The sequence below is a fragment of the Seriola lalandi genome, unplaced genomic scaffold, assembly GCF_002814215.2.
Source record: "Seriola lalandi dorsalis isolate HSWRI2012SDOR001 ecotype SW California unplaced genomic scaffold, Sedor1 jcf7180002054062, whole genome shotgun sequence".
Lineage (NCBI taxonomy): Eukaryota > Metazoa > Chordata > Actinopteri > Carangiformes > Carangidae > Seriola > Seriola lalandi.
The window spans coordinates 87,204-158,203 of NW_019524615.1; the positions used below are offsets into that span (position 1 = coordinate 87,204).

The 71,000-nt window shown below is 39.5% G+C and overlaps 6 protein-coding genes across 7 annotated transcripts in view; 4 read left to right on the forward strand and 2 right to left on the reverse strand.

Annotated features, from left to right (window-relative positions):
* The window catches only part of creb5b (cAMP responsive element binding protein 5b), a 38,670-nt gene extending 24,395 nt beyond the window's left edge, over positions 1-14,275 (reverse strand). The window contains exons 1-5 of the mRNA XM_023403119.2: positions 14,171-14,275; positions 8,884-8,961; positions 8,342-8,435; positions 6,425-6,546; positions 4,858-5,012 (exon numbers count right to left, since the gene is read on the reverse strand). Of these exons, the coding sequence (XP_023258887.1) occupies positions 4,858-5,012; positions 6,425-6,546; positions 8,342-8,435; positions 8,884-8,937 (425 nt within the window). The 5' untranslated portion in view covers positions 8,938-8,961; positions 14,171-14,275. The remainder of the gene's footprint in view (positions 1-4,857; positions 5,013-6,424; positions 6,547-8,341; positions 8,436-8,883; positions 8,962-14,170) is intronic.
* A 5,827-nt stretch (positions 14,276-20,102) lies between these two features.
* On the forward strand, positions 20,103-33,587 carry jazf1b (JAZF zinc finger 1b). The gene is made up of 5 exons (XM_023403065.2): positions 20,103-20,340; positions 28,210-28,282; positions 28,985-29,181; positions 30,318-30,487; positions 31,704-33,587. The coding sequence occupies exons 1-5, from the start codon at positions 20,226-20,228 to the stop codon at positions 31,878-31,880; spliced, it is 732 nt and encodes a 243-aa protein (XP_023258833.1). The 5' UTR covers positions 20,103-20,225; the 3' UTR covers positions 31,881-33,587.
* Positions 33,588-33,631: 44 nt separating this feature from the next.
* Positions 33,632-47,825, reverse strand: tax1bp1b (Tax1 (human T-cell leukemia virus type I) binding protein 1b). 2 transcript variants are annotated; one of them, XM_087173147.1, is made up of 18 exons: positions 47,715-47,825; positions 45,864-46,057; positions 42,589-42,691; positions 41,938-42,128; positions 41,679-41,837; positions 40,599-40,747; positions 40,148-40,238; positions 39,213-39,398; positions 38,774-39,025; positions 38,138-38,308; positions 37,545-37,617; positions 37,111-37,229; positions 36,866-36,991; positions 36,218-36,304; positions 35,431-35,533; positions 35,178-35,332; positions 34,967-35,052; positions 33,632-34,687 (listed from the first exon to the last, which is right to left on the reverse strand). In XM_087173147.1, exons 2-18 carry the CDS (start codon positions 46,038-46,040, stop codon positions 34,489-34,491), a joined length of 2,427 nt encoding a protein of 808 aa, XP_087029273.1. In that variant the 5' UTR covers positions 46,041-46,057; positions 47,715-47,825; the 3' UTR covers positions 33,632-34,488. The 2 variants fall into 2 exon arrangements, with proteins under 2 accessions (XP_087029273.1, XP_023258832.1); XM_023403064.2 differs by having other exon boundaries at positions 35,431-35,635.
* Positions 47,826-48,603: 778 nt separating this feature from the next.
* On the forward strand, positions 48,604-55,735 carry hibadhb (3-hydroxyisobutyrate dehydrogenase b). The gene is made up of 8 exons (XM_023403152.2): positions 48,604-48,700; positions 49,583-49,743; positions 49,862-49,971; positions 50,057-50,178; positions 53,797-53,930; positions 54,159-54,235; positions 54,345-54,501; positions 54,982-55,735. The coding sequence occupies exons 1-8, from the start codon at positions 48,631-48,633 to the stop codon at positions 55,138-55,140; spliced, it is 990 nt and encodes a 329-aa protein (XP_023258920.1). The 5' UTR covers positions 48,604-48,630; the 3' UTR covers positions 55,141-55,735.
* A 3,722-nt stretch (positions 55,736-59,457) lies between these two features.
* hoxa13b (homeobox A13b) lies at positions 59,458-61,569 on the forward strand. Its single transcript, XM_023403095.2, has 2 exons — positions 59,458-60,148; positions 60,403-61,569. Exons 1-2 carry the CDS (start codon positions 59,515-59,517, stop codon positions 60,639-60,641), a joined length of 873 nt encoding a protein of 290 aa, XP_023258863.1. The 5' UTR covers positions 59,458-59,514; the 3' UTR covers positions 60,642-61,569.
* A 6,017-nt stretch (positions 61,570-67,586) lies between these two features.
* On the forward strand, positions 67,587-70,126 carry hoxa11b (homeobox A11b). Its single transcript, XM_023403164.2, has 2 exons — positions 67,587-68,313; positions 69,309-70,126. Exons 1-2 carry the CDS (start codon positions 67,704-67,706, stop codon positions 69,539-69,541), a joined length of 843 nt encoding a protein of 280 aa, XP_023258932.1. The 5' UTR covers positions 67,587-67,703; the 3' UTR covers positions 69,542-70,126.
* The last annotated feature ends 874 nt before the right edge of the window (positions 70,127-71,000 follow it).

A 71,000-nucleotide genomic window follows, 5' to 3' on the forward strand; every position in this document is an offset into this window, starting at 1 on the left:
AGTCTCATCCCTCTGCCACTCATTCAGTTTTCCATCTTCACTTTCCTTTTCATAATCTCAGTGCATTTTTCCCACACCTTCATTGTCCTGATCCCATTTGGTTCATGCTTCCATCCAAACATCATGTACCTTTTCCTTTCGTTGCTCAGATATGTCTTTTATAATCTCCTGCACCCTGCTAGCCACCATCCTGGTATGAAACCCATGCCTTCCACATCTTACGCCTCTCTCCTCTCTCTTTCTCTCTCCTCCACCCTCCTGATCCTTCATTTCCTCTCCACCATCTACCTCCTATCCCCCTCTTCCTCTCCTCCATCCACCTCTGATCCCTTTCTTCCTCTCCTCTGTCCACCTCTGATCCCCCTTTTCCACACTTCCCCACGTTGTGATCCTTGTGCTCCCCAGAGCTGTGAGGCATGTCCCTGTGTGTGAGTTGCTTGTGCTTGAGCCTGCATGTGTGGTGGCCCCGGGGCAGGGATGACACAGCCCCGCTGGAATGAGAGGGAACAGAGTCTGGGCGTTCCTCTACAAACGCACTATTAAACCCACTGCAGTACACAATGAGCTCATCTTAATTCAGGTCAGATGTACATCCTGTATTCTCTCTCTTTCTTTTTCTCTCTTTCCTTTTTTGTAATTGATTACACCTTTGTTTTACCTTTGTGTATTTGTTTTCTCCACCTGCTACTACTCTGTGTACATTAGCACTACAATTTAAACATGGTTGAGATTATTGCTTATATTTGCCCGTGGAGAAGGGCAATTGTCAAGTCGGACCATGAGGGCACCTCAGGCATTTTGTAGAGGTCCTGAGCTCCTGCACTCAGGACGGACCTCCCTCCTTATCACCGCTTTCTGAATACAATCTAATCATAAACAATAATAAAGGAAGTTTTGTTTAAATTGTGAAGTTCACAAGGTCAACATTTGTCCACGGAGAGCCCACAACTTTAAGCATAGGTGTGGAGGCGCTGGCACAATGGGCGTAGAAATCAGCACAGTTATTTATCATACACATGGGAAAAGGTGCTAAGAAATCTATAAAATTGTGATATGCAACGCATCCTGGGATCAAAATAATAATAATAATAATCAAAGCTAGGATTAATCAGTTACACTGTGAGAGCAGTAGTATATATCAGCAGCTAAGAGAGCTCCTGAATATTGATATATATACAGTATGTGACAGACCATGCACAGATTGCATTTGCACATGAAATTACAGTTCACTTGTTTTCAAGCGGTGCCACCTAAGTTCAAGTTTCTTTTAGAAAGTGTAAGAGACGATCAAGGAATCATATCTGTCAATGATCATGATTGATGGTCATAATCTGTATTAAGCAAAATAAATGTAATTAAGCATTGTCAAGCAGATTCTTTGAACTACAAAGAATGGCAGGTATCAGCAGCCCACATCAGATCTTTGACCCAGTGGTCCTGTATGAAAACACATCAAGTTAACAGCAAATATGTCACCCTACACTTGGGTTTTGCAAAAAACCTTTTGAAGGCATGCAGACTGACATCTATTTGTGCTACTTCCCTTAAACGCAAAAACAAGGACCACAAGTAGATGGTGGCTCTGAGGTGTGAAATATATTGCATTTAAAGCAGCATGGGAAATGAAACCACAAATTGACTTCCTTCAGAACTTTGCACATTGATGTGACTGTCAAACTTAAGAGTTGCACACAGTATGCCCGGGGTGGGGCATCACCAACAAGACACAGCTAATATTAAAGATAAATCTTCCACAGAAAACCTAAAGACAAAAGGAGTCACTACATACAAATGCCAAACTGCAAATGATAAAATTTTCATGTCACCTTTGCACACGAATAAAATGATACAAACTTCGATTTTGAAATGGATCTAAGCCCAAGAAAAATTGCAAAATATTGTCTTGGTAAGATGGTGACAAACCAAAACCACCTGACATCAACAGTCTGGTTTTAAAAGCATTGCACCTTTTAGATTCACACAGTCCTCAACAATCCTAATATTAACCATTAAAGAAACTGCCCTCATTTAATAAAGGCACCTGTTTTAATACACAGCCAAAATTGAGAGAGATATTTAAATACCAAGTCATCAAAAATTGATGATCAGCTATTTCACCACATCTGTACTGTAATCACTCCTCATTTAACCCAGCTGCATTCAGGTTGATTGTGCTATGTGATGGAAATGATTGGAGTTCCACTGTTGAGCCAGAATAGAAGAATTAATTCCTTGTGCCCACACCCATCTACCCACACTTACAAGTAAAAAGGTTGAGGTTTCTACAGAATGTTGTATGTCACATGGTTGACTCGTAATGTTCAATGCATTTAACTCTGACATAACTCAGTGCCAGATGTTTATAAAATGAAAAGCACAGAGCATTCAAATCTGTTGGACGCCACTCCCCTTTGTATGATAATGATAGCCGTGACATTAAGATCTGCTGGCTCTTTCTTGTGCCTGGTTTTAACACTGGTTTGTGTCAGTGCAACTCCCCAAAGACCTTGTTTAGGGACTCAGAGCAGGGGGAGAGAGAGAAAAAGAGAGCAAGAGAGAGGTCCTCAGGTTTCACAGCTGCAGGCCCAGCTCAACCCTAAAGTAAATGGACTTGAGGAAAGCCAATCCTAATTGATTCCAAGCCTCAAAGCTCTTTAGTAAACATTGTGGAGCAATGAAAATGACTTGTTATCCTAATTCATTGGATGCTCACGCTGTGCGTTCAGCAGAGCAGAGGAACAAACCGAGGAAGCAGATGGAAGTGAGATTAAACTGATTTTGTTTGGTGATTTTGTCTCATTCAGAGATAAATTCACCACAGAGTTCCATAAAGTGTGTCAAGATTAAAAGCTTTATAGGCCTGTAATGATCACATACACAAACCTTACCATTCCTGACAAGGATTACTGTTTCTTAATGGTCTCTAAAGTCATTTTGAGTAAATCTAAGTATAAACATTTGCACTGTAAAGAATTTATGTAGTGTGGATTAAAGTTTAGTTTTAAATGATTCTCTTTTCGTCACCAAGACATGGGATATTAAAACATATTGGAGACTATAATTGAGGTGGCTTAACAGAACAAAAGGCTAATTATGACAGGCGTCATATGGAACCATTGGAGTGCAGCTAGCCTATGAAGTGTCCAGCTAATTCTGTATGTAGGAAGTTCCTGTGGAGAAACTCTGTGCATGGAGCCTTTGGTTGGCCCTAATGGCTTCCTGTGGAAGCATTGCTTCTCAGTGGAGGGGTTTCCTCAACTCATTTTCCTGCTGATGTGAACATTTCCAGATCAGTTTTCTCTGGTGTGAATCTGCTCATTCTATTCATGTGTTAGGACACCACCATCCTCGTAAACAAGTGACATCCCTGCAGTTTCAGCAATTGCTGCTCAGGGACTGCCTCAAATAATGTGAGACAGATAACTGCAGCTGGGACTTCTGTGCCATTCTGCAGCTGAAAACCACCACCATACGTCTCTGATTTTCAAGTGATGTGTTTTTATGTAAGCAAGCAGTAAAACTACCAGTCTCTAAACAATTCATTGAAAGATTTGTGATCATATAAGACGTGAAGTCCACGTTTTATCAAGGTGAGGAGTTTTTAATGCCAGGTAAACTCAGGTGAAACAGGCCCAGCAAAGTCTCTGTTACTGGCAGTGATTGCTGCTCCTCCAAGGGGATGAAATTCCACCCCTGTCCTCGACAAAGAGCCTGACGGGGTGTCAGTCAAGCTTAGTGATGGGCCTCCCATCCAATATTCACTAACTCCTCAAGCTGTAAATCTACACAGGACAACCTCGACACAACGCAGGTCTATAACACTGAGCCATCTCAATGTCTAACTAGCTTGCCACAGGCCTGGTTTACAGTAACAAAGCCCTGGCACAAGTTTGAAGGTGGTTGGGGTGAAGGGATGAGGGATATGAATAAAGTCTGTTCGGTGTCATCATGAGGAAAAGAAGTGTGTCTAAATGTTTGCGTGTAATGATTATGTTATTCATATGTAAAAACCAAAGGGTTGTAGAAGGAAAGACGTCAATCTCGAAGAACTGATAGCTCATGATTCTTCTTAAGATCTATAAAATCAATGCCTCACCCAACCTCACTACAGACAGAGACAAAGATATGGATCATCAGCACCCAGTCTGATTATGACTATGATTGAAAACACATTAAACTCTGAACTATTCCTTGACCACTAAAGACTGCAGGTACATGATAAAGCAGCACCCTAAAAAGCTGTTAATATATGTTCTATACTGGCTGTTATTACGCACCTGTATGCAAAGGTATCAGAGAAAGAGAACTCTAATGTTGTGGCTGACATTCCCATACAGTGAAAAGAACTATTTTAAAGCATGAAATGCTAAACCGTTGTAAAAGCAGTCACAACTGAGGCTTCAACAATGACCTCATCTTGTCCTCTGGGACCCTCTTTGGCATGCTCTGCTGTGGGACAATACTGAATGAACAGCAAAACATGAATCGCCAGTCCCACACACATTGCTCAAAATGTAACAAAATACTGACATTACCTCAGAGACTACGGAGCGATGACAATCGGCACCGACACAAAGGGACCAGGCTGAGCCTACGGCTGTAGCTATAACAGGGGCACTCTTGAGGTGAGAGGATACACTCCGATCACTGCACTTCTCAGATAATTTTCAGTCTGTCAGCAGTTATTTACACTGCTTCTACCCCATGGTAACAAAAACAACTCGAAAACTCACCCACACTAAATTAATAATACAAAAAACTATTGTTTCTCTAATATAATTGACATTTTTTGCAACTCTTACTTAATTTTATTTTGCTGATGTTTTGCCAGATTTTCCGGTTGTGTTGCCCACTCACCCTATCTGTCTATTTGTGGATGGAGCCTGAGTGATGACGGAGCTGGACTGAGAGGGCAGGGCCTGCTGGATCACTATGCTGGTATCATGGTTGCCCATCCGTGAGTGGGACTGCTGGTGCTGGCCTTGGCCTGCCTGGCCGTGCAGTGAGATGTTCTGTAGAGCGAAAGAAAAGAAAGAAGGTATACATCTGTCAAGAGTGTCAAAATTTCCCCAGCAAGTTGTATTTTCAGCACAACCCAAGCATTACAACTGTTTGGCCTTGGGCTCCATACACCCAGCTTGAATTGGTAACAACGAACTATGTAAACTATCATCTACAGGCTTTTTCTGAGTTGAATTAGGGAAACAATGAGTCTAATGGAGACCAGGCTTCCTTATTGTTATTTACCCAGCAGGACAGTTTGTCAGTTTTGCCTCTGTTAAATATAATGGGATATACATTCCAAAGCTCACACATCTTGGGGTAAAACAAACAGAGAGCTGAAGTAATTTGCATTGAGTCAAATGTGAAGCATAAAAAGAAGAATAGAGACAGTCACAAAACTTTAGAAATGCAATACAAAAGAACTAAATCACTCATACAGGAATGTCTGTACATGATCGTGTAACTATTTTATATTTACATTGGCTGATGCTGTTTTCCTGACGTTTCAGTGTTTTTGCTCCTTATCTATGCCTATTGTGTTTTGCGCTCCCTCAGAGTCTTGCTCTGACTCGCCTCCTGCTGAGTTAGCAGAGCCTCCCATCGTAAACCACACAGGCTCTGGAGGCTAGACATGGCATGACCTGAGCACAGATGAGCTTCAGAGCCAAACCACCCAATGACAGCTTAGCTTCAGCGTGCACTGCACATCTTCCCAGACATTAGATAAGCAGTCTCTCTTGTGGTGATTTGACGAGTACCCGTCTTTCAGGTAGTTGTGCCTCAGGGCAGATCTATAGTGCATAGATGAGCACGTCTTTTATCAAATGTCAAAGCTCTGCAACTCTGCTCACATGTGAGAATGTCTGGTCAGGTCTTTTATTGCTTCCACAAAAGTTGTCTCAAGGGTCTGTCTTTATGTCTGGAAAGAAACAGGACCCCCTCCCAGAGAAATGGCTGGAGAGCTGTTTGAAGTTACAGGTGGAGAAGCTGATCTCTTTTTTCTTTAACTGTGGTGGGTGACAAATCTCCACCTGCTAGCCCTGTCTGTCACTGTAAACAGGACTGATGGGGATCAGGGAGCATGGCATCTGGGGCACAACAAGGGCTGGATGTGCAACACATGACTACACTTTGAATGAGAAGAAGAAAACATGGCAGAAATATTGAAGGTGTCTACATATCTGTGATTATCAGCTCTTTAACAAAGCGGAGTGCGGTTACATGACGTCTACGTGTTGTGCATCTATTAAAAGAATGTGTATCAGTTCATATTTTGTGGGCTGTTGTTGGTGACATGACTGATGATAGCACCAGATAACAGTTCACAATGGCCTGACATACCCCGTGTGGTCAGGCTCTGGCTTTGGGTTCACCTCGGTTTTTTTTTAAACCTGAGGATTCATACTGTGCTCTTCAGTACCTGTTTACTGTCTTCTTCTTCCTGGGCCTTGCAAAACTCCTGTTCAATGGAACAGTCCAGTTCACTGAACAATCCCACCTCCTCACAGTTCTTCAAGAAACGTGTTGGCGTGGGCGTCTGGTCTGGAAATCAAGGAAAAGTTTTTCAGGTTTTAGCTTTTAAATCAACTATTGTTATTTCAGTTTGTAGCAAAAGAGTACAGGTACAGAGCATAGGAACATGCAGAAAATTATTGTTTTTCATTTTTCTTAATTTTCTTTTTATCATTTTCATTTATTTGTACAGGACAGTGCATGTTACCATTTGATGTATTATACCACAGTTAGCTTAAAGCCACCCTTGGTGGGGCACAATTGAAACATACAGTATACAATGACAGAATAACACTAAACAAACAAACAGGACACACAATACAACAATATGTCAAATAAACTACATATATCAGCAAGAAGTACAGTATATGTTGGACAAATTAAAACCAGATCTATTTGTATTAATATCACAGATATGGCAGTTTTGTTTTTGTTTCATTGCATAATTGTTATTGTTAACCCTTTTCCTTAATGCTCAAGTTTGTTGTTTTTTTCCAGCCTCACTGTTTCGACATCATGTTAAAATGCTGTTTGTTTTATTACTTGTACTTGTAAACCAGAGTTAACATAGTAAATACTTTAAGGAAGTTAATGAGGATCCACATCAAGACTAAAGTTTTAAAAATGGACAATGTTGTTCCATATTTGCAGTGATTTTAAGAAAACATCACTTCAGCACTGTTAGGGAGAGAGAGATACTAAACTTGACAGCCCCATTTCAGCTGATGAAGTACAGATCCCACCTACCGAGTGGGGGTCTCATTTGTTGAACTCAGTCAAGCCACGGTATTCAGCTTGACATTGTGGGGGGTGCACACAGATCAGATTTCAGACAGTTGAAGGTGATTTTAGGATCAGGCTTGTTTCAAAGGCTAAAAGCATACTTCATGGTCTGTTTATCCATTCTGGCTAGACTGGGGATTGACTCAAACTTTGTACCCAAAATACAGTGTTACTCTAAATATACATCTTTTCCATTGGAGAGAGTGAGAATGTAACTCAAGTTCTATTAATAAAAAATATACCTATGAGTCAATGAAAATATTAACAAATGGAGCGGGAGGTTAACTTTAAGGCAACAGCTGTAGAACTAAAGGCTAAAGAGGAGACAATTATTGTGAGTAGTTTAGGCCATGTTACCATGTGTGCTTGAGTTGTAACTTACAGTATAACTACTGACTATTTTATCTTGAGGTCAAGGTCTCAGTAAGAAAAACGGCCAGAGCTGTAACTCAGACAACAGGCAATAAGGACACCTGGCCTAGAAAATCCGATCCTGCTGTCCACAGAGTGTAAATAATAAAGAAGACACAATCTCTGCAACGTGGCTGAAGCAGCACACACTGTCGTCTAGTGTGGCAGGGACATTTCTAGGAATGAAGATCTATACTTATGGATTGGCCTTAGGTTGACACTTGTATATGCAGTACACATTCTATAAATTTGATGTTTCTTTGAACAGATCAGCATGTCACCTGGAGCTTGGACACCCCACCATCCATAAAACATATAGTAGTTCATCATATAGTAAGATGAACACCTGTAATGATGGGAAAATGCAAATCACACAAAGAAAGGGAAGACATTTAACTTAACGTGCCTCAATAATATGTCAACATCTCTTCATCCTGTTGTGCGTATGTGGTATGCACTGAGTTGCAAGCTAGGATGTGTCATATGATTCACATTACTGTAAACAACTGGTATAGACATGCCATAAAGTTTTCTGATGATAGACAAGTGTGTCTGAGCATGAGTCACCAAGGCACACACCTGCTGAGCTGCTGAGGTAGTGTGTGTGTGTATTGATGTGGCTGTAACTCACCTGATAACATGTTGTCGTTCTTTATGGAAGGGAACTTAAGGGTCATCTCATGCTTGTGTCGATGTATCATCAAATGATCCTCCGTGGGGAAACGCTGTTAAGTTTTTAAGAAGTAGGATTGTAAGAATTGCTTGTACAGAGTTAAATACGTGTTCTAATTCTGAAACTGAACTACATGTTTACTATTCTCTATTTAAAGAGTTGTATCCTAAAAAAGCAACAGCGCTGGTATTGACTTCAAAGAGCATTTCTATAGGTATTTTTACACCTATAGTGTTATTTACAGTTTGTGTTTCACTCACTTCCAAGCTATTCAATTTCTACACCTCAGGCCTACTAATTGTACACCTCTTCATATTACAGGCAGATGTACACACACACACACACACACACACACACACACACACCCTCTGTGGGGTCCAACATTTTGGTCCCCACAAAGCTGTTGGACACCACACGTTTAGTAAAACAGGCTCCCTCACGCGCACACACACATGTACAAATGCAAACTCTGGTGTTTTGTTTTGTCTTGACACACTCACCTGAGAACAGCCAGGAGCGTTGCACACGAATGGCCTTTCCTGGTCTGAGTTCATCACTCTGGCCAACTTCTCATAAAACTACAAAAAAAAAAAGAAAAAAGAAGAAAGCAAGGAGAGGAAGTGAATGACTTGTGTTTCCCCGCCAGCATTCAAGAGGAAAAATACACTATAGTAATCTAGGATGCCCTCAAATGACATCAAGGCTAATATACTCTGGCTTGTTAAACCATGGGAAACATTGGATTATATATATACATATATATATAGGTAGAGAGCGAGAGAGTAAATGTGGGTGAGAAAATGACTTAATAAACCATGTTTGAAATTTTCAACCAAATACCAACACCATGTTGAAGCCACAGTCTCAACATGCTGTCTTCAAATGTTTATTCTCACCACAAAGTGACAGAATCTGGTCTAACACATATGGTGCCGGACTGGCGACAATAACTACTCCCTAGTAATAGCCATACATCATATTAAATGTGGTTTCAGTTATTTTTCTAGATGCTTTATTAATTCAAAGTGAAAGAGAGGACGAACTTTCCCAGAAGAGAGGAATACCTCATACCTGCGCGCTGCTTAAAAAATATAAAACTGAGGCACAGACACATAAAAATTAAAGGCCTAGAAATGATGTGAATATTATCCTGTCCCCCTGTTTACTTAAGGGAAGATAATCACGCACAACAACACAAAATCATTTAAAAAATATATTAAAAACAGCTTGACTATATTTATGGGACAAATTCAGACACAAAAACAACAGAAATAACAGGTGCATTTTAACAGCTTCCCAAGAGTAAGAGCACGACATTTAAAGGCTCTTTTGTGCACTTTAATCAATTCTTACATTTGATGCACAAGTGGTGTCTCACTCACATTTAAATCTTTTAAATACTAAACCCCCAAGTTTTAAAACAGCTAAGATAATTGTCCCTGCCTACAGTAAGTAAAGCACTAGCTTTTCTAACATTTTAGGCAGAAAAAGTAGAAATAAATTTACACAATTTTAATGTGGGATGCTGCACACTTGAGGTCCTGCCTCGGCAGCATGTGTAGCTGGTATCGACACAGTACATTTTTAATACGGACTGCATTGTGTCTGTAAAGAATATTAAAGCTGTCAAGTACCAAAAGCTTGCATTGAAAGCTCGGTCAGATTCATAGGTTATTTATTCTTTAAACAGTGATTTTCTGATTAAAATTGTTATTTTAATAATTGCATACTGCTTTTTACTACTTTACCAATTCTGGTTAGGATGTTTGTGTTAAGACAACATCAAACAAAATTGACCTTATTTGATTAAATCAGAAAAGGTTTTTTTTTTTTGAAAAACTGATTACAGCCTACTCAGCAAAGTAAGCTATAGAAAAAAAAGTATTATGTGAGTATTTTTTTGGACTTAAGCCGTTGGCCCTACATCAAACATCACACTTGATGACTGCTTTTGTTCCACTGAGCATCTTGTATTTGGACATCTAATCATTGTCCAGTACAATGTCGTGTAAACTATCCTTATAACTGACAAACGCGAAAAAACAACCTCTGACCAGTCACCACATGCCAGTACTATAGATGCTCAGCACCTTCTGACAGATTATTTAGCAGTTGTTAAGTGAATATGGGAAGTGTTATGGTAGTCTTATTAATCCCCTCCTTGGAGCACAGCACACAGCATCTTCATCTTCGAGTCAGTGCTGTGATCATGGCGAGCAGGAAGACGGTTAACACTTCACATGAAGATCTTTTGGAACAGGACATGCAAACCGATAATAAACATTCAAACTTCATACAGGAGGCTCAAAGTTGGCCCTAGTGAAGTTTGAACCGAAGAGCATGTGAATAAACTAGAGTTATGGACACTCGTAAGTAAGTGAATTAAGCCTGTATAATCTATTTGAATAGTGACGGGGAGGTGCAGAGAAACAAAAACGCTAACAGATAAAGTGTACAGTTAACGACGCAATGACATTTTTTCTGTTGTAGCTGCTTTAAAAAATGTTCCAAGCTGGCACTGTCTGCTGAGAGACAATAAATGTAATCATTAGCATTAAATGTGTGGTTTGTTGTTCATGTCTACTCTTGGTGATGACTGGAACCTCTGCAGCATTTACAGCACTGAGTATTCATTAATTAAACACAAATAGCACAATCTTAATTAGTCCTTTACCTGCCACCATCATCAAGTCACAAGAACTGCAACGCATCTGAAACTCAAGTCAGTGCCACATGTCAAATGTCGAGCATGAATACCTTCATACACTATGTATGTACATGTGTGTCTTTTTCATGGGTACAGACTATTTCCTCAAGCACAGTCAAAACAGTCAATGTTGTGTTATGCTAAGCAGTGCTGTTTTCCTAACAAGCTGTACTTCATGACCGAGCCTGCAGAACAGGGTCTGGACAGGGTCTCTCTGTCAGAAAGCAATGAGCCCTGCTCTCTCTTTCTGTCACCAGTTCACTCCGTCTCTTCAGCTGGGCCCCAAACACTCACCTGGTCTCTTTTGACACAACAAACATGACTAACACAGCTGATCCTAATCTTCAACCCAAACTAAACCCAGGATGATGGCAAGTATTAGGGGTAGCGCTTCAAAAAGCCTGTAGACATGCTGCCAGTTATTGATGTCTTGAATCAACATTTTAGCCCACATTTTTATCTCAAATGCAGTTACATTGAACCTTCAGCTGTTTATACAATAATTGCTGCCACATTTGTTTTCAGGCTTTCTGAACACTAAATCTGAAACTTTACAATAGATCCGAAAAACTGATATTAGTCCTAGAAAGCACTAATGAAAAAATATGAGAAATAGATTTTTAAAACAGATGCAGAAATTAAACTTTTACCTTCCTGTTCCTGTTTTCTAAAACGGGACTTAATCATTTCATCATATTTACCAGGAAATTCAAACCACATGACACATAAAACTTTTTAACCATTAATTCTGTGAATGCCTCTGTGAATTATCCAATAGCTTTCACACTTCAAATTATCAGTACTCAACGTCCTTTCCTAGGAAGGGGCACTTGGCTCCCATTTGATATAGATGTTTTAGGTTAGCAGAGGAAATTTGGTTGCACTTTATATTAACTATATCCGGATGTGAGCGAAGGGAAGGATTAGGGTCCGGCGTTCAATTTCAAGAGGAGCTGGGGAGGAATTCTCCAGGTAGAACGCCTATTAGAATTTAAACAATATGGTGAGGAAAAGAGGGGTTGGGGTGCAAAGGCATATTGGGTTAAAGCAAGCACAAACATGCGCAGAAATTCTAATCTCCAGCTCCCCATAGCCGGGGCCTTTGACAGCACAAGTTCAAGGCAGGATCATGGCGATCCCTGAGGCAGGGAACATGGCCCTCTTAGACAATGTCTGCCCTGAACTTCTGCTCTTGAACTGAATGCGTGACAAAAAGAGGCCTGTGATGTAAACCTCAATAACTATCAATTACTGGCCCTTCCACCACATGTAAACTCATAACAAATACAAAAGCACCCCCTCAGAGGGCCATGGGACTAACACCACTGACATTATTCTTATGCACAAAAAGTTTCATACCATTGTTCAAAAAGACAAAAAAAGTCCCAGCACAATGTACAAATCGAATAAAAGTTGTTTTTTTTTATGGTGAAATGAGAAGTCTGTGGCCAAACTGTTGATCAGTCTGTGTGATTGGCGTTATGATTTTTGTCATTTGACTCCCTCATTGGTACAATCATTACCAGAGGAAAGTTTCACCTTGAGCACATGCAACAACCATCAACAAATAAACTCATTGTAGGCCACATTTCATTGCAGCAGTGAGCTGCTGGACTGCAAATATAACATTGTGCAAAATATGGTTAGAATTAAATCTGCTTCAAGGTTACTAAATAACACAAGTTAGAGTCAGCTTAGAGTCAGTGACTTTACAGTCTTTGCTATTTTGTTTTATCTATTCATGTAATCATTCCTATTTTGATGTTGTGCATTATTTATTTTCCTTGACTTGACTAATTCACTTTAGTAGAATATTACTAAAAGCTAGATTTTGACACAATTAGTTTATTATTATTAGTTGATTATTTCTAAAAGAATTTATAACTCGTTTTCATTCCAAAAGATAATTGAAAACATTTGTTTTGCAACAAAGAGCGGAAAACTGTTGTTTCCATAAAATGTTGCTTTATTCTACTGAAGTACTATAATAACATTCTATTTCTTTTTCATAAAAGTCCATCTCAGTCTGTATTAAATTATCAAAATTACTAATATGATCATCAAAGTTAAATACCTTATTAGGTGTTATTAACACAGCCAATTAAATGGACACAATAAAACTGTAAGCCTACACAGTAATTTAAAGCAAGCGTGCACGAGGAGCAAGTGGTTATTGATAGTGTTGTCACATAAACATAATGACAGCGGAGAGTAATCAAATGATTAAAACATCTTTCTTCTTTTCGAGCCACAAAGCGCGCCTCGTCAGCACAACCTTCCTGAAAGTAACCCTCAACATCTCAGCGGTTAATCAAATATCGACTGGCCTGCAGAATGACGTAATGTTAGTCCCGGTGCTGTTCAAGAGAAAAAGGAACATAAATTTCATGGGAACGAGAGCATCACTCTCTTTATTATTAACTGGCATGACAGCAAAAAACCACCAGGCTATCATTTTCCAGACGATCACTGGTGAACCGCAGCACGCACAGAGTCCGGGACAAACGCCGGCTCTGCGTATCCCGAGATGGGACAGGCATGACAATGATGCAGGGATCCAGCGTTTAGTGCTTTAGAGCTAATATAAACCCTGGATGACATGCCAAACTGATGTGAAGTGCAATAAAAATCCATCCTGTGCAGTAACCCTCTCTGTGGTTTTCAGCTGGACTTGAGGTGAATTCCTGCAGACTTGTCTCTGCTGCTACCTGACAGACCGAGCAGCAGCAGCAGCAGCAGCAGCAGCGACAGCGGCGGCAGCGGCACTTGACTCCGCGTTCAACTTGAACAACAGTCAACAGATTGGCCAAAGCAAGGACACCGAAGAGACATGACAATGCACTCACTATATCAAAACTAACATGATACTTTATCTCTTTCAGTTGCAGCCCCAAATGAGTTGAGAACAAGAAGAAAAAAAGACACATCTTGACCGGGACTGCTGAGGCGAACAACAAAACAAGCTGTTGCACGAAAAAAAGGAGGAGAAAAAGTAACAAGGAGCGCTTTTAAAAAACACAACAAACCTGCAGAGGCGCATGCACGGTGCTCTGCATGATGGTCTAAGGTTTTCAACTTACCAAACAAGTGTAGAAAATGTGAAGCAGTCTCTGAGAAGAAACCACGTTGGACTGAGAAAAGATTACAATACGATCTATTTAGAGAAGCATAACGTCACCCCTGGGTGACGTCACGTGGGATTCCTGAACTTCTATATCATTGCGGTCCGCTTGGAGGCGGCGCGAGCAGGGCGGAGTTTGCACATGCACACCCAGAGAGAGGCAGGCATGGACGGACAGTGCTGGACCTGGAAGTGGGTGTGGTGCAAAGCTGCATCAAAGCTGACCCATTAGAAATGCAAATATAAGCGCTCTGTGTCTTCTTCTGAGGTGTCTCATAAGTGACATCAGTTAACTGTGTGTGAAGTGAGAGGATTCACTCACACACTTCATCACTTCACACTTAGGACTTAATATACTGTAGCAAACTTCCAAGTAGCATAGTGGGAATAGTACAATAGCCAATTTGACTGCTACTAATAATAAAGTCACAGTTTTTCTTATTTTCTATCTAACAATAAATTGGTCCACCTTGACTAAAACAAAACTTACATTTGAAATAGACCTAGTAATTTTTTTACAGCAGACATTTTGTTTTCCCATAGTAGGAAAAACACAGCTGTTACTAATAATGTTAATCATGGCTCTGCTCTATTAAAGTGTCCATGACAGTGTAACAACAAGCCAGCATGCACAGCACTAAGACCCTGAAACTGTAGCAGTTAAATGGAATTCAGCCATCATTCATTTTATTACTTACACCTGTGCTTTTCTTACTGTCCCATGTGAAAAAAATGCCTGTTGGATTAATTAGCAACAGAGATAAAAGTAGACAACATTTCCTGGAAGGAGGTAAGTAAGCCTTTCAGTTGCACTCCAAGTTGCTCATAGTGGAAGGGAGTTAACGCAGCATTAGGCCATGATGATATGAACCTATGAGTCCACAGGTGGCAGGTGGCTGTCTGTCATGCAGTTATAATCATGGCAAAATAAGCTGCTGGGCCTTTTTTAAACTCCCTATTCCCCCTAACCTCTGCGTATCTCATTTGCTGTGTGTTAATTTGATCAAACCCAAATGAATTATGCAACCTATAAGCACAAAGCTGAATTAATGACAGCCTTACAGACAGATTTGGACACAAGGACCCTCTCGAGGCAAGGCCTCAAGATTAGAAAATATACCAGGAACCACCTATCATTTAATAAATTGTTTCAGTTCAAGTAGCACAAAACAGTAAGCCTGGAGCTCTTGGGGCCCTTTATATTAAGTTGTTCAGAGCAGTTTTCTGCTTTTCCCAGTTGGTAATCCAGCCTTCGTGACAGTTTTTATATTTAGTATCAAAGGCATGTATTAATTTTGGACTTCACTGTCAGAGCCTGAACAGCTCATTTATCACATCTGCTAATCAAATCACATGTATTTATACCTTTTTCTTATATGTAACAACATCTTTACACAAATGGGTCATAACCCAGCACACCTTATATACCATCAACAACTTTACTTGCGAATGAACTGAAAATGCAAAACACATAGTTGTTCCACACTGCCTTATCTGAAATGAGTGTCTTAGCTAAAGCACATTAGAAGAGATTTAAACAGCTTTTGAGTACAAAGCATTTATGTTGGAGCTCTGTGTGACCTGCTGGTGCCAACTGGCTGTGATTTCTTGGGCCACAGACACTTGTAGTGAAGCCATCCTCAGCTCCAGGGATTAATGACTCCTCACACATTAAGAAATGTTTACCACTCGCCTGCGACCACTCCACTAGACGCACTAAGAGCTCTGTCACTGAAACAATAACGCAGTCTGAAAAGCCCTCATAACTCAGAGCTTCTCCGCCTCTGTCCTTTAACCAGAGCTTTAATCAACGTTTATGACATCCTTTTGTCTCTTTATTGCCAATATATTTCCCAACCAATCCAAACATTATGCTCCCAGAGGAGCAGACTATTAAGGTTGGAAAGAGCCGATACAGTTTGGGTCAGTGACCCACACTAAAGCAGATTTGATCTATATTATACTAAACCTTTTATTATTATGCCTTTGTGCAATGCTTTTGAGTAAGATCACCTTGGGAACATTAGCACCTCTGTAGATGCTTTGTTGTAGCAGGTGCAAAAGGCAAAGGAGGCTAAATAACAAATGTGTCATCCACGTTGTCAATCTGTAAACACAATATAAAACACCTTCAGAAATATTCTACTTTGTACAACAATCAAAGATGGAGAACTGTTACTGTAAAACACTGTTTCCTGCTCTCTATACCTTGCGCACAGATAATTGGGCCTGCAGGGATACAAATGCTGAGATCTCAGTATCACTGCATGGCATTTCAGAGTACAGCACCTCAGCAATACAAATAGGGTGGTGGTTTTATCTGACTGTACACTTGTAACAGCTATCTTTACTTATCCAAAGTGTAAAGTTGCATACCAGCTAGAGTAGACACTGAGCAAAGTTTCTTAAAAGAGAATTTAGATTGAATGCTAGAAGAACTGTGTCTATTATCTGCATTTTAGTCCATAGAGGAGATCATTCAGTGTCTGACCATCAAGTTTGTTTTACCTGAGAATACTGGCCAAGTATCATTTTAATGGTCCATTTTAATTTTTCTATGTTCAGTTCCTCTAGATTTCCAACAGAACCTTTTCAGTTGACAAAAGCATCCCATCTTCACCATTGAAAACTTTGATAATGTGAAAGCTGATATGGTGTTTATTGTGGTAATTCCTTCAACTTATACATTTGTGTGTCTCCAAAGCTTTTTGAAAATAAAGGTTCAAACATCACTAGTGGAGACAGGGGAGACTTGGGTCCACTGTTGTGTGATATGACGGGACTGAGACTCTATTTCAGCAAAACATATGTGCTGGGAGGTTCCCAGTAGATAACCCCAGTGACATTCCCACACCCAAACCCTCAACTCTTTAACATTTATATTAGGTGGCTGGTGAATGGTGCCGTCTGTGTGATGGCTCTTTAGATTTATAACAGTGTGAGATGTAGTGTGATACCTCTGTGCTCAGCATACGTGCATAAGTACATCACTCTTTTGACATCTGAATCAGGCTTCTGTATGTGCTACAACAGATTATTAAGCACATTTGTAAAACTATTTATAAACATTACCTGGCTGGGTGTCATATAAATGGTAGTGATAACAATGACTTTATACCTTTAATTTTTTATGTTTTTTTTTGTTTATTATGTTTATTTTATGTTTATGATTTATATTACAAAAGTGTATGAACAATATTTGAGATAAATATGTTGAGTGGCATTGCCATTGTTTTATTCCTTGTTTAGTAAGCGACAGGACTTGCAAAACCTTTCATGATATTTTGATTCAATAGGTTGGAATAAGTCTGCTGGTGTGAAACTGTAGAAGTCAGAAGCGGTCACGTGCCTCTCTTTACTGTAGTACGTGGGAGTGCATGTAACTATCTAGAAGGCGAGCAAATTATTGTGTTGGTTAGCTCAAACTTGTTTGATGGTTCACAGAGGGAAAGAGGGTTTGGTCACTTAGTCACAGCTGTGAAATGTGACTTTCCCTGCATGTTTCCACATTGAGGTTAAACAACATATTCAGTAAATCTCTACTGCAGAAAATCACAAATATATCTATTACCTCATCTACGTTTATGGGCTGCAACAAATTGAACAGTAATGATTAGTTGCAGCTATGCTCATCAAGCACAACCATCAATAAATAACTGAGGGTAGGCAAAGCCAGTATTTTAAACGAAAGCCATCAGCTTCCTCATACAAGCAGTTGTATGTGATGTAATGCTTTCAAAGTAATATCCCACTGTGTTTTCGAGCATAACTGGAAAAATAGTTTTACCATCACTGCAGAGCTTGATCTGGAAATGGGCTGGGCCCAGTGATGACCCATTACACCATTACCAGGCACAAACTCACAGTTACTGCTGTGCCAGTGAATGCAAAAAAGAAAGCAACTGGAGAAAAGTTAATAAATCATATTACTGTAATTTTGTCAAGATTAATGCTCACTTCCTACATACTGGTGAAATGTATTCCTACTTGTACAATGTGCAGACATCCGGTTTTGTCTTGCAAATGATGGCATCACTCCATGTCTTCCACTGAAAACAGGTGAAAAAACAAAGTCAGATTTTGTGTATAAGGAGACATAAAATCTTTCATATCTTTTGCTCTGACAAGTACTTTGAGTAAAACTGCACTCACACACTCACCCGGAAAATTGAAAATGTATTCTACACATAACTGTACCTATAGAAAATTGTCCACTTTTTATTAGTGAGAGCATCCAATGCATCAAAATGTTAACATATGTTCTGTTCTAGACTGTCTCTATACGAAACAACAGAATGACTAAAATTACCTGGCAGTACATGATGATCTTAATCTGATCTGATCTTGATACTAAACCCATGTAGAAATAACATCAGAAAGAGGCTTGACATGTTGTATATTTCAAATATATTTGACACTGCTTCCTTTGAGTACTTAATAGTATTGTGTCTACGACAACGGTCTTGGTAAAGTTTGGGATAGTTGTACCAGACCCCCACATTACCGAACACAAAGAACATGACTTATATATATCTGCTGACCAACACTGCCACCCTGTGGCCACAAGATGCTTTTGATCCAGTGTGGGATCCATACATAACACGTTTCACAAAAGATTATTATTGATATATATGTATAGACTAAATATATGTTTATGAATATATACGTATTCAATAAATAATTATTAGATCATTTTGATGTGGATATAGGTGGGCACATATCCTGGTTTAGATAGGATTCAAATTAAAACAAAGCACACATTATGTTAAAGTAAACACACCAGAAGGTAAGATATGGGAGGCAAATTAAACATTGAAAGTCAAAGGAATTAGTTAATGATAGTCCTTCTTTCTCCCCCATCCTGCCAACTGTAGACAAACTACATGTGTCAAGTTAGACTAAATCACAAAAAACTCAACTTCCCTTCAAATTTTTTTTTACAAATAAAACTAAAAAATAACTACTTCAGGCTGATGCTAGTTTTTCTTTTTTTTTGGGGGGGGGGGGGGGGGGGGGGGGCGACGATGACGACGACGACTGTGCCTTTGCTGAAATTTTAATGTTCTATTTTATCACCATGGATCATAAAATATCACACTATAGATTCTGTTAATTTATTATTGTAAAACCCCACTATTTTAGATTAGGATTATCCCAATAAAGACAATGCAATCACTTGCAATGTGTAAACTATGCATTGTTATAATATAAATAACATTCTAGATTTTATCATCAAAGTCAAATCAATCTTAAAAGAGTGGCTGCTGAGTGGTATTTAGTGTTGACTACTTGAGTGGTGATATTTAGATACTGATGGAAAGGTTAGCTGATAAATTGATTAATGTGCTATTTTAACCAATACATTGATTAGATCCAACTGAAAATTAATTGATTATTATTGTGATAACTGAAAGAATCATACCAAAGTTATACAAACCAAAGGCACTTAGTATGGTTACAGTTTCGCTAGTTGTGCACAGGTATGCCTACTTCACTCAGTCTTTTATTATTATAAATTGGGATTTAAGGGTGGTGCCATAATAGCCTTAAAAAAATAATTTAACAGTGTCTCATAACCGGTATTCATGTTTAGTGTTTTTCAATTTCTTTTTTTCTTTTTTTGACTTAATTTATTTGTTAAAATGATTTGGGGATTAATAAATGGAGAAGTCAGTGGAAATGGAAATAACTATAATGGCAAACTTAAGATAAATCTATATATATAAATCTAATAATTCACAATTATTAGATCAAATCTGCCTTTTTATGTGCAATTTCTTTGCTTACTGTTTAAGCTTTTCTAATGAAAGCCAAACCTTACTAAGCATTACTTCCGGTGTGGTTGTCTCTCCCTCCTGCTGGTTTGACGCAGCTCGGAGAAGTCACCGCACCGCCCCTGCCGCTCCAGCTGTTCGCACCGCTGTCCGCCTGCTGTTCCCCCGCTGCTCGCCGCCTGCTCGCCGCCGCTGCTGCTGCTGCTGCTGCCTGCCCTCATTTCCAATGCAGCAGCGACCATGACAGGCATCGCCGCTGCTTCTTTCTTTTCCAACGCGTGCAGGTTCGGGGGCTGCGGACTTCACTTCGACTCTCTGGCCGAGCTAATCGTGCACATCGAGGACAACCACATCGGTGAGAGCTGATAAGTAATGAGCGCCTCAGCCTGCAATGGCCGGGGTTTGTGGTTAGCAGAAGTGGCTAAGTTAGCGAGCTAGCAAGTTACTTCCTGCGTCCTGACAACCCTGTTGCTAGGTGTGGTGGCTGTTGATGTTTCTATGTAGTTATTACAGTTCCTGTTCACTACCTGCGTTTCTGTATCAACGTTGTATCACTGTTTGGGCAGCTGCAACACCAGCAGAGCCGCGCTGAAACACCGACAGGTAAACCGTTTCTGTACGCTCTGCTGGGTCGCTCGTGCAACATTATTGCAGCGCAAGGCCCGCGCGCAGAGCTGTGCTGGAAGCGTCGCGAGTTAAGTTGCAGCCTGCACGAGCCAATGAAGATACACTGATTAGTGATCGGGTTATTTCATCAGCACGACAACAGATTTCATTAGTAGTAGTAATGAAGCAGGGTACTACTGCTTCCTTAATCCTAGTCACTTTCGTACATGTTTTATTTACCACGTTAAGGAGCGTTAAGCTTTCACCTGGATCAAACATTGATTAACATGATCATGCGACTCTCTAATGATTGAGTTTACGCTAGTCTATTTCATTTTTTACCTCGATGGCCTATCTTTGATGCATGCATTCATTTTTTTGGGTCTGTCAGGGTAGTTTTAAGATATGCACAATCTACCCACATGTATCTACATGTATATGCCTATAATACATTTTAAAATAAGTCTTAGTATTGGTCTGATATTACTTCTACTTAAAAAATTTACAGAAAAAAATTATTTTTATTATTAAATATGCTTCTTATTATTGCAGATTTGTATATCATAAGTATGGCAAACTTTATTACTTTATAATGCTGTGATTACGTTATCATTTACTATCTAATATAGAGATCCCATATTAATCTTTACCATATTTGGTGTATGTCAGCATTTATAGGTGGGGAAAAATATCAGGTACTGTATTGGTTGGTGAAAAGAAAATAGTAGTTTGTTAAGGCTTTGTTTTATTAGTCTGTCCAGTCAATGATGGTGGACACTTTTGGAACAGAGACTGTTTTGCTTACTATGATGATGTCTAGATTTGGACTCTGACCTTTCTTTATGACTAGCACTATAACAAGTGTGACATGGTCAAAAAAGTAATAACATTTTATTATATTTATATTTTATTGTATTTAAACCATTTCCAGTCCCACATCACTGTTGGTCTACAGTAATCTACACCAACCTGTCACATGCTAAACACTGCAATCAGCACTCACTAAATACTAGCAGCTCAAAGATGATGCCTCCCTGACTGCATGCCCACCACAATCAACAGCGCCACCTCTAGTTGATGTGGGGCAACACAATAACAAAAACTACCTGTATGTAGAGATTAGGAGTCATTATGGATGACACTATGGAAACATTTATATGCCTAATTTTTCTGATTGGAAAAATTTAAGACTTCTGTTTGAGTCATTTGTGTGGCAATTGATGGTCAATTCCAGTCAGTGCTGATTTAATCAGAGCACAACTAAACTCGTTAAGTGACATTAAAAGGAACGTATTCCTAGTGTGAAGAAAAGAGAACATTTGAATGAATTTATGAGCTTATAAGCAGTCTTAGTCACCTCTGCATATGTTGAAAAGTTATTTTTATTTACACAGTGATATGTAAAAAATAATGTTGTTAAGTTTATATCAGAGCTTCATCCAGGGATTTTGTATTTCATTTCCAAGTTATTGTCTACTTATTACTGTATTGTGTTACTACTATTCACTTTATTATAAAGTACATAAATAATCAAAACAGCAAATCGGTATATATAGAAACTTCTGTATCACTTTATTTATTTATTGTCTGTTTTGGTCCTCCATACTATATTACTATATCAGTGTATTTAATGAAGTCAGTCAGAAACATTATAAACATTAAGCATTATACAATATATTTTGCACATTTTTGCTAAAGCATTTATGTCTTTGAACTAACTCTGGTCTAGAAGGAAAGTACCCCTCCTCACAGTTTGACAGCCTTTGAGGTCCTACATCTGTTTCCCAATCTAATATTTCAGACTCTTATTATTGAAGCTGACAAGGCCCAGCTGTCTCAGTTGTTCTTGTTTGTTGCTTGACTGGCTTTAATATCCTCTGCCCTCTGATTGTGTGCTGTGCATGTGTCCGAGGTGTTAGCCTTAGAAAAAAATGCTTCCAAATGACTTATTGGGGAATAATGAGGCAATTAGTTGGCCCAGGGTGGAAAAACTTTGCTGCCCCCCTCCTTTGTCCACTGGCCTGTGCCCACTCTGAGGAGTGCGAAATCTTGCACGTTGTGCCAAGTGCCTGTGAAGCATAATTACAGAGAGAGTGCTTGATTTGGCCTGTCTTCCTCCTCATCTGGTGGCCTGCTGCTTAAAGCACATTCTCCTTTATAATTAGGCGCCTGGAAAACAAGCACACATTCTTGTCCCTGTTTTTCCCCAGTCTTCCTGCTTGTCAGGTCTCTGAACAAGGGGTGGCGCTGCTCTGCTGTGGGTTCAGGGAGCTGGCCTGTACAATAAGAGATAACAGTGGATACTACAAACGAAAACTCACTTTCTTGATATTAACACAGCTTACTAGTTACCAGCTAAAAGGACCTTGTGTTAATAAATGAAAACACTTAAAATGAAATGAGAATTAGTCAGTTATTGAGAGAAATAACTGTAATGTAAAGGATACTTCTCATACACAAGTATACTGTAGTCTGTCACACAGTACAATGTAAATTGTCCCAAGATCTGTGATAAGATTTCAATATAAAATACATATTTACATAGACATCAAGGTGTTGGATGAGTTATATTTTTCCTGAGAGTGAGGATTGGAACTTTGAAAAATTGAATTATAATAAAATTCAAATTTAAAATAGTTTCCAGTCAACATAATTTATTATTTAAAACTCATAATTTATCAGCTATTGTTTCCCCCACTATGACAGCAGATTGAAGTAATATGAGTGTTGGGTGATCCACTTAGACCTTTGTCAGCAAGTTCAGCTAACTTTAAGAGAACAGAAGCTAATGAGCCAAAGAAGACACCAGCAACTGCACACTCTGAGCTACTGAAATGTTTACTTTGTCACCGAGTGACCAGGCCACTGTAGTCCAGAAGCAAACAGTGACTATCTTATTTAGACCTGTGAGTATACTGTAGGTATACCGCTGTGGCCAGGCACACTGATGGCCTGAAGTGTCCCAGCTTGGTAACAATGTGTCTGTTTGTTGCCAGTCCTCACTAAACGCTCATTTAGAAGATTTTGGTATGCACCCCCAAGATCTGTGTGGAAGTAATAAATTTGGGAAGCAGTAACTAGTTTCCTGATCTGTGCACCTGGTGGACCTCATTACATTTCCCCATTCCCTGACACCAGTGCTCCTGTTCCTGTGCGACGACTGGAACATGAGGAGCTGGTGTACTCAATAAAACATTTTGTATAGGAGATAATGTACAGCCTGTGTTGACATGAAACAACATGGGTGTGTAGTCTGATGCAGAACAAATGGGATATTTGTTGCTGAAATGTGTTACTTTCCTTGTTCAATGCTTATGCTATTGTCCCATGTCAAATGCTGCTGATTGAAGGGGTTCTCCTTTACTACAGCTACATATATTAGTCTGTAAAAGTTAAATTAAACCTAACGTTTTTCATTTATTAGTTATTTTTCATGTTTCTATTTTTATGTAGTTTTTCAAATGAATTCTTCATTTAAAAGCCATAGGCCATAGCCATGTAAATAAGTGTAATCCCAACAGCTGATATTCCACCCAATTTAAATAATGGATTTAAGCCAAGTTGGTGTTGCTAGGTTTTCCAGCCTTCCAAAAAACTATGTTAGAGAACAGTCAGATTTAAAGATGGTAAATACTGGCTAACTGTATAAAAGCACTGGTATTTATGTTGAAAATGCATATTTGGCTGAAATTAGTAGATGAATCAGCAACTATTTTAATAATCAGCTAATCGTGTCAGTCATTTTTTATGCAAAAAGGCCAAACATTCACATTCACATACTTTCTACATAAATACAAAACTCACAACTCTGGACATTTTGTACATAAAACAGTTAATCAAAAATTAATATGATTGTTAGTTGCAACTCTAATGCATATGCAATGGGCAGCAATTAATGAGTGTATTTTTGTATGTGTCCTCTTGTGTTTATCTCTGCATTTTATAAATGTGTCTTTGTGGATGTGTATATGAATTAGTGCATGTGTATGTTTTCAAGACGAACGTATTTACAATAGATCATTTTAACCGCCCCATGTTTTTTCAGTAACCTGCAAAGGCAGCTTACACATGGAGCTTGACTCCGTTTCATTTCCTCCTTAGAGGTCACATCGTAATAAATTACCTGTGCCACCACTCCTGGTAATGTCCCCTGCTGCTCAGAGCCACCATAAACATGTCACCATAATGCTCACCACTCTGCTCTACCCCACAGTGCATTTGGCCATGAGGGTGGATGGGTGAGCCAGACGCTGGTGGAAATGAGAGAGGGAGCTGTGTGTCTGGTGTGTGTGTGTGACAGAGAGAGAGGGTCGTGGAGGGCGTTATGAGGGGGCAGCAGGCGTCACTTCCCCTGTTGCCTTAGGAAGGTTTGTTGTGTGAGCGTCCCTCGGTTTCCTGTTTAAGGCCGTCATAGGGACCCTAATGAGAACATGTTATTGCATCATGTTTTCTGTGCTGAGACACTGCAGCCACTGACTCATTCAGTATATGCTCCCATTCACATGCATTCACACATGGATGCTAACCAACTAGCTTAACTAGCTTAGTCAGTACTTCATATAAGGAGCTTCGTTGCAAAGACCTTAACCTTAAGAAACACATTTAAAAAATCTAATGCAAAACTCTTGATGGAAACTTCATGCATTTTTAAGACTGGGTGTAGTTTCACTAACTGTTTTTAATTACTTCAACAGATTTTTTGAGATCTGCAACAAACGCAGCAGCTTTTTTACATTTTATTCTCTGCTTGTTGAGAGCTGCAATTAACAGAAAATTAAATTTTCTGAAAATGGAAACCTTGTAAGATCGAAAAAGCTGACTATACTTCAGTGAAGTATAGTCAGAGTACATACCATGTATGTCAGCAATCCCTGGGGTTTATAGGAAGTGATTGTTTGCCACTGGAATTGGAGATGGTGAATAAAAAGCCTTTTTCGTTTCTCAGAAGGCCTCTAATAGTCGGCCACCAAGGTGGACCACCTGTGTAGTTTGATTAGAGGGGTTCCCATCTCTACTAAAGGCGCCTTCATCCTGGTCCTTGACTGCTGGTGGCCCCAGAAGAATAGCAGAGGTTGCAGTGAACTGGCCCCTGCAGGCCTCCTGCTCCCCAGTCCCCACCTGAGGTGTGTGTGATTTACAGTGTGTGGGAACAGACTGATCCACTGCTGTTTGAGCGGTCCTGGAGGCTCATTAGGGATCTTAGGAAGGATTTCTGGTGCACTCACGCACACACATACCAACACACAGAGCTCAGAATAGTCTCTGCACTGCCTACTGGCAGGGGAATAGTGCCATTATGAATGTGTCTTTCCTACTCTGTATTTCCATGACTTTTGCTGGAGAGTGGAGAGAGGTGTGCTGTCCCTCTCACTGGGGATAGATCCACTGTTAATGAAACACTTGCTTACGACTGAGGCCTTGAGAAAAACCTCTTGAGCCTTAGACGCTGAGGTTTGAGCTATTCTACCTGCCAATACCATAAAACTCTGCCACTATTTTATCGTCAACCGAGTGGCTTGGCCTTAACCATGGAGTGGATGATGCTAAGGGTGTCTTTTGACACCCTAAGTGGGGCTGACATTGGTTTGTTGACTTAGATTTCGGTTAGACCTCTAAAATGTGTGCTTTCTCATGTACACTTAAATGTGGTTTGTGTTTGAGTTTATCTGGTCAACATCACCTTTCACCTTCTTCATGACATTATTAAGCTGGTAGCTGACACTGTTAAAATACAGCGTGCAGCCTGTGCTGTGTGTTTTCCTTTAGGCATGGTTATGTGTGCACATGTGTATCTCTGCATTTTGAATTTATGTGCCACATTGGTGTCTTTCAAACAGTTTTTGTCCATCTTCCACTTGACATAAATTTGTTATTATGGCTACCAGATGACACCCAAATTCCTCTGTGGGTGGGGCCATATATTCAAACACACCAACAAATATCCAACTTTTATTCAATGTCTTAGCTGGAACTGAGCATTTGAAGTTATGGTGTGAGTACCACCTTTTTGGTACCTTAAGTATTATATGCCGACTTCGCTATGCAAGAGCTATAATACAGTCTAAATAAAGTAAAAATTTCTGATGCAACTCATAAGAATATCAACAAGCATTATGTATGAACATATTTCAGCTGGCACTCAAGAGGTATTGATATTCTGTACCCAGACCTATCGTTGTCCCTGCAGATATAAGTATTTGATATAAGGTTTCTATCCCCATTACAGTGAAAAAAGTCTAAGAAAATCTAATCAGTTCTTCTTTAGTAAAGGGTCTTTCTGTCCAGCATGAAATTTAATGGAAATCTGTTTTTAGTTTTTATGTTCCAAACAAATAAACAGGAGTGAAAGCCCAAAAGCTGTGGAAGTAATAATAGAGTATGACTCAAAGTTTTATTACAGCCTGACAAAGGTGTTGCTTACCCCTTTAACCAAGAAAACTTTAATTACACTATTTCCATATGTTTTATATAATTGCCAGTCATTTTTAAATTAAATCAAGTAGAACTGGGCTGTTTCTTTACTCACTGAATATACAGACTTCGTTAAAGCTATCCCATAGTCATTGTGCTATAAAAAAGCATAATTTAGATTAATTTTAATGTCACAAATAGCTTTAGTCATAAGTGTTTATGTGTGTAAATGGGTGTGTGGATGGAAACAAAGCGATAGTTTTTAACCACTTGGGGGTAGAAGTCTTTCACAGCTCTGTCAGAGGCAGACAGGGAGGCTCAGCTGGTAAGTGGTAGACACTGTTGTTTTATGGGGCATCTCTCTTCTCCCACATGGACGGCAGTGGGAAGAGTGTTTGAAGTCAGGCCCACTTCACCTCAGGGTGTGGGGATTGGCTATTGTTGTACATTTAGCACCGCTGAGCAAGATGAATGTCTGGAGCACAGCATGGGAAAACACAGTATGTGTCAAGTGTGGTCATGTATGAGCAATGTGGTGTCTGCAGAGCGGCTTTTCAAAAAGAGCAATGGAAATTGAAAAGAGAGGGCACTTGAGATGTTACTTTCTTGCTGTGTATTTTAAATATAAGTAACAGTGTAGCACTATCAGGCTTCAGAAAGATGAGACTCAGTTCCTGGAGGTCTAGGAAATAAATCAAGAAACAAGTATCAGACTAAAAAAAATCATGGAGCTTCTCCAGCCTCACTTTACTCAGTAGTGACTGTAGTCTAGACAGTGGCACATGACATCATGTTTAAACAAATTGTACTGCAGATTGCGCAATATCCTGCGTTTTGATTACTTTCACTGAATAGTTTTTTATTGGCCTTTATTCATGTAGTCAGCTGAGCATTCATGCTGTTTGACAGCACAACATCTCACATTCATCTGATGCAGGAGATTCAATTATTTAAATGTAAAGGGCCTTGTGGAGTATCGCACGTGCTACGTTTCATCCTCTAAATAGCAAAGACTCCAGTACAAGTAGAACTGGCCATTACAAATTGGCAACAAAACATAAAACTGCAAAAATAAAGACAAACACACTGCTATTCCCATCACCTTATACGACATTTGTTTTTTTTGTAAATCTACTGAATTATGCCACTGTTTAGTGGTTCATTATGTGCCTAATTCTTCCACTCTCTATCTCTCTCGCCTGCTCAGATACAGACCCCCGACTTCTGGAGAAGCAGGAGCAGCAGCAGCCGACATATGTTGCCCTCAGCTACATCAACAGGTAAAGAAAACAACAGCTGGATTTTCACTTATGTAGTAAGTCGATTTACTCAATTATGAGTAAATTGACTTTATAAATTTACTAAAATCTAACATAATTATGACATTAATGTTATAAGTCCTTGGCCCCGTAAAGATTTATCTACAAAAGTGCTCTACATCAGTGAGTATTACTACTGTGTCCCATGTAGCGCTCCTATGAGGTTTTACCAGCAGATTCAGATGTCATCTGGTGGATTGCTTAGATGAATTGCCTCAGTATTTGGTGGCCGGGTTTTTTTATTGCACTGGGTTCATCCCAGTCGTCTTTGATATAGTGCTTGAATAGTGGTTTTTAAAAGCCTTATGCAACAAACCAGTGTACTAGAAGGTCTGCCACTGTCTCCCTGCCTTCACAAACACATCTTGATGTGGTTATCACTTAATTTGTTAATTCCACTTTAGCTGTAACAATGTCTATGTTAACATTTCATTTTTATGATACACATTTACCAAAGACTTTACTATCCATCATAAACCCTGGTGGAAGTTTTTTTTTTGATGGGAACGGAGCCAATGATACTTTTTCCGAGCATGTGTTCTGCAGTAGCAAACCTTTAATGCCGGTGCTTTCTAAACATCAGGGCAGGCCACTGAATGAGGTGACCCTCTTTTCATGAAAAAGATTGCAAACCCTGACCAGTCTTATATCCCACAATGCTAGGTTCATGACAGATGCTGCACGGCGAGAACATGATGCCCTGAAGAAGAAGGTGCAGCCCAAGCTGTCTCTTTCTCTGACAGGCAATCTGTCTCGCAGCAGTGTTTCCACACCCCCTCGCCATACCAGTGGAAACCTCACCCCTCCAGTCACCCCACCCATCACCCCTTCCTCTTCCTTCCGCAGCAGTACGCCTACAGGTAACCGTCCTGAACACACTCACCTCTAGTCAGATGTCTGGAATTTAATTGCAGTGGAATACACACTGAACAGGTGGCAGCAGAATGGTGCAGCAGTAAAGAGATTGACTTTCCATCCTGGAGGTCCATTTTCAAGGCACCATGATGGCGAACATCCACTCAGCTGGAGACCATCTGAATCTCTGCCAGCTTACAAAGTGCTCTGACCTTGTTATAGTATGGAGATGGGTACGGAAAGAGTGATTGTCCATTTCAGGGATCAAATAAAAAAGTTAAAAAAATAACAAGGTTGCTCCCCTTGTCAGATCATAAGGAAAGAAGTGGGTGGTTCACTCACTGTGGTAGGTGAAGATAAAAGCACAGTTTTTAGCTGTAATTACTGTCAATACATTGGCAGGAAGCACGTGATGTCATCCCTTTATTCATTTTTCAAATCATAATATATGCAGTGCATTTCCAGATGTAATGGCTTAACATCCTTGTATTTCACTAACTGAAACTGAAATCATGTTCGGGTATTGCTTCATCCCACCTGCTGATCCTTACATGGCTTTGTGTGACATTTTACTGTTAAATTCTCGGCAACATTTAACAGTAAAATGTTAAATATTGTCCATCACCTGCAGATGAATGCTGGCCTTGAGAAAACATCTTTATAACACAGCTCCCGTTCAAGCTACAGAGGGCTCAGGGACAACTCTCACAGTCGAGCTAATTTGTCTAATTCACTCCAGTGTACATTACATAACATGTTTTCCCATGTACTCATGTCCTTGTTTTGTAAAAGTATGCCGTTTTCTGGCATAACATCTTCAATTAATTGATAAAAACAATTGCAGCTCACTGACCCCAAGACCTCAATGAATAGCGTAAATTCTTTCCCACAATTGGCATGTTTCAGTCTTTACAAAAACGTGGGCACTGTAACACATGCAGTATAGAGATTATGGGAACACTGCCCCAAAACATGCTGAGAAAGGTCCATGCTTTTGAGCCTGAAGGCTCAAAGGCCAGAGATGAGTCACAAAGAGTGAATAAATCAGAGCTTCTTGGAGACCAGTGTGTATGATCCCATGTCTGGTATTGATGCCCTAAGTCATTTACTACTTGACTTTCTGTCTTTCACCCACCCACAGGTAGTGAGTGTGATGAAGAGGAGGTAGACTTTGAGGAGTCTGACAGTGATGAGTCATGGACCACAGAGAGCGCCATCAGCTCTGAGTCCATCCTCAGTTCCATGTGCATGAACGGAGGAGATGAGAAGCCTTTTGCCTGCCCTGTCCCAGGCTGTAAAAAGAGATACAAGGTAAGTTTAATCTCCTCCTGGAATACATACTATAGCTTAAACATAAATTAACAGTGTGAAATATTTTTACTATGCAAAGAGAGGACCTAAGTTATTTGTGTTGTACAAAGTGTGATATAGTACGTGATTATTTTGCTCACATAACGTCAAAATGGATTCCCTGCTGTTGATAATGGAAAATCGGCTCTTAGCTGAGCAGTTCAAGAACATACATACATACATTTAGTCCACTTCAGTGATGTGGAGTTTTACAGGATTTTCCATTCACATCTGGTGTGGCGGTTGGAATAAATTATGTGCAGCCTGAGAAAATTGCATTGCTGACGTGAATGACAGGGTTATGGGTGATGACTTAGTCTGAGGCAGCAGGCAGCGATAGGAATCTGTTCAGGGGCAGAACAAGATAGGGTTTTAACAAGAAAACATTTTATTTCTCCTCTCTACAGTCTTTTGGACAGGATTGGTGACTTCTTTTCTTTTTTTTTTGTCCAAAAGTGATATATAATGATATTGCAGACAATAATATTCTTCCAAGTTTGGCAAAATTTTGGGGAAGGCCCTTTCTGTCTAATCATGACAGTACACAAAGCCAGGTGTATATGTAAAAGGTTTTCTGAGTGTGGTCTGGAGGAACTTGACTCTCCTGTACATAAACCTCACTTTTTTTTTCTTTAAGTTATTTTTTGGCCATTTTATGCCTTTATTCAATAGAACCAGAAGAGACAGACAGGAAATTCAGCAAATGTGCCGGCTGGCCGGGAGTCAAACCAGGGCCTTAATGCTCAGGGCATATGAGCCCCTGTGATTTGTACCTTAATCATTCGGCTTTCAGGTCAACCGCATAACCCTTATCTTAACCTCATCCAACACCTTTGGAAGACTCAAAACGCAAGCTGAGACCCCAACCTTAGCACCTAACATCAGTACCTGACTTCAGTAAAATGGGAGCAAATCCCTACAGGTTTGTGGAAATCATTCCCAGAAATGTGGAGGCTGATACAGCAGCATATTAACACTCATTGTTTTGTAATGAGATATCCATCAGTAACATACACATGTTATTTTTGAGAACCATACTTTTGGCCATGTAGTGCAGTTGCGCCAAGCTCAGCCAATGCTAGTTTTGTTACTGTCAACATACTCATGCTCAGTGATTTTGGCTGAAACGTGTCCAAACATGATGCCGCAAAGTTTCATTTTCCTTGCTTGATTACAGAATGTGAATGGGATCAAGTATCATGCCAAGAACGGCCATCGAACCCAGATAAGGGTGCGCAAACCCTTCAAGTGCCGGTGTGGGAAGAGCTACAAAACATCTCAGGGTCTCCGCCACCACACCATTAACTTCCACCCACCCATCTCTACTGACATCATCCGTAAGATGCAGCAGTAGAGACTGAGTGAGTGACCAGCACTATCCTTCAGGCCACCTCCCAATCATCTGAACACCATCATCACCAGCAATGGCTGTTTCTCTCTCCACCTCAAACCCCTCCCCCTTCTCTTTCACTCTCTCTTACCCCACTTTGCTATGACACTATTTTTGATTGCATGGTATAAATGTATTATTATTCATCTTTAATTTTTATTCAGAATATTGAATCTTTATGTAGTTCACAGTTTTGTATTTTGCACATTTAAGCTATCATTTATCCAGCTGAGTTTATTTCTTTGATAATATGGTGCTTGTTGATGATGAGGGCTTGTAGCCTACAGAGCGGCCACACCAAGTCACGAGTAGCCTTGCATGTACAGTAGGCCATCCTGCTTTAAAGGCAGTGTGCAGTCAGTAGAAACTAAGGAAAGATTTCGATGTGTTTGTTGAGAAACGGGGGCACCATTTCCTTTTCTCTGTCTCACATGAGCCAAAAAAATGTGACAGAGGCAAATGACAACAATCAGAATGTGTGGTATATAACATGAGAAATCCAACCTGAAAACTTTTGTACATGTTTCATTCTCTATCAGGTTTGATGTTAATAATCAGCTGTTGGATTTTGTTACTTTCCTTTCATATCACAAGTATTACACACCCTTTTTTTCATCTGCAAACACTTGTGTGAGCACCAAAGGATGATCTCAGGTGACGTTTGAAAGCATTTCAGCACCACAATCCTGCCCAAGTGTTCTGATCGTATTTATGGTGTTCAATGGGGATCATGGGAACTCTTTGTTCCCAGTGTTCCTAATCACTTTCCTAAAAGACATAAGCAGTTGTCCTTGCTATTTAAAGGTGAGGGATTGAAGCACTTTTTGTAACAAGTTGCCAACAAATTAGCATTTTTTTTTTTTTGCCAATATCTCGTTTCTGGTATATGTTCAGTAGCTACCGAAACGAGGCAAAAGGCCTTCAGAGCAGATGTGCAAGTTCTACATTGCTCCAAGGGAAGATGTACACCAAACCTCCAGTGTTTCCAGTATTGAGATTTCTGTATGTACAGTAGTTGCCTTGAATTGTGAACCATTCCAATCAGTACAAATCTTTTATATGGCTTCATTTTGACAGTTCAGACAATTTAAGCTGAATGCACACAGCTCAGTCCAGACTGTTTGCTGTTCACCGACTCTAATGAAACCACGTTGATTGTCCGTGTCATGGATGGGAGAAAAAAAAGAGCGCCAGCATTAGTTATGTATTTTAGCACATTTACATTCTCACAGTCCTGCTGTTCGGCTGTGAGAGAAACACACGTGGCTCCTACTTTGTGCCATAATAATAATGTCAGTCATCCCTTAAATAATGAACTGCAGATCATAAGATGCCACAGGATTTATCAACAATGAGCCATTAGGTAACATCTCCACTGCATGGATGTTAGTGTAAAGGAACTATTGTGACAGTATTGTACTGCCAGTATGGAGGAAAGTCTTTGATATAGTGTACAGTGAATGTATTGTCATGTGTTAAGTGCATTAAATTATATTTTCATATGTTTCTGGAGTTAGAAAAAAACCCAATGGTATAATGTGTATGAAAAGGCAAAACCAGAGGTCGCTTGGAGAAAAACTAATGGTGATGTACTGTATTTCTTCAAAAAGCTGCTTCATGTAAACTTTTGTTACGTTTAGAATAAAAGTTCCTCTAATGTGTGCCTAAAAATTCATGTCATTTATTGCGTTTTGACACCATACACATCTGGCTACTCAGTTTCAAACAGACTTTATTAGTTCTTATTAGATACATGAAACTCACTTAACAAATGAAACATTTCTATGAATGAAATAACTTAATGTTGTAAAAGAGAAGAACAAAAGAGGGAGTTTAACAGAAGCTCAGCATGCACTGATCAGCTGATGATATGAGGGTTCTTAAAGATTCAGACACAATAACCCAATTAAATAATTAAAATCAAAACTAAAGGAAACCTAACATAAAACAAATCTATATCATACACAAAGTATCAAGGCTTTCACAATATCATTGGCTTTAATTATTCTAAAATAGATGATCTGACGATATACTGTATAATCATGTCTGGATGTAATCACTGAAGGTTTCTCCCTGACTGCATATAGTGCACCAAGGCTGCTTTCTAAAAAGACTGAGCAAATGACTTGTACAGTGATGTTAAAGGAGGGGGCATTTGGTTTGATGTTTTTAAATGTAAGTTTGGTAAACACTTCTCTCTTTCCCTGATTCGTTACGTCCTGTAATCTAACTGATCTGTGAGAGCCAAGTCAATTTAAAGTCTTTTTATATACGTACAAGTCTTATCCCCCTAAATTATTCTCCTAATCCAAACAAACGGAAATCTTCCACCTATAAAAAAACATTCTAATTTGCAAACAGATTTAGTAGCCCTGCGATATACACTGAATCAGAATGTCATTTTAAAATGTCACATCACTTCAAAGTGTTTCTAAGTTGAAGTAACAAAGCGAAAGTCAGTATAGTCCTAAAGAGTGGATCTTCACACCATTACATGCAGAAAAGAGTGCAGTGATTTATTTCAGTGGTTGACAGGAAATAGGCAGAGCAGATGTGCTGATTTTCTGTTTTTCTAGTCAAAGTTGAGCGGGTGGCCGTCGAAGTGAGTGAGCACATGATTCTCAAACACCTTCTGGTCGCAGTCCAGCGGGAACTGCTCGCTGCACATTGGGCAGATTTTCCAGTGGCTCTCCACATGCTCCTCAAACTTGCTCTGGTCATAGTTGGGTGGGAAGATAACCTCACACAGTGGACATCTTTTCATGTCCATGCTGCTCATGGGAAGGAGGACAGCAGAAGGGAAAGGCAGGGAGAGAGAGCTCACGTTAATAAGCAGTCGAGTATTGATGTGGGCAAACCAGGAGCGCAGGCTAATAAAGGGCATCTGTCTGATGCGATGTGGGTGGGCTGCTGCTCGACTAATACCAACAAAGGGGGGTTGTGCAGCAGAACAAACACTTTACACATGTTACAATGCACAGGTTTAGAAACTAGGGTGCGGCAAACTCGGACGGCATTTATGAGAGTTTGGGCATGTTAGGGTGCGTTACCTGGGATCAAAGCAGAAGGCTGTTTGTCCATCATTCACAAATGGGCTGTGAGTTTCAGTTGCGGTGGGCTGTTCAATGGTATTACCCTGAGAAGGAAAGGTAAAAAAAATCAATCCACTCATATACTGTAAATATTTAGCAAGAGAGCGACAGAGAAAGAAGTCAATCCAACCACATTTAACTGCATAATGCACAAGGAAGAGAGGCTTACGTTGTTATTTTGCTTTTCCTCAGACTCATCGTGGCCTTCTGGCCGGCTGTGGTTGCGGGTAGGTTGGATACACACCACATTGCTGTCCCAGGAGGGCGGACCCACAGGGGGCAGCCTAAGCAGCTGGTCATCTGAGAACTCCTCATCTGCCTCATCTGCAGGGAGAGAATCCAGAGACATAGCTACTGTAAATAAAATTTCTTTAATTGTTGGTGTAGAACTGTATATGTTACTTTCTGAAAGGAAAACCAACCTTTTGAGTCTGAGATGGAGTAAGGGTTCCCAAACTGCAGTTTGCTGGGGCTCTGAGAGACCAGCAGGGGGGTGGGGGCATCCTGGGTGTATGGGACCGGGTACTGCAGGAATAAAGGCACACTGGATTGGATGCTCTCCAAGCTGGTTTTCTCACTGCCCCCCTGATCTCCCTTCCTGCTACTGCTGCTGCCCTTCTGCAGCTCCTGGGGGACGCAACAGCAGAATTCAAGTCATATTTCACAACAACAAAGACCACTGGCAAAACTAAATGCCACCATGGGCAACATATTTTCTGAGTAACAACATATCTGGTTTCATCTCTCTATGCCTCTCACTCTGTCAAACTGAGCAATATATCAGTGCTGCAGTCAAACAGCAGCTCCTGAGATGTGAGTTCTTGCTTTAGTCTCACTCACACAGTTTAATTAGCGCCTTCATTAAAAAAGAAACTCTTCTCATTTTCAAAGGGAATAGGACGCTGTGTTTTATTGATGTTAGTTGCAGGCGCCAATTTAATTTACAGTCTAAACCTCAAATTGGGTCATTCTGCTTCTCTTAGCTGTAACAGCATTACCTCGAAGCAATATTTTAGGTCAATGAGGGCCTTGCTGTGGTCCAAAGTAATGGAATGGAAAATAAGAACTCATTTACTTTGCTTCTACAATTAGAGGCATATTAAACACAGGCCAGATTGGTAGAGGGAAAATGGCAGGGGAATGGCACTTTTCAGGGAATTTTTAGCGTGGAATAAGTCTATAAAAGCGAAAATGAAAGCTGTCACTAACCCCTTCCAGTTTTTCCTTCTCCTTCACAACAAGTGCGAGTGTGTCCTTCAGTTCCTTCAGCTCCCGTCCCTTCTCAGCAACTTGGCTCTGAAAAAGACAAAGGATTCAAAATGGAAAGAGAATGAAGAGAAATTTTCTATTCTCAATCTTTTAACATGTGCTACTGATTGAAAAGTGCATCATTTAAATACAGTCAGACCTCAGTGCATGGCATTAATTGATCTCGTCCATAAAAAGCTTCCCTTTGCTGAGGACTGATTTATGTGAATTACTGCTCAAAGCAAAACAACCTGTTTGAGTTCTTCTGAGACACTAAACAAATATCCGCCTGACCTGGGCCAAGCACAGCATTAGCCAGGCAACTGGAGATTACTCCTCAGAGCCAAGCTTCGCTCGTCACCAGAGCCTGACATAAACAGCAGTAAAATGTCGTCTTACAGATAGGCCTGCTCATAAACAACACTGTCAGAGCGACTGTGTTCAAGGGGAGAGCTAGCATCAAAGGTTCGATCCCTGAGCTAGACCAGCCATACCCAAGGGTAAAAATACAGAAGAGTCTAAAGAAGGACCTGCTTCAAAAGCAGCAGAAAACTGCTGGCAGCTGACGGTCTGAGCTGTGCTGAGTGTCTGTCTTCCAGTTATACTAACCTTGTAGCGATCTTCCTCTGCTGCCAGCTGCAGCTTCAGGTTTTCATTGGTCTTCAGCTGCTCCTTAAATTTCACCTCCATTTTGGCCAGTTCATCAGCAAACATGCAGCTACGCTCCTTCTCCTCCTATAAATAGCAGTCACACCAAATCGTACCTTTGTACTACAGAAGTCCTTCACATCGGGATTTCAACATCTAATTGAGGGATACATGACCAGTAACTTGAAAAAAAATAGTTTTCTTACCACCAGCATCTGCTTGCATTTTCTGTACCTATCATTTCTGTCTGACGCCTCTCTGCTGATGCCTTTGAGCTTCTCCTGGATGATGGCTTCCAGCATGGGATCAGCAGAGCCTGGACTCCCTGTGAAGACAAGTCAGACAGTGAGCTGAGGGAAAGCAACCGCACGTAGTTATTTTGTTATTGGTTCATCTTTTGATAATTAAAATGGCAAACTGATACGCTATTATACTTTAATGTGACATGATATTATAACCAACTTAAAATGTATCAAAGACCAGAGTCCAAACTTAAACGACTGATTTCTAAAGTGACAGGAAATTCAAGGCCCCATCTAAGAAATAACATTGTTGATAAACTTACACATTATTAGCAACTTAATCAGTACTTTTAATAATTGATTTAATATACAGTTTGGTGCAGTTCGACTCAACGTACCTGGCACTGATGTGTCTGGACTCACTGATGCAGGGACTGTTGTGGCCTCTTGTGCTGAGCTTCTCTTCAGCTCCTACAGACAGGAATAAAGTAAGTGGCAAAAAATGGCTCTAGATGCAACAAGAAGACAGAAAACAACAAAGAACATCACAAAAACTAACAGCGAAAGAAACAGTAAATTAGCACAGGCATGAGTTGGAAACACATAAGGATCTATAGACAATAAAAAAATAAAAGAATAAAATCTCAAACAAAAGTACACTTCTAAGAACAATTACAACATGACACAATTTTACAGCAGATGATGTGTTTGTGTATTTAATAAAGTTTGTGTATTAGTTTCACAAATGTGCAATTATAGATGACTTATACAAGCACATTGAATGATGATAAAGATGGATTTGTCTCATCTCAGGGTGTTGATTCCAGCCAAGAAATCAGCAACATAGACGAAAGAGTTGTCAAGGAACCTCTCTAACTCTGAGGATATTTAGTGGGCAGGTGTAGTGTTAGAGAAATCTAATGCGAGTTCTGTTTTTTCACTTGTCATGGGTATGTATAAAGTATTTCGGCTGGTATTTGGTGGGACCTACCCCTTGCTGCTCAGAGAGCTTAAGCGCTTGTTTTTGCAGTCGCTGACATTCCTTGTATTTCTCCTTGTAGTGTTCTGCAGCCATGTGCAGCCGCATCTTCAGGTCCTCCACCTCTCTCTGCAGCTCTGCTACAACAGCTACGTCTGCAGTAGCTTCCTCTTCTGCTTTGGCCTTGTGACGAAAAACAGGACAGAACAGACACATTAAACCAAGTAATGGGCCGACTGCAAAGAGCCCTATTAAGATGTAAAGACAGAAGGGAAACCCTTATTAATAATGCCTTTGAGAAATCATCTACAATGTCTAACAGTCTTTTCATAGTGAAGGGGTGCTGTCAAATGATGCTTCGGTGAAAGTGTGAAATGTTGATAAACATTACCGTAATATATATATATATATATATATAGACACACACACACACACACACACACACACACACACACACACACACACACACACACACACACACAAATTACTTTTATATTGTAGCTCACGACTGCTCTGGTGGGTATATGACAGAACACATCACCTACTTATGCCTACCATGATGATATTGACATGTCTAATAATGTTATGTTTCAAATACAGCTAATTCAATCAATAAAGTCTGACATCTAGATTGATCATCATCCTTACTGCTTCCTCTTTGGCCTCTGTCTTCATCTGCTCTACCAGGTGCTCCAGGTGGACACACTGGGCCTGAACTTCAGATTTGGCCTGGCGGAGGGCATCAGCCTCCACCTTCATGTGGTAGAGTTCAGACATGGTACGGTCACGGGTCCTAGAGGCGTCCCTCAACTCGGCGGCTAACAGGCTGGACTGCTGCTGGTTGGCCTGGAGCTGTTCCTCCTTCTGCCGCAGCTGCTCCTTAAGGGCCTTCATATCTCCCTGCCAGAGACAAACACATTTTAACATAAATTTGTTGTTATATGTTATTTTTCTTATTCCTATTCATGTTATTAGTAATCTACAAATCCTCATATGATATAAGAATGTATGAAATTAAATACTGCAAACGACGAATCTACCAATGTGCTTTCACTTTTTTAAGCTTTAAAAACAAAATTCTTTTTACCATGGGGGAAACTTTGGCCAGGATCTCTCTGTACTGTTTCTCCTTCTCAGTGAGGCACGCCTGGAGGCGTCCCACCTCCTCTTTAAACTGGGCAATGGTGTTTTCCTTGTTTACATCCACAGACTTCAGCATCTGCAGCTCTGCACTCAGCTTAGTGTTCTCCAGCTCCCGGTTTTTCAGGTGAATCTGGTGCACACACACAAATGCAAACACATGCCCACACACACACACACACACACACAGATGAGGTCATAAAACACAACAGAAGTTATAAAACATAAAGTTGTTGGCTTTTGCCTCAAACATGATCATGTACCAAAGCACATATGACTGTTAAAATAAATTTTGCATGACCTCAGTTAAAAAACAGATATTGAAATAGGCCCATAAAGTTTTCCTTGTGCGACGACCCCAGTGTGATGGTGTAAGTTAAAATAGGAATAGGTTTTTGGCTCAATTTCTGTGGCAACGGTACAGTATGTGGCACTCCCAGTTCCTGTGCAGTGCCCACCACAACAAAGACATAGAAAGACCAGACGGACCAGAAGGACACAGAAAAAGGCATGCCCTGTTTAGACTGTGTTTGGGCAACGATATGCAAAATAATTCCGGTTGTAAAAAGTGTAAAAAAGAAAGAAACCCGAAAAGTCGATGAACTGGACTTTCATTTTCTGGAATCTAATATAACAAAAATGTTGTAAATTATATGGACTGTAAAGCTGTCACTAAGTTAGCAGTCAACCTAACCACTGCTGAACCAACCCCATTGACATAATCATGTCACATGAACTCCCTCGCTGCTACTTATTTATCTGAGAAATCCCTATTGTGTTATTAATTTTTATTCAAGAACTAACACAGGAGAAACATTATCAGAACACAACTCTTTTGAGGAAATACATACGAGAAACATATTAACACTACCAGGATATTACCTTGTAGAGTTCCTTCTCATCTTTCTCATTCTTGAGATGAGATTCGAGTGTCTCCTTCTCTGTTGTAAGTTTCTTCACTCTATCTTTGAGACTAAAGAAAAGGTCATAAAAATGGTCACCACACATCACAACATCTATGTTCACAATCAGTGTTTGGAATAATTGATTAGGGATCATAAATTATGGCCTTAAAATTTTTACTTAGCAATAACTAACATATAAAACAAAGAGGCACATGATGATCAAAGTTGCAAAGTATGAATCCTCATGAGTTGATATTACAATTAAACATACTGTACTCTCAAGTTGATAAATAAATGCCAAAATAAAAACACAATTCTGAGTGTGAGTGGACCGAGGTTATTCTAATGTTCTGAGTATTAAGCTGGTAAAAATATAATTGTCAGTGCATGTAACCAAAACCAGCAAATCAGTGAATCTGCAACCTCACCCGTCCAGCTCAGTTTCCTTTTGTAAGCCCTTCTGGGTGACTCCAATCAGATCCTCCTCTAATTGTATAACTCTGGCTGTGGCCTCCTCCAGTCTCCTCTTCACCTCCTCTTTCTCCTCTTGCAGGGCCTGGGAAGAATTCTGCACCTCCTGGGAGACAATAAAATATGATGTTGGAAATAAGTAGAATAAAACTCAAACAATACTCGAGACCAACCAAAACACAGAGGAATGCTTCAGTTTGGTAACGTGCGTGATCTAAAGAAAGTCATTCTCAGTCATAAAATAAATAATTTACTTGAATTTGTGCCAAGACCTACATAAATCTAGTTGGGGTTAAAAACATGGCAAAAATAATGCCAGCTTCCTAGTACATTACTTTCTAATCTCTGTCTTCGACTGTTATGGAAAACGTGTGCAAAGCATAAAAAGTTTATTGTCTTTGAAAACCAAGTCTACATCAAAACGAACATTATGGCTCGATGCAGAGTTTTCAATCTTAAAAGATGACATCAAAAAAGCAAAAGGAAATGATTTTTTTACAGTTTGTTTATAGGCAGAATTTTGGAATCTTTATATTCACACCACATAAAAAAATCATATAAAAAGTATAGTCATAAAATTAACAGCCACAAAATCTGTAATCATGTTTTCATCTGAAAGCTGTTTTAAAACCAGCAGATTTATGGCAGAGGACAGCAATATGAATTATTACTGACACTTCTTTTAAGACTTAATGTTATGCTATAAAAAACTGAATTACAACTTTGATAATACAGACATTCATATCTGTCAGAGTGTGATTTATACTTTAGTGGATCACGAGTTTGGATAGCTATTCATATTTGCAGTCTTTCACTAGGGGGTGCTAAAAGACTGTTTGACCAAATGTAAAACTACAAGAGGCAGACAAGAGCATCAATCAAATTTATTATTTTAGCATGTACTGCTAAACTAAAGTACAAACACATTATAAAACGGAAAGGAACAAAGTATTTTGTTTCATTTACCAGATCTGCAAGTTTTATAAAAGCATCAAACATGCCTTTTCCCCTCCTTACTGCTAGTTCTCTTTGCTTACTTGGTTCTCTCTTCTCAGCTGGGCACAGGTCTCTTTCTCCTGCTCATACTCCTTCTGCAGGCTCTCCTTCTCAGCTTCCAGCTGCTCCTTCTCCTGCTGCAGGAGAGCCATGTTTTTGACCAGCTCGTCTTTCTCTCTCTGGGCTTCTTCCATCTTTTGCTGCACAGAAAAATAAATTGTTCAAGATGTTCAGGCTGTCCACATAATAATTCAATGTGAACAGTGATGTATTGAGTAGCTCTGCTGAGGAACACCCTACCTCAAGGAATCCAGCCTTGGTGGTGACCACCAAGATGTCAGAGTTACATTCATCTTCCACAGTCAGCAGCTCGTCCTCTGACGGGCTGTTGGCACGAAACTGGAACGGCGTGCTGGCTCCACGGATCTCACCTTTGTGGGTCACATAACAGAACTGGTAGAACTCGCCGTCGTCATTGGGCACATAATATCCTGGGGAAGAATGACACCCAGTGAACTCAGTGCACAGCAGTACAGAGAAGAAAAGCAAAAGATATTTCTGAATAATTTTATTTAAACTGCAGTTATCCCAAATATTTAACAAAGCATAATTCTAACTTTGACGTAAGTGTGGAGATATAACAGATAAAAGTGGAGAAAGTGTTACACTACATATGTGTGATTTTGTGGGTTTGGATCTAAAAAACAAATAAGACATGTCTTTCTCCCTTTTGTGTCAGTTTCCATCACTTTATAAAAAAGCTGTATAAAAGTTAAAAAAACACCTAACTAAAATGTGTTTCACACCAGTACAGAGATCTGTGGGCAAAGTTTCTCATTTAGCTCTATCCAGTGACTTGGTATTAAAGTTTTAACAATCCTCTCAACAGCCCTCTGATATGTGGTTATTAAGAGGTGTCAAACTTATATAAAAACTATGGTATGATCTTACCCTGAAAGACCACTGTTCTGTTGACTGCGGTGCCTTCCACATAGTTCTCAGGGAGAGGCGACCACAAAAATGTGTAATAGTCCCTCGCTGTGCTCCAACCAACCTGTGAGACATAGTGGGGAATCCATTCAACCAGGCGCTCTCACCACATCAGTGTAAGATAATAACAATGGAAGATTAACAGGGAGACTTCCTAGAATTCACACAGTGCCACTTCCAAAATATCTCAAACTGGTTTATTACTCTAATCATGGGGTTTTCAATCTAAGTTAGGATGATAGCGCAAGACAATGCTTACTGTGACTTTTTTTTCTAAGAAAAGAAAACGATCATTTCTGTAAACCTCTCCAACTCCTGGTCACCATGTGCATGTGGCCCGGCCCTTGTCATGAACAAGCCAAACTGTGGAAATGTAGCTACAACTCACTTCTAACAGGAAGAGGAAAATAGGTGAAAATTTTATACATAGGCAACTTGAAAATGAAAACCAAAACGTAATTATATGTATTTTATGTGTTGTTAACTGATGGCTGATGAGGGGGGAGTACAGAAAATACATCCATAACTTCAGCCCGGTGCCATAAAACTGTCAAACAAAATCAGAGTCACATCGAGTGGGCTGGCTTTCGGTGTGCACACACAGGCACACACGCATCCACAACAAGCCCAGTCAAACCAGCCGATTACACCAGTCTCTGCCACAAAACATAGATTAAGTTGTGTGATGGGACACACAAAGTTTTGCACGAATTATATTTTAAATATTCATGTAGACAGATCATGTTTAAATATATACTATTACAACAGATGTTGCTTTTGATGTCATCAGGGTTTTTTCCCCCAAATCTGTGCAGTTTATTCTCTCACCTGTGTACAAACAGCCTACAGCTACAATACTGTGAGTGTTCATCAGAGCCAGAGATAGAAGGCCCTGTTGCTCCAAAACCCCCAATTGTTACGAGCGCATTTCCAGCCTCAAGCAGTAAAGAACAGGAAGCAATTAAAACATGCACCTAGTTAGTGAAAGTCATTACTGAAGGCTAGCGTTCACCAGTCCACTCATTAGAGCCGTAGAGGTGGTGGTGGGTGAAAACTCTGAGAGGAACTCATTCACTTACAACAAACTGGTCTACAATGTGTATAAATAGGAGTAGAGGAGGAAGAGGTGGGGTAGAGCAACCAGTAAAAACTGGACCGGTGACTCAACCAACAACACAGGCAACACTGCAATCTCCAAAAAAAAACAAAGAAGAAGTTACAAAATTACCACAAGGCCAACCAAAGCAACATTTATTTTAACTTTAACATAACATTTCACCAGCATTCCAGCAAAGTCGTACTTCTGAAAGAGAGCTGAAGGGAGTTGGTGGCAATGTTGCTGCAGGAGGTAATGGATTGTCAGTCAGACTGAGTAAATTCAGGAGCAAGTTGCTCATGAATCACAAAAAGAGGCTTGGCTCAGAGACAGGTTAATTATAAAGCTGTTCTTGGTTTGTCCTAGGCCACTCTGACAACCTGTCCCAACAACATTCCTCCATGAAGCTGAGAAAACTGAGAACAGCTCACATCAGGCAGTATGGTGAATGTTCCAACATCAAAGGGCCAAAGGCTGTTCAAGAGCAAATAAGAACCTGTCTCCCATCTATTCATCATCAATAGCATATCTAGTTTTTGTTTGACTTGCCAAGTAAAAGTGTGTAATTTAAACATTTGTAAATTATTGTAGGCTGACATGTGACAGCATAAATTAAAAATCTGAAAATAATTCATTTTCAAAGTAGTCATAATTCTTTTAACATATAATCTTGAACCAACTTACTGACAGTTGTGCTGACAAGTCACATTACAACTGACTGAACCAGAAGATATTTTCTAGTTTTACCTCCATCACGGAATTAGACATATTGGAAAATGCACTATGTTCACATCAGAAGCACACTAAAAGTTTGCCTAGAAACCCTTATGAAACCGGTAGCATTCCCAAAGATCTAAAGCAGAAGCTGCTCTGCTTGACTTGGAACCAACAGCAATTAAATGTGTATAAGGAGCTAACACTCATGCACAGCGTATCTAGGTATCTCTATGCATGCAAACACAAGAACTTGGCAAGTTTACATCTGTCAGCACTGCCAAGAACATTTAAACGATTTACGATCCTGCACTCAGCCTTTTCCAGCTCAGCTCTGTGTTTTAGAGCCTCAAGAAATTAGCAATTTTAAGATCTGTACTGCCAGTTGGTGCCTATCTTCAGGCTAAAAACACAATGTGATATGGCATCCAGCTACAACAGAGTGCTGAATTCAGTATTTAAACAGCCTCCAGACATTAGCCTGACATTACCTCATTTCTAAGTGTGCTTGGCAAAAAACTCTGCATACATCCATTTTTCAAATCTACAAAAATGTAATGAAGAGCAAACACTAAAGATATGAATCGTTGACATTCATTTTCAGACAGAATGAGTATGACGTTTTCATCAATTTTACAAAGAGATCAACCATTTAAATCTCTCTGTATCACATACTGCAGCTAAACTGCAATAATCAATTTTGGCTGGCTTAATGGCATTACTGTATGCTACCAGAATAAGCGCACAATAACAGCACATTTCTGAATTCCAACCTATGAGCAAAAGCAACTATTGCAATCACACTGTCATCAACAGAGAAACACTTTTATTTCATCTGGTGTGACTTAATTCCAGCTTTCATCTCATTTCTGGTAGATAAAAAGCATGTTGGTCTAGAAAAACGTAGAGCCACATGCTTCTTTCTCTATCCACGACTCACTACAGATAAAGCTAAAATAAATTCCTGCCACTGTATTTGATTTAATGTGCTCCTGTAACGAGATCCATGTGGGACATTCAAGTGTGTGGTGGGGGTCAAAATGCTCCATTAACTCTGCCAAACTCATTTTTCAAGTCAAGCTGACTCGCACTCTCTTAATTTTTCTCACCATTGAATAAGGACAATCTCGATATTGTATTTTCTGCAAAATAATAATTCTGAGGCATGGCTGCCAAATGTCCACCGACACAGATTCATCCCTTTTAAGTTAAGTCTCTAAGATAGCCAAGATGTCCTTGCTCGAAGCTAAAGTGAGGTTAACATTACACCATACATAATATGTTCTAGCCTTCAGAATACATACTATATAACTATGGGTTTTCAGAAGACTACCACTTCTACCACTACTACTACTACTACTAATATTCATTTATATCTTCTGTTTTCTTCAAATGATTTTATAATACATTGAATAGGAAAACTCACCTTGAATATGCCAACCCAGTCCTTTGGATGTGGTTTGATGAACTGCGTCAGGGTATAGTGACACTCCAGCGCAGCATGCGGCAGGTAACTCTTCCCCACATTTTGGAAGATGACGTGGGCAAAATTTGATGTGTCCATGTTGTTGTCTAATAAAGTCCCGTCCAGGAACAGTGCCATAAATCACTCAGTGGTGGCTACACAGGAAGAGACAAGCAACAAAATATATGATTAAAAACAACAATAACCACAGAAACAAGAAAAAAATAACACTCTTTACAATGACTGAGAGTAACTGAAACCAGTTCTATACAAGGAAGTTAAATTAATTCTGAGATTCTTACAATTACTGTATATTGGTATTGAATAATATGTAATTCATTGTATCAATTATCTAGTTTACAGTAATTTGAATCATATCTTTATAACATTGCTAAGAATGCATGCATTTTAATGAGGGATCATGTCCTCTTTTTGCTTAGGCTGACCATTTCATATTCACAGATCCATAGTCAGTTTCAGACAGCAATACATATACATAATACTTTATGATTTTAAGTGTAAATGTTGACTGCTGAAACACACTTACACTGATAATGCTGACAGGTACGCAAAGGATTATGTGACTATGTGACTACACTTTGGCAACAGTTTCCTTCCTAAAATGCAAAACTGAAACAGCTGTTCCAAATGAGAAAACAGACCTATCCTCAGTGGTAATCCAAGAAGAGTTGAATCGAGGACAACTGGACTTGGCTGTAGATAATTGGAGGTGAAATGTCTAAGTATCTACAACCATGTCCAGTTGTGCTCGATTCATCGTTTCCTGGATATCCATGACCTGGGTGACTGAGAATCCTTAAAGATAACCTCAGTGGTGTAAACCATATCTACCAATAAAGTAGAAATAATTTTACTGTAGTGGACTTTGTACCTGACTCAAGTATCTTTCTGATTACTTTCATTTTCATGTATTATGAAAGTAAAACTCATATTTATACCCTTTAAACTACCCAGTCTACACTTGAAATTCAATACATGCAGGTAAATAGATTACTTAATTTTGAAAATAGTAACATATCATTTGATCTTTTGATGCTTTGATGGGTGACATTATTTTTTATTTCAGTCGTTGTTTTTGCAAAATAACTTTACTTTTACTAGCTTAAGTAGTTTAACCTATTATGCATCAGCTTTATAATCAGGTATATTAAACACCTAATAGTGCCCATTAATTTAGATGACAGCAGAGAAAGACTCTTCTTACTACAACTGACCACATTGATTGCATTTGGGCCTCAGCTGATATAATTTTGCCCGTCGTAATTAGGCCTGTGACAGTCAAAAAATTTTGCTCAGATGATGATCAGAAACTCTGAACAATATTGTGGTCTACAGCAATTACGAATTTCTCAACCTGGTGTGTGAGTTGTCAAAAGTCCATAGTAGTGGCTGAAATTGACGACTTGCAACTACAAACTGCGCGGTGAGGCCTAATGTGAAAACAGATATCATATCTGGCTAAGTTAGCTATACAGCTAACTAGCTATCGTTTGACACATACTTTACAGGACAAGAATACGTGTCAAAGCAGGACAAATATCTATTTGTTACTTGGAAAAACTACTGAGCAAAATATCCACTTTAACTAGTAAATAACATAGCGTTAAGTTAGTAACGTTACAACGCCCTTAACGTAAAAAACAGAGCAGCTAACTACGGAGCACTGCTATCAACTGGAGGACAAGGTTAGCTAACGTAAACAGTTAGCAACGGTGTCTCTCGAGATAGATCCTAAAAACTCGTGTCAAACGGTTTAATCAGCCATGTTAATAAAATAAACCTTAAACATACCCAATTGCCATGTTGAACTGACGCTGAAATCCGAGTGTATCATGAAAACAATTGTTGACGCAGTTCAGTGCTTTCCCTTACCTTCTTCCTGGAATAATAACAACATTACGTCATTTCCGGAAAGGGGACCTGCTCGGGAATCCCACCCGACGGAAAAAAAGTTTACAATGAAACCAAAGAATTAATGTCTCATATAATTAAAGAATGGTTATTACATAGATTATTCTATCATTTGAATATAAATATATAAATAAAATATAAAATAATTAAAGAATGCATGCACAAAAAAAAGATTTTTTTCTAAACTGATTGAAATAGCAGTGGTGGAATGAACTAACTAAAGACCTTTTAGCTACTTTTCTTAGCCTACTTAATATTTTTGCTCCAGAGATTAGCAGATCTGTTTTGAAATTTAAAAAAAAGATAAAATAATAAAATATAGGGTATATAAGTAGTTTTACATTTGATACTTAATGTAAATTTTGCTGATAATGCTTATGTACTTTTACTTAAACGCAGTTTGAATGCAGGATTTTTTCTTAAGTATTTTTGCAAGGTGGTACTGCTTCTTTTACTGAAGTAAAGGACCTGAGGAGGTTCTCCCACCATTGTCAATAAGACAGTCCCAAAACAAAGTTTCTGTGAGACCTGCTGTAAGCAGGTACAGCCTGTCTCGGGAGACTTCAGAGATTTACATTGATGTAACGTCATAAATATAAGCACTAAAAAAGAAATTTAACAACTCTTAACTGTTGATATGAGAGCCTGAATATATATTTATATCAGACCCGCCCCCTATAGCTCAGTGGCTGAATTTGGGAGGCCGTGCTGCGCAGCTCTGTTATTTGATTGGATAGAGGAATCGTCATTAACGTACGTACTTCTACGTCACACGTAAGGTCAAGAGGAAAGAAGCATGGCCGCTGTGTTCCGAGCGTCTCGGTGCCTAGTTGGAAGGAGTTGCAGGCATGTCGACTATGCACTTGGTAAGGAGAAAAAACTGAGCCTGTGAATGCAGAGTGCACGTCGCTGCGCATACGTTAGAAGCTCAAGTTGTTAGTCGAAGGCCCTATGTGACATAAAAAACACTAGTTTTGCTGGAAATGTTGGAAGAGAAGTTTGAGTTCTTTTCCATTACATTGGGTTTGGTTGTTTCCTTTGCTGGTTGAGGGGCTTTTCTGTTAAAATTTTGCGCCGAATTGTTTGCCAGAGCTGCAGTATTTCAAAACGCCAGAGGTTAAAAATGGTCAGCATATGGTCTTATGTCCTACTGTACCCCGTCTGCCTGTTTTATTTAAGGCACATTATGTAATGTCAGTCACCCTGCACCTTTTGAAAGAAATGGTCGGTGGCTCTCAACCAGAAGTCAAATGAGCGGCTGCGAGGGATACAATACAATACAATCTCACATAAGTGTATATACAGTATGTAGTCATTTTATTTTTAGTTTGAAGATGAACTTAAGGATTCAAAGTTATATCTTTGGTGCATGTCATCTAACACTGAATTGATGTTGCTTGTGTTGACCTGTTATCAAGGTCTACTTAGGTAAGCACTGAAAAAGCTTGGGTATCATTAAATCAGATGACTTTGACACCGAAGGGCGACTACAATGGGTTAAAATGTAAATTAGACATAAACTGCACTCTTGGCCAGGGTAAGAAGTCACAGCTTAGCAACACTTTTCTTTATTAGCACCAGATAAAATGTTCTACCTATCCAATACAATCTAAATAGATATCTACAAAAACATGTTTGGTAAAAATTAGGGATCTTGAAAAATAATAAGCTTTTTTTTTTCTTAATTCCTGATTATGTGACAAAGATAGTGTGTGTTGTCATTGATCCATTTGGCCATTATGTTGTAGTCTCCACAAGGTCTATGGCCTCAAAGACACAGGTGGGGTTTATTGGTCTGGGCAATATGGGAAACCCAATGGCAAAGAACTTGCTGAAGCACGGATACCCAGTCATTGCCACAGATGTGTTCCCGGAGTCCTGCAAAGAAGTGCAAGAGCTGGGTGCTCAGGTGAGATAGTAAAATCCACACAAGTCTTTTTTTTTTTTTTTTTTTTTTTTTTTTTTTTTTTTTTAAATGTTTCCCTGTTTGTTTGCTTCTAGACCCGTGCTTTTGTGTGTTTTCTCAGATTGTGGATAATCCTGCTGAGGTAGCAGACAAGGCAGACCGCATTATCACCATGCTCCCCTCTAGTCCCAATGTCATAGATGTGTACACAGGACCCAATGGCATTCTCAAGTACGTTTTGGTCTCTCTTTTAATATGTGCAAGCTAACTGCATGCAGCTATCATTCACCTAACCATTATATATTTTTCTCAACAGAAAGGTCAAGAAAGGCTCCCTCCTCATTGACTCTAGCACCATCGACCCAGCTGTTTCAAAGGAGATGGCTGCTGCTGCAGAGAAGATGGGTGCAGTTTTTATGGATGCACCTGTATCAGGAGGTACATTTCACATTTGTGATCATGATTTAGGTTGTATAATTTATATTCCAATTCGCTGTCTAATCTTGAAATACATACATAGAGTTGTGAGTTTATCAGATTACCTTCAAATTATTCAAATTTAAATACAACAGTCCTGCAATAAATGCTACCATCGTGAAGGTTATAATGTTGTCTAAACTGTTTTGGAGAGGTTAAACTGTATGCTCATTTTGGTGGCCCTTGTGGTGCTGGGACCTGAAATGCATTATAGGTGCTTCTAATATTTAGTAAACCATCTCTGAAATAAATAGGTGAAGGAAAACCGAGGGGTTTAATAAGCTGGCAATCTATTAAAATATGTATATATTAGTGTTTTCAAGCAAATCAAATCAAGAATTCCTCCAATTTTATAGCATTAACAATAATAATGTAGATTCAACATTATACTTGGTCATACCATGGCCTCCTATATGTATTACTGTAACTACATGTGTTGTATGTGTAAACTGCATGGAAGGGGCTTTGATTTAAATGCAGCTGTGCAACATATTAACTGTACTCACCAGCTGCTTTAATGTTATGTAAAGTTGAACCTAAAATACACACAAGCACGTACTATTTCGGGGGAGGCAAATTCAGTCTTAATGCCGCTCTTTGCTGGAGCACTTGTTAATAAAGTGCACCAACAACAGCCTCTATCTGAGGAAGAAGAGGAGGAGCTGCTTCTGCCAGTTTGTTTGAACTTGGCCTCGTCAATGTCAGGACAGCCACTTTCTTTGACTTGAAGTTGGTCCATTTTATGGTTTGGCGGCCCTAAAGATTAGTAATGATTTATATGCTTCCGTCCTGTGGTAGTGCACATGGATTAAAGTCGTCCTGCTTTCTGCCTTGAACTTCTGTGTATCTGTGTGTATGTGTGCGTGCATGTGTGTGGCAGCAGCAGTTTAACTAGTGCAAACTGAAGTGTATGTCATACTTTAATGTCATGTCTATCACCAGGCTTTTGCTCCTAAATGAAGCTTTTTGAACATCGCCAGTGGTCAGGCAGTAATCAAAAGAAGTACAGTGGCATGGTTGTGACTGTTTAACCCAGTGTGGTTAAAGCTTAAACATAAAAGCACACATGGTGGCGGGGACGTAATTGAGTCAGCATGTGTCTAATAGTTGTTTTTTCGTGTGGAAAAAAATGTAAGGACCAGACGAGATAACTGCCATCTTTCATTTTTCCTAAATAAGTAAAATTTGAAACTGGTGATGTAGAGGAAAAAAGTATTATGAAGAAACATTGCATGTAGTAATTTTCTCGGGAAGGGTTAATCAATCTGGGACATCTCTGACAGGGAGCGACCACGCAGTTTTCCAGTAAACATTCCTAAATAAGAAATGGATCATCTTTGACAAAAATGTCTGCTGGTCAGGTTTTTTTTTTCTTCTTCTTTTGTTTTTGTTATTTTTTATACTCCAAAAACAATTTGTACTTCTTTAGATGGAAAACAACCGTGCTGCTGTAGTTTAAAGTTCCACTGGCTCCAGCTTCCCCTGGATAAAATCCACAAACCTGTTCTCTAACGGCTTTGTTATTGTAACCAAAGGGCATATAACAGATGTAGTAGACTTATCGTATTTGTACCACTCACGAAAGAAATGACACCTTTTCTCGAATCTTTTGAATCATGGACTGGATATTAAGTTCAGATCTTTACATAGGTGTCCTTTCAGGGCATGTTGTAAGCGTTTTTTTAGAGTAGATTGGAACACAATTTTTAATAATTTTTAAATGATGCAAAAATCTATCATTAATCCAAAATCATAGAGAAGTTGTTTAAAAATATTTTAATACTCGCCCCTATATGCAGTTAATTACTTCAACGATTGAATCTCAAATTTCTTTTCCATCTATACTGTGTGGCACCTCTTGGACAAGTCAGTTTTTAGTGTTATCCAGTTAACACTGATATTTCTCATTTCAGTAACTGACTTCAAATTCATTAAGACTGGATTTATCTGAGTCTCATATAATGAAAGCAAATCTGAAGATGCAGTTATCCGTTCTGACACAGCTACTGGTCATATTTCTTTCTTTCTCTGTTTTTACTGTGAACGGCAGAAATCTCAGTGTCGACTTTGCTGTGTTAAATGAGTTCCATTTTACATCACGTATATCATCTTTAATTACCACTATTATCTGTGAATCTATTACTCATGCATTACCCATGCATTTGTTTTTTGTTTTTTTGGCCTAACTGTTGAAAATCCCACTTGTCTCCACCAGTTCAGTCTCTAACTTCCACTTAATAGAAAATGCTGCTGGCAGACTGCTCACAAAGACTAGGGAGAGGGAACTGTATTACACCCATTTTTGGCCTCTCTCCAATAGCTTCCTGTAAACTTCAAGATTAATTATATATTAAGTATGCTGGTTAATTTCTTGAAAACCATGTGGCTTACATCTGGTTATTGTGTTGTTACCGAGCTTTTAACCCCATGTGAACCTGAATGCATCGTCAAATATACCAATAGATCCAGAAACAGCTGTTCCTAAATCTAGGAAGAGGCTGACCAAACTTTTTCCAATTAAATCCTGAGGCTTTGGACTGACATGCTGAGTGAGAACAGGCTAAATGGCTTATTGTCCTCATCCAATTTTTTTTTGTTAAAGACAGACTTGGTTTTAAGACTTAAATGACTGATTGTTTCCCATTTATTATAACCTTGCATGCAATACTGCTTTCTCATTTGTGTTAATTTTTATACGAGGCACATTGCAATTCTGTTTTGTGAATAAGATTCATAGGTCCCCTATTTACACCAAGTTAGTCCCTGTATTTCCAAACTACTGAAGGAAAAACGATCCTGTTTTTTTCTTCTCTCACTTCAAAAGCATTAAATTTCTAATAGACATGTCCATTAAGGTCTTTATTTATTCTGGATTATGTTCAGACACTTTTATAAATGTATTTTGTAGCCTAACGATTGCTTTTTTTTTTTTTTTTTTTTTTATAAAGCATTTCATTATTTTTCTTAGAGAGCTGACAGGAAATAAGAGGGAGAGATTGGGCTCGATGTGCAGCAAAGATATTTAAACTTGTATTTATTTCAATATCTTTTTTTTTTTTTTTTTTTTTTTATCTCAATGAAACATTTCTGGTCGTACTGTTTGTCTATGTTCCAAAGAAAGCTTTGTCCATCAGGACAATGAAGGGTAGTGAAGTAGACTGAGGACCCATACAGTGTGGCTGTTGTCAGGCAACAAAACACTTGGCTTCTTGGGGAGGTTTGACCCTTTCATGCTGTTTCTGGAGCTCTAAAAAGAAAAGACGAACTTCAGTGTAAAGTGTCTAAATTTTTTCTTATTGAAGGTTTTTCTTAGTCACTACATGAATGAAAAACTTTTTTTTTTTTTTTTAATATTGTGCTAAACGAGTATGATAAAGGCTGGTAGTTGCTATTCCTTCTACTTTAGAGAAGGTTGCTTTGATTAACATTATGACTTTTAGTTAAATCATGGCTTCCTTCAATCTGCTTTTATTTAAACTGATCCTATCTAAACTTTCAGAAAATACTGCGCTAGATACCAACCATCACTGCATGCCTGTACATGGGTCATTGTATGTAAGCATGATATCCCATTCCTAGGTGTGGGTGCCGCTAGTTCGGGCAAACTGACTTTTATGGTCGGAGGAGCAGAGGAGGAATTTACTGCAGCTAAAGAACTACTCAGCTGCATGGGAGCCAATGTGGTTTACTGTGGTCAAGTTGGAACTGGACAGGTATGAACAGATATTTCATATTAACTCTGAAATGTTGGGATGCATTTGTGATTCAGATGAAGTGTGTGTTTTTGTTTTTGATTGTTTTAAAGTTGAATGCAAGATAATAGTTGATCAACTGTGTATGTACTTGTTAGCCACTTTTGTATGAATAAGAATTGTAATAGTCCTAAAATATGATGCATACGTTGCAGTTATTGATTACTAATACTCTGTCATCTCTTACAGGCTGCTAAAATCTGTAACAACATGCTTTTAGCAATTGGAATGATTGGTACGTCAGAGACGATGAACTTGGGAATCAGGTGAACACTCTTTTGGACACAAACAACAGGAAACTTGTAATAATCCTGTCCGTATATGCAGCTGCAATATATTTTCTGTAACATTAAAAAAAATGTTCTTCATTCACAGACTTGGTCTTGATCCTAAACTGTTGGCCAAAATCCTGAACATGAGTTCAGGCCGGTGCTGGTCTAGTGACACCTACAACCCTGTACCTGGAGTCATGGAGGGGGTCCCCTCTGGGAATAACTATCAGGGAGGCTTCGGCACTCAGTTGATGGCGAAGGTCAGTTTTAAGTCATGTTAAACTCGACAGGACTCCATTTCTCAGGCCTGTTTCTCAGTTTGGTCATTAGTATTTCCACAAAAATGTCATCATAGGCCTTGTAATCACAAATATGAGGTAATAAAGCACATTTTCTGATTATAATAGGTATATTTCCTCTGATTATTGTAGAGAAATGATTTGTTCCTATGAGCCGCAATATGTTTGCAACGAAAACAATACAAAAATATGTTTTGCTTTATGTGGATTTCTTTTTTTTCTTTTTTTTTTTTTTTCAAAAGAATTTGTGTCTTTGGTCACACAACTTAAAATGATGCTGTGAATTACTCAGCTGCAGTTTACGTCCCTCTTTAAAGGGAATCAAGCTCATATTATTACAACATAAAGAAAAATTCTCTGTGGTGTGTGGACTGGTGGTTGTGGTTTGAGAGTTTAATTTTCAGCTCCACTGGTTTTTCTTTTCTGCTCTTTCTTTTTTAGGATTTAGGCCTCGCACAGAACACAGCCACCAACACAAAGACTCCTGTCCCCCTCGGCTCCTTAGCCCATCAGATGTACCGTATGATGTGTGCACGCGGTTATGCCAATAAAGATTTCTCCTCCGTATTCCAGTTCCTGCGTGAGGAGGAGGGCCAGTAATGTCAGCCTCCACCCCGTCCACAGCCTTGCCTTGCCAGGCCTGGCCCTGCACAGGACTGACATAGCGTAGTTAGGGTGCATTTTGCACTGAGGACTTTTTTTTTTTTTTTTTTTTTTTTTTTTTTTTCAAAGTTGTGAAACACGAAGCAACAGAGAGCTCCAAGACAGTGTGACAGATCATGTGAGCACTTCTCTCCTATTGGAAATCATGTTTCCTGTGTGATCTAGCCTTTCTGAAATAACACACTCCTTTTTAGTTTTAGAAGCAAGTGAATTGCCAGATTTGCAGATGTGGATCCAGAGGATGAGTAAACTGTCGAGCAGTGGCAGCTTTGCAGATTGCATTACTGAAAATGCAAACAGTGTGGTGGGAATCTGTGGTGTTAAGAAGACAACTCATAATCTGTCTGTTTCAAGGCTAAACATCTGCAAACACTGTTTAGTCTCCACATATTTATCTTTTGTTTGTGATCATTTCTTTATGTTGCCTTTTTTTCTGTTCATAGGGGTTATTTCTCTTCACATTCGAAATGTTACTTTGGGATAAGAGTGTCATATCCTGGTAGGAAATAAAGACAAATTGTGATGTCTTTAACTTTGTGAAAATTTAATTTACCACCTTCCTTTATGGTCCATCCTTTCTTCTTCTGTGGAACTTCAGCTTAACTCTAACATGATATTTGCAAACTGCAGGCACCATGTTTACTCAGTGATTGGGCTGTTTTGTTGTAGCACTGTCAAATGATGTTGTTGTTGTTGTTGTGGGAATAATTATCACACAGATTCCATGGGAAGATCTTTGCGTGGACTCAATCATGGGACGCAAACTTGCATTTAAATGCAGCCAAACCTCAAACGAAGAAGAAGACAGATGCTGATTCTCGCGGTGAAATGGCAATTTTAATTCTGAATGCCTTGTATTGCACAATTTCCCTTCATGACTCTGAACCCCAGTAAGTTAAATAGCTCCCAAATGTTTTAGTTTGCATCCTGTGTCCCACTGGTTCAATACTCGGGATAAAATGTAGGACAAACATTTGCCTTTAGGAGCCTGGCTGCAGTGGCGCGATGCGGAGAGAAAATCACTGGACCTGAACATTGTTCCAAACGATAAGAACGCATCAACTTTTTTCAGTTAGAAATAAATTATCCAGCACATCTCATCCCGATGCTAGAAATTCTTCTTTAATGAGGAGTTATTTTTTTGTTGTTGTTGCCTACTTCATAAATATGAAAGAAAGTTGCAATCGACTGTTGCACCCTGTAGTCCGAGTCAGTGATTTTTCTTCCTTTTTTGGTGGGGGTGGGGTGGGGGGTCTTCTCTATCACCACTTAGGCCAGACCAGGAGGGCGGCATGTTTCTGATGTGCTTTGCCAAGAGCCACTGAGGGGCCAAGGTGCCATAGGTCATGCGATCACAAGACAAACCCATAAAAAGTCCATTAAGCACTGTAGGCAAAGAGTTGTGTTGTCATCTGCTTGATAGGTGCTGCAAACAGAGCAGCTCTTTGGTGTCAGGCCTCCAGCAAATTGTGTCACACAGACCCTGACATCATCCACTGCAGCGCGCGCGCGTGCGTCATTCCTCCTGATCAGCACTTTTTAATAAGCTTTGATTTCTTCTATTTGTGGTTTTAATTTTAAACACCGCTATGATACAGATGTATGCCTTGTGTATAGGCCTGTGTCATTTTGCAACAGCTGCATGTGCATCAGTCAAAAGGTGCATGTCGCCCATGGCCAACTATTTTTAAGTTTGTGCCCACAGATCGTCAGGAGAGGTGTTGTTAAGATGACATTTCCTTTCGTTTTTCTCTCCCGGATTGTTTTTAATCAATTTTGTGTTCACGCGCAACAATCCCAAGTTGTTGGGCTTTTTGATTGTTTGTTTTTTTTTAATTTTGCATTTGAGGCGATGACAGTCGTACAGGTCTATTGTCCAATCTAGCCTATGTGGTTTCGGTGAAGCCTTACTTTTCCAATAGTTTACAATATATTTTATTATATATTGTAAAACAGAAACAAAATCCTGCTTTTTAGGAACTTTAAAGCACGATTTAGATCCAAAGTACATTAATAGCCTATATTGTAAAAATAATACAATATATAACATAGCAATAAGATACAATAGGCCTACATGGCATAGCCTCATTGTTTTTATTAAGATCGGCTCCGTGAAGCCGTCTCCCTTAATTCAGCTGATTACAATATAGGACTATTTATTTTTTATTTCCCATGACACGTGTAGTTTTTAGACTTTACAAATTGTTGTATTTAGTGATAAATTGACGTTAGTTCGGTTTTGACTTTCAGTGAAAACGCTTTTTTCGTTTGTGATAATTAAACATTTAGAGTAACACATGATTTATATTCGGCCTCACTGCTTCAACCACTGTCATTAATAAAACTGTTTCGGTTATCATTTAATTTTTAGACAAAGTGACACAAAATAATAGCTTTATTCAAATAAATATTGCTATTTTGCACATTTGCATGTATGTGAACAAAAGCCCCACCCCACCCCCACCCCCCTGCGTATGTGTGTGTATGTTTTGACGACATATTGAACTGGAAATTAAATGAATAAATGCAATGCTTCTTTATCAACAAACTAGACAATTTAACTGCTCATGTGACAATACAGTTCAGCCGCCCACTGATGTGAGATGATTCCTGTCCAGCCAACACTCACTTCTCCCAGTTTTTAAGAAAGTGTAATTTCTTTCTGTTCAAATGCACTGTGCTATAGCAGTAGGCTAAATAAAAAGCCGATTAGTCGACCATAAGGTCGGTTATCAGGACGTTGACATTGAAACAAAAAATGACTTGAACTTATTCAGCAACTTAAAACATTGTGCTGTTTTTTCCCTGAAATGTAGACCAATACTCACTCTTGCCTACAAGCTATGAACTTGGGCCATAAAGATTTACAGCCTCAAAAGGTGGGAAAACTCTATTAAAAATAAAAAAGGTGCTCAAATTTAGGTGGGTATACATTCCTCTCCTTCTGTGGTCTCTCTTCAATATAGAAATGTAAAACAAAAAACGAAAGACGCACGATCTGAAAGTTTTAAAACTATTTAGAGTGACACTAATCTTAACCTCTTCTGTCACCGGACTCCTACACCACTGAAGGTTTTAGTGTCGTGTAGGCGTAAAGCGTAAACAATGTGTACCGTAAACTGTTTTTAGCTCTGCGTACTGCGGAGGAGGAAAACACGAGCCCACCTGTGGAGGTATCCAGAGTGTAGAAACGTACAGGCATAGACTGGTTTATTCCCCTATGAGTCACTTTTTTTTTTTTACTGTTAGACAAACAAAATGATCTATTTTGAGTTTTGATTTTGACTATGCAATCCTATAGATTTTTATTTTTATTCCCAAAGCCTGACGTGAAGGAGTAAAGTAGACGAAAAACAAAACAAATGAAGGTTATTTGTCCTAAAAAAAACGAGCACATTCCGTCGATGAGATCTCCTCTCCTCCACTAAGCTGTGTTTTCGCTTCGAGCTTCCTGGCCTGAGGTGCCTATTTGGCCAGACTGCAACTTTCAACTTGACCTTGGCCTCCAGCCGCGTCCAACCGGTATGAGGAAGAGTGCAGCCAAATGTGGCATGCTTTTGAAATTTTGTGGACACCTTGTGTTTACATTGACACGTCACACTGCCAAATGTGAGGATGAGTAAATGTATTAATGGTGCTGTAATATGAATTTTGAATATCTCTAAGAGATATGTATTTATTGTATGTAAATCCGCCATTTAACAACACGATGGCACATTCTGTTAAAGCCTGAACTTTTGACTGAAAGCGCATAAAAAAAGCTACAATCTTAAGCTATAAAACCAAAATCATTTTAATCCAAATATCTTAAATCCTTTTTGCTTTACCCTTGAAGTAAAGGCGCGTATAACTTTAATGGCACGCGTAATTGCGCATCAGTTCTGCTCAAACAAATGCATATATCACTTCGTTTTTTTTTCTCACGCCATGTTATTACACAATTCGTCATATAAGCCTGCTCTGCTTGCACTATTTGATAGAGAAGATTGTCTTCACATCCCAGCTTCTCTCTCTTCAACATTCACAATATCACTTGAGATTGGAGAAAAAATGCCTGTGGGGCGTGTTTGCATAAAAAACATGGATATGCTGATGTACTGTACATCTTCACAAACACACAGTTTGATCTGCATTATCTGATGTCTAGACGTTTATCATCTCCTTTGCATATCACGTGCTTGGCCCTGGCCAATAACCTTGCGATCTTTATGTACTCAGGCGTGTGGGTATCGTTACTCTGCCCGAGTCCCTGTCTCTGTTCAGTCGAGGGGATTTTGAAAAAGAGTTGGTCGTCTCGATGTAGGGCATGCTATGACCGCTTCATTACTCCTCCATTCGCACTGGATTGACCCGGTGATGTTTCTCTACGACAACGGCTTGGATGAAAGAAGCAAGAACATGGAAGGGTTCACTGGAGGTAATTTTGCTGCAAACCAGTGCAGGAATTTGTTAGCGCATCCAACCTCGCTGGCTCCCAGCACCACCTACACTGCGAGTGAGGTGCCAGTCTCTGGCATGGGGGAGCCTGGCAAACAATGTAGCCCCTGTTCTGCCACTCAGAGCTCACCCAATGCATCTTTGCCCTATGGATATTTTGGCAGCAGTTATTACCCATGTCGGATGTCTCACGGCAGCGTCAAGGCTTGCGCTCAGCCCTCTGGCTATGGCGATAAATACATGGACTCATCGGTGTCCGGAGAGGAGTTCTCGACCAGGGCGAAAGAATTTGCTTTTTATCAGGGTTATTCATCGGGTCCCTACCAACCCAGCTACTTGGATGTCCCTGTCGTACCTGCGCTCAGTGCTCCAGCTGAGCCAAGACATGAGCCCCTGCTGCCCATGGAGCCCTACCAGCCATGGGCCATCACCAATGGCTGGAGTGGTCAAGTTTACTGCAGCAAGGAGCAGCCCCAGTCAAATCCTCTGTGGAAATCCTCGTTACAAGGTATTTATTTTATTGTTTTATTAGCACAGAAATATGCATTGTTCATGGGAATGTGGAATTAAACTTGTAAAAAAATATGTGCATGTAATGTCTTATGAAAAAATAGATATTTTTCACTGCATAATTCACCAAAAAGAATAGAACAATTTTAAAAAAAACAAAAAACGATTTAATTTTTGCAAAAAAAAAAAAAATTCTGACGCAATGGAGCAGATCAAAATGTGACACTGCATTTTTTTTTCCCTCCTCCACAGACTCTATATCTGGTGGAGATAGCTCTATCCGCCGTGGGCGAAAGAAGCGTGTGCCATACACCAAGGTGCAGCTCAAAGAACTAGAGAGAGAGTACGCCACCAATAAATTCATCACCAAGGACAAAAGGAGAAGGATATCCGCGCAGACGAACCTGACAGAGAGACAAGTGACAATCTGGTTTCAGAACAGGCGCGTGAAGGAGAAGAAGATCGTTAATAAATTCAAGAGCTCCAGTTAGCTCTGGAGATACTGAAATGTGGAGGCGAGAGGTGGACATGGATGCGCTTTCATCCAAAAAACTGTGCTATAATTTATTACATTATGAACGGGTTCTTTGTCGCCAGCGCGGCTGTGTTTTGACCTGCACATTTCCTTCCTCACATTTTAATTGGAACCAGGCGATGCGGCCTGTTGACAGAAGATCGGAAATGGCTTGCAACATGTTGACCAAGGCAATTCTGCGAGGGATGTATGATCTCCTTGAAATATCCACCAAATGATAAGACTCTCCAGCGCTTTTAATTCCACTTAATCAACACAAGAAGTTCAAGCTGAAGCCTCTCGCTTCAGCTCCAGCTTTCCCTCTTCAGACAGTGGCGAAACTGTCACCTTCAGTCTGTGGTCAGGACAATGCAAAACCCGCAAAGCCAAACATATTGGCTCATAATGAAATAACCGATAATGAATCTGGAAAATTATATTTTCCGAGTTCATTCACACTAAAGAGAAAAGAAACACATCTCTCCTCCAGCACTTTTTTTTTTTGGTGTTTACATAATTAAATTCTTTACATAAACTGTATTTCACCACTTGAAGATTTAGAACAAAATAATTCACACTATAGGCTACAGCTTTAGAAATTCAGTCACTTCATCTCATCTGTTCAGTTGATCTGTTAATCAGCCAGTATCTGATGAAACCTTATTAAACGTGAGGCAGTCTGAGCATTTCAACACTTTGTCTTTTCTTCCAGACACAGGGTTTCCGCTCAGAATAACTCGCCTGTCGACAGGCGGACCTATGCAACTTCTGCCTGTCAGTCAGGAAAAGTACTGAAACCGTGGGCGTATTTAAACATGTAAATACTATCTGACTGCAACTATCTATTCTCCCTTTTTTGACTGCAATAGCCGAAGTTTTTTGACAATAAATGTTTGAGAGACGCATTGTGATGTTGTCATTTTCATTCATCTGTTTTACTCCAAATTGAACACGGGTGCTTGATCGTTTATGAGTAGGCTTTACCGATCCTTCTCGCGGTAAAACAATATCATCTACAAATGGTTACAGTATATTCCCTAAACAGAGGACGGTGTAACAGGCCAACAGGCCTGCAGCACAGAGCTCAGAGCCTCAACCAGTAACAGTTTATGTCGCCATCTAGTGGTGAAGCCCTGTCAGCACAGCTTCTGTCTGTCCATCATCTGTGTGTCTCTACCTTCACAGAAGCATTGCGTGCGCGTGCGCGTGTGAGAAATAGGCTAACTGTTACTTCATACCTAATAACCTTACCTGTTATTAATAAAAATGTATCGTATCAACTTTGGCAATTAAGGAAAGAACTCAAAAACTTAACGACAGTATTTATATTATATAGTATTGTATAAATTCTATAGGAAACTAAGGCCTATATATTATATTGTACAACTATAGAAAAATTATAGGAATATTAGAGTAATCACGCATTTGATAAATATAATAAATGAAACCTTTTCCAAGTCTTGACAACGAAAAAGCCATGATAACGACTATATAATTATTATTATTATAATCATTGGCCTTTTATATGAAATGTATTCATATTAAGTGATATATTTTGGTCAATGGTGTTTGAGCTAATTTTACTTTTAGTACAAAGATCAGTTTGACTGATTTGTTAAAAATGAGAGTGGGAAAAGATGGATTGAATCATTCGCTTTTCATTCATGTTTCATCAGCGCATCATTTCTTTAAATGCATTTGAAATGCCAAAGCAACGTGGGACTGATGGAGTGGGACTGCGCCAACAAACAATATTCTTGGAGCTACATTTATTTATTTATTTTTGTTTTTTGAGTGCAATTTAAAATTTCGTTTCTTAAATGCCTGTTCAAAAATGGAAAAACATTATTCACAATCCATGCGCCTATTTATCTATTAATACTCACAATCAGAAATCAAAAATAGGCTACGAGGTGCTGTTTTTTAATATAAATGTACCCTCTTTATGAACTGTCCGTCATGAAGAGGAATGTTTCCTCATTTTGCGTTCAAGAACAAATGGTGGTTGTGTCCGTTTCGGTTTGGAACAAAAACTTAAAACTGATAACAACAAAAAAATTAAAACAAAACAAACAAAAAACGTATGAATCTGGATCAATCAGGAACATTAGGTAGCCTATGAAAAGACTCATCTCATTCCGCCATGTTATCCCGCCGTCCGACCAACTCCTGGACTATTACGCACAAATCTTTTCTGTAGTTCTGATATTCGGCCTGTTACCTACAGAGAAATACTGTGTAATGGGATTATAGTGTTAACATGATCCACATGATCTCGTGACATTTACAAGATCAATTTATCAACTACAGTATCAGTGTGCAGGCCACAGGCTTCATTCACAACTGATTTCTATGAAATATAAATATTAAATACTAGAACCAGGACATTGTTCTGACCTCTAAACTGTCCAGCTACTCGTGCCAAGCCGTGCCCGGCAGGTTACTATAGTTCAGTTGTCCGGTTGGATTTGAAGCATTAGTTTGCCATAAAAAAGGAGCATTTGTTCCAGTAAACGAGGCAGCACCCTCTGGTGAGTATCACCCTCTCAGCTCAGCCTCATATGTACAAGTAGGGCGATTTAACTAACAATAGCAGACAAGTTTATCGTTGCTCAAGAGCACTTAATGAAGCCAGGCTCCTGATAGATTGGATAGATTCGCCTTTTAACATTTGTTTCTAATTCGAAGAAAGTTGAAATGGTTTCCAAAGCATTTGGGCAGATGTTATAACTGATCCACTTTGTGGCAGTGTTGTTGGTGTAAATGTTCTTCTGCCTTGTTGAGATGGGAGTCAGAAACCTTCCTCTGTGGATCCTGTGCAGATGTGCCCCCCCCCCTGTTGTTCTGTGTCGTTGCTCCCCCTAACAGCTGCACAAGTTAATGCATCTGACTCCAGAATGCCCCGTATGCTGCAGGACAGAAGCGTGCCATCCTGTGAGTCTGTAACATAAGTATGATAATGATAACAAGCACAGAAACCGCTCAAACAATAGTAATAGCCAGTAAGTGAATTTAGTCTATGCGCTGATTAGAATTTAAACTTTCAAGGAGCAAACTGGAGCCAATAAATGTACACAGTAACAAAGAAATAGGACGTCTGAAAAAAAAAATAAAGCTTAATTCAAGAAACAGTCAAATTAAAAACTGATTTCTATCTCTATATGAATTCTTCAGTGTGTAACGCATGCAGGACATTTTCTATCCCTCATGTTTCTGTTTGTTTCTGTGTGTGTGTGTGTGTGTGTGTGTGTGTGTGTGTGTGTGTGTGTGTGTGTGTATGTATGTGTGTGTAGGTGTTGGAGGGTTGGCGTTGTACAATGAACTTCAGACAAGAACGAAAATCTTCAAAAAATGTCCATGAGGCAAATCCCAATATCCACAAACAAACAAACAAACAAAGCGCACTCTCTGATAGACCGGGATTACACAGAAAGTTATTAAAGTTTTGAAGCTAAGTCCTGCATCGCGAGAAGCCCCCGACCACCCAGGTGCTGTCAGACTCGTCCATCTTTATTATCAGTATTGAAACATGTGAACTTCTTTTCTCATATTTCACTAGTTCACTTGAAATAATGTGAACCCTTGTGTAACAGTAGACTGGTTTCATCCCGTGTGTTACTTTAGAAACCAGCTGTGTGTAGGACCTATAGCTCTACCTAACTGTCAATTATCAGTCAAGCAAACCTGGAGTAAGTTTGACCTCAGCTTGAAAATCATATGGTCTTCTAACTCATTCTAACTCATTCTATCTTCCGGGTATTTTCTTTCATGCTAAACTCTCATTAACATAAACTCCTTGCAGCCACTGAAAAAGCTTGTGAGTGACAAATCAGTTTTCGGGAGCCTTCATCTTTATTCACACCAACACTTCCACATCATTACGAATATCATAAAAGTAGAAATATTTAGCTCTTTGGTTTCCTCCTCAGCAGTTTTCTTCAGTCCCTCCATCTAAATGTAAACACAGAGTCTCCTCAACACCAAAATTCACATTTGAAACCTGCTGTCACTGTCTTACTGATTTACAACTCCGTTCATTCAAAGATGAACTAAATCTAAATGAATCCTCTTTTTGATCTGATTTTTTTTTTCTTTGCACCAGTTATGCTCACAGACACTGGAATAAATTTAAGCCTCTGACCGAAAGGCCCACACACAAAATGCTATTTTTCAAGTATTGCTCAAACGCTTCAGTTCTATAATACCTGCCATGTATTATGCACAGCGCCTTGCAGTAAACTGTGAATCTTAAGCGGCATAATTTAGCTAAATATTAGAAAACGGCCCCTTCTGAACTGAACTCAGGAACCAGGAAAAGCGGGAGGCGCGCACAGATTTTCAGGCAGTTAAACTGAACCACATTCCTGCTTTAAGTGTCGACAGAAAATTCAGGGAAACCAAGAAAACTGCTTTGATTTTGAAAATCCCCGTCAGCTGCGCCCTAACAGCCACACCAGCCGCCAAGAGACTGCTCCATCTAAACGTATTTTTAGACGTTCAGCTTCTCCATTTTCTGCTACATTGAATAAATGTTATACATTTATTCTTCAGAGATCTTGTAGTGCAGTTTTATTTCCTCTTCCCAACATTATTGCAGCTGAACCTTTTCAAGGCGACTCACGAACGACCAGCCAACCTTGACTTTCATGTCGGTGTCACAGCATAGTATAAAATAAAAAAAATAAAATACACAGAGAAAATCTTTCATATTCGGTTTAATTAACCGTTTTCCCTTCACAGTGTCAAACAGACATTTCTTTTGATTATTTTTTATTTGAATAAGTTCATAATTTCACACACATAGGCCAAAGGGCATCTGCGGGGAAGAAAAATGTAAATGTTAATGAAATATGTTTTTCGCTTAGCTATTTGTTTTCCTTATAACCGGCTGGAGGTCAAGGTTTACCAGCTTTTTGTTAGTTACTCATCATTACTGAAAAGTCTCTCTTAGATGAATGGATTAATACACATTAACTGACTCGTGTTTCACCCTGTAACTTTTTTTATTTTCTTTGTATTTATTTATTTTGTGTCCAGCCTGTTTTGAAAACCCTGCTGTAGGCCGGATAGGAGGAAAGAGGTTTAATGGGAGAAACTGGGCCACTTCCTGCAGCCTTGGCCTAAATGCTGCTGCTGCCTCTGAGTGGCTGAATAATTCGCCAAAGAATAAGAAACTATGATTTGTTGTCAAATTTATTATGTTAGACAATTTGAATCACCAAATGAATAACAGTCTAACACAGTAATAGCCTATAACACACAAACAACCATACACACACACACACACACACACACACCGCTGATTGAAGCTCAATCAGTAGAAGTCAAACAGCAGAACCACCTGGGCAGAATGAAATACTACACACTCTCCTAATGCTTCCCTGCAGATGACAAATTCACAGTCTTTGATGTATGAAAAGTGAATTTGGACTAAATTCATGAAATTGGCTGCATAACAGGATTAGTGATATGTGACACATGTGCCCACTTACTCAGCAGCGATGACAAATGAAAATGGATTGGACTGTGGGAAATAGCCCGTGTCCAACGGTTTATATTGGGCGTTGCAAAGAGAGAACAGGCAATGTAAAGACTGGTGTCGTCCCCGCCCCCCCCCCCCCCACACACACACACACACACACACTCCTTTCGGCAAATACAATTATTATTCATAGCCTATAAACAACATCTGTATGTTTACATTAAACGTGAAACGCATGTTTTGTCGTGACTGCGTATATATCAGCTGATTACCCTGACATGAACTTCATCCAAGCTGCCTCTGCCCATCTTCTTGGTTTTAACCCTACTTTTTATTTTTGCACAAGATGAATCCTCTTGCATCATGATGACTCTTTGAAAACAATACATACCAGGTGTGATGGTTCAGTGCGAGCACACGTGGTAAATAAACATACAGATACTTTAAAATAGAGGTTTATTAACTTTTTACGAATACAGGCAGAAAAAGCCAGCGAGGACTCAGACATCATTTTGGGAGAAAAGAGCAGTTTGCTACAGAGTCGAGCTGACATGCCTTAATGGTCATGAAAGTGTTGCTCCAAAACAAATACATAGCAACCATAAGAGAAATAACCAGGCCTGCCTGTACACGCTATTGTCTTTTTGTCCTCCCTCGTGCCAAACTGGACTGATGCCTGGCAAAAGTGCAGCATGACTCGCATTGCTTCGCCACTTGTCGACTAGATTAGTCTATATATAGCCAGAGAAGCTGTATTAGATTCACACACGGAGACCACGAATCCATACTTGCCATTGGCTCAATGATAAAACGATTCCAAATAGAAATTGTGTCAATACAAGTAGCTTTCAATATAATGGACGCATGTGCGGTGCAGGCCCAAATGTCCTTGTCATATATCAAATATAAGAGATTCTCAGTTGTAGCCTAAATGTTGCCATTGAATGCATATAGCCTACATGCATATAGCCTTTGCATACACGACCTTCATGGTCGAAAATGTGATCTTCGTCTTTAGAAGCATTCAGACGCAGAGGTTAAGGTGAGGGTTAAGGTGAGGGTTAGGTTTACAAACCAACTATAAGCTCAAAAAACTGGCAGGTGACGCATCTTGGCGTGAAATTGGATGTAATTCTCAGGTTCTTTTCTACCTTGTAATATGGTAATTTAACGACAATAGTCTACAGACAGCTATAAGTAGCCCCACCAGTCAAGGGTAAAAGAGGAACCCGTGTTTAAGATGTTTAGCTCCTTAAAAACAGCCTAAATTGGGTCGATGCAAAATTCCCTCTCAGTATTTTTCCTTCCCCATACAGCCAAAGGTCTTCTTTATAAACTCATTGACTCATATAGCCTACACGTTGAGGCGTAGGCTATCTGTCATTTTGTGCCAGTGGTCACATGGCTTTGGCCCTCAGGAATGGATAGAGATGGATCCCCACGTCAGCTTGTAGGTCTAAGGATTTCTGCTCCAGCAGTCTGCCTCAAAGTGACTGGAGCGCAGCGCCGCGGAGGAACTATGCGCGGATTATTATAGGACGTTTCCAACAGCAGAATATGGATTTTGATGAGCGGATCTCTGGCTCTAATATGTATTTACCGAGCTGCACTTACTACGTCTCCGGAGCAGACTTCTCGGGGCTCCCTCATTATTTAACCCAAAGCCAGTCTTCTTGCCCCATGACATACTCCTACCAGTCCTCAGCCCTGCCACAGGTCCCGTCCGTGAGAGATGTGGCTTTCAGAGACTATGGCATTGATACTTCCAGTAAATGGCACCACAGCAGGGGGAGCCTATCGCACTGCTACACTGAAGACATCATGCACAGGGACGGCTGGACAAGCCCGACCTCACGGGGGGGAGAGATCCTGGTGAAAGGCGGCTCCGGCGCCAGCCACTCCGGCTCCTCCAACCCGACGCCCGGCTTCTATGGCAGCGTTGGCAGGAACGGCGTCCTGCCGCAGGCTTTCGACCAGTTCTTCGACACTGCCTATACAGGGAGCGCAGAGAGCAGCACAACGCCGACAGCACAAGCCGCAGACACGGACAGACACGCAGCCAAAACAAGCCCCGCTCCCCCGGCTCACCCGGGCTCGGACACGGCGGAGAGCTGCAGCCCCAAGTCGTCCTCCGGCCACAGCGAGGAGAAGCAGAGCAAAAGCAGCAGTGAGTAGATCTGCTTAATGCAAGAAGGAGAGAAATCTAACGCGTTGCTCTTAAAGCTTTTTATATGCTGTTTTATAAGCACGTTAGGTTTATGGAGGGCCTGCAGATTTACCCTATAACAAAACTATGTTATAAACTACAAGATCACGTGCTTGGGATTGAAATTGGCCGTGAAGACTTTGGTGTTAAGCTTGTCCTCCAAGATTTCAAACAAGATCTGCACTTTTTCCTCCATTTGTGAGTTTAAATATCCTTGTTTAATTAGCCTGTTAAACTTCATTTATATGCTTAATATATTTTTTTTCCACATACAACTAAAATAACAATCCAAACATTTTAGATAAATCGCCAAAAATTTGTGCCCATGTGCTTAGAATGAATCTGCTCGCCATATTTATGTTTAACATGTGTGTTTTTGGATTTACAATTTGTTTTATTCTGCGGTGACTGAAGTGGCTGCTGAGGCATTTTAATCTGACTTTGGAGCAGACTTTCCTTGCTCCTTGTATAAAGATAAATATTTACGAATTCACTGGATTTACGAGGATTTAATCCAACAACTGCTTTTCATGAAGCTTCACAAACAGTAAAACATCATCTTTTTTTTTTTTAGTCGCAGCAAAAGCGTACAATAACATCATATCACGTACATGATACTCCTGTGTGTTTGCTTGTGTTAGGCCCACGCCCTCACTCTTCAAAAGCAGCTAGTATGTTTTTTTTGTTGGTTTTTTTTTTACATATTTCAATACGTTTTCACAACTTCCGACATGCAACTCCTCATGCCCAACATGCTCCACTATCAAGTCCAGTCTTTGTTTACAAATGCCCGTGCTGCTGCAGGCCTGAGAGGAAGGAAACACTTGAACTCCAGAGCCTCACGTATAGACCTCTGCTCCGTGCTCCAAAAGCCAGAAATCCACTCATTTCACGTTGTTGCAATGTGTCTGTAAGATATCTCACGTGGGTGACCTTTGCCCTTTATTGTGTTCCAGGTGGCCAGAGGACGCGCAAGAAGAGGTGTCCATATTCAAAGTATCAGATCAGGGAACTGGAGAGGGAATTCTTTTTCAGCGTTTACATCAACAAAGAGAAGCGTTTGCAGCTCTCGCGGATGCTCAATCTGACAGATCGCCAGGTCAAAATCTGGTTTCAGAACAGGAGGATGAAGGAGAAGAAACTGAACAGAGACCGTTTACAGTACTACACCACAAACCCCCTGCTATAAAACAAAAAAACTGAACAAAGACTGTCAGTGGCACGCAGCCATGCACCCTCTCATCTATACACATCTACATCATTACCTGGACAAGATGATGATTTTTTTTAATGTACCACACTTCATAAAGAATGACTATTTATACAGTATTTTGTCATTAAACACCGTTGACTCTATTATTATTATTATTATTATTATTATTATTATTATTATTATTATTATTATTATTGCACAGGTATATTATTCTCTTTGCCCGACCAAACAACAATTTTCCAAATTCTTTTTTTTTTTTAAATTACGTGGTTGCGTTTTTGGTGCGCTTACGAGGAAAACCAGCAGTGTATGAATTCATTTTATATTATTCAATAATACACACGCAGATTACCGAACTGCATTTCTATAGACAGAATAATCTTATTTTTTTTTCCTTAAAATGAATCTTTATTTTCGCCAATATACACACGCACATGTACTGTATCTTCAAAAATAATCTTTTTTTTTTCTTCCTTTAAATCATTTTTACAAATTTACGCACGCACACGCAACTCTTGTGGCCAGAAATCTTGACATTAAACTACTGTTCGTGTTTCCTTCTTTCTCTTCATCTTTTAACTTTATTGTCACAATATAACCCCGTTAACTGGAGACTGTTTTGTTGTGTTATGGAATTACTCAGAGACCCCAGCTGATGGCGATGATGATCAGACTGCTCCAAAAAAAAAAAAAAAAAAGACTGGTTGATGTTGCATAGTTAGAGAATGAGTTGAGTTATAATCTGATACCAATTCACTGATTTCACGCATTTTAAGTCTGATATTCAACATCTGCGCTTGACCCTCAGCACAGGCGCTTTGTTGAGCTCTTGGCCGTAAAGTTGGATTAATCTCCCAACTTCATCCAAAGGGCAAACCACTGATGAAAGAACAAAACCCCCAAATGAAACATAATCCCATATTTTCTTTTATATGCCAGCACGTGCATCGTATCAGATGCATGATATGTAGCTCTGATGCTTTTTATTTCCCCCATGGCTGGAAATATGATCCGCTGTAGTTATTATTTGATATCCATTACAAAGAGTTCATTCATTTCCGGGTTACGTGGAAAGGTTGATTTTTTTTATTTCATTTTTTTATTTATCTTACCTGCCTGTTAGGGCTTCCTGACACACTCCTGACACTTGTTTGAATGCATCTACATCTAACAGGCCGTGTCCTTTCAAAGACTGTGAATCTATTTGTGTTATTACGCTTCCATCAGAGTGGTGGTTGTGAGATCTAAAGATTACATTCATTTTATCCACTAAAACCATTCAGACAGTGGCACTGGGATAAATGAGGAGTTGACAAAGATCACTCATCAGCTCATCATTAGATGTATGGTCATTATTTATTATCTGGAGTGGTTTAATCCAAAGAGAATATAGGCTACATGACTTTTGATTCTAAATACGCAGGCTAGGAATTTA

Excerpts from the sequence above, each read along its gene's own strand:
- jazf1b (XM_023403065.2), top strand. The coding sequence starts at position 20,226 with ATGACAGGCATCGCCGCTGCTTCTTTCTTTTCCAACGCGTGCAGGTTC. Across the intron at positions 20,341-28,209 it reads CATCGAGGACAACCACATCG|ATACAGACCCCCGACTTCTG; the intron begins GTGAGAGCTGAT and ends TCGCCTGCTCAG. Across the intron at positions 30,488-31,703 it reads GCTGTAAAAAGAGATACAAG|AATGTGAATGGGATCAAGTA; the intron begins GTAAGTTTAATC and ends GCTTGATTACAG.
- tax1bp1b (XM_023403064.2), bottom strand. The coding sequence starts at position 46,040 with ATGGCACTGTTCCTGGACGGGACTTTATTAGACAACAACATGGACACA. Across the intron at positions 42,692-45,863 it reads ACTGGGTTGGCATATTCAAG|GTTGGTTGGAGCACAGCGAG; the intron begins GTGAGTTTTCCT and ends TATGTCTCACAG. Across the intron at positions 36,305-36,865 it reads CAGAGGAAGATCGCTACAAG|AGCCAAGTTGCTGAGAAGGG; the intron begins GTTAGTATAACT and ends TGTCTTTTTCAG.
- hibadhb (XM_023403152.2), top strand. The coding sequence starts at position 48,631 with ATGGCCGCTGTGTTCCGAGCGTCTCGGTGCCTAGTTGGAAGGAGTTGC. Across the intron at positions 48,701-49,582 it reads GCATGTCGACTATGCACTTG|TCTCCACAAGGTCTATGGCC; the intron begins GTAAGGAGAAAA and ends ATTATGTTGTAG. Across the intron at positions 53,931-54,158 it reads GTCAAGTTGGAACTGGACAG|GCTGCTAAAATCTGTAACAA; the intron begins GTATGAACAGAT and ends CATCTCTTACAG.
- hoxa13b (XM_023403095.2), top strand. The coding sequence starts at position 59,515 with ATGACCGCTTCATTACTCCTCCATTCGCACTGGATTGACCCGGTGATG. Across the intron at positions 60,149-60,402 it reads GTGGAAATCCTCGTTACAAG|ACTCTATATCTGGTGGAGAT; the intron begins GTATTTATTTTA and ends CCTCCTCCACAG.
- hoxa11b (XM_023403164.2), top strand. The coding sequence starts at position 67,704 with ATGGATTTTGATGAGCGGATCTCTGGCTCTAATATGTATTTACCGAGC. Across the intron at positions 68,314-69,308 it reads GAAGCAGAGCAAAAGCAGCA|GTGGCCAGAGGACGCGCAAG; the intron begins GTGAGTAGATCT and ends ATTGTGTTCCAG.